The 72,089-nt window shown below is 43.8% G+C and overlaps 1 protein-coding gene across 1 annotated transcript; it reads right to left on the minus strand.

Moving 5' to 3' along the window:
* Positions 1–24,220: 24,220 nt before the first annotated feature.
* On the minus strand, positions 24,221–53,997 carry LOC147085044 (immunoglobulin superfamily member 1-like; the record flags this gene model as incomplete). The annotated part of the gene is made up of 6 exons (XM_085979407.1): positions 24,221–24,518; positions 25,423–25,460; positions 40,122–40,171; positions 40,343–40,370; positions 51,390–51,695; positions 53,700–53,997. Coding segments are annotated over 6 exons (861 nt in total), but the record flags the coding sequence as incomplete, so codon positions are not given.
* Positions 53,998–72,089: the final 18,092 nt, after the last annotated feature.

The following is a 72,089-nucleotide window of genomic DNA, read 5'->3' on the forward strand; positions in this document are numbered from 1 at the left end:
AGTGAAGTAGTTCCTCCTCATCTCAGCTTTGAAAGAACAGCCCCTTATTCTAAGACTATGCCCACTAGTTCTAGTTTCACCCATCATCGGGAACATCCTCCCCGCATCCACCCGATCCAACCCCATCACAATGTTACATGTTTCAATATGATCGCCTCTTATTCTTCTGAACTCCAATGAGTAGAGTCCTAATCTACTCAACCTCTCTTCAGATGTCCATCCCCCCATCCCCGGGATTAACCGAGTGAACCTTCTTTGCACTGATTCGAGAGCAAGTATGTCCTTTTTTAAGTATGGACACCAAAACTGTACGCAGTATTCCAGGTGCGGTCTCACCAATACCTTGTACAACTGAAGCAATACCTCCCTATTTTTATATTCTATCCCCCTAGCAATGAAAGCCAACATTCCATTGGCCTTCTTAATTACTTGCTGCACCAGCATACAAACCTTTTGAGTGTCGTGCACCAGGACCCCCAGATCCCTTTGTACTTCAGTACTTTCAAGTTTCTAGCCATTAAGATAATAACTTGCTCTATGATTTTTCCTGCCAAAGTGCATAACCTCACACTTTCCAGTATTGTATTCCATCTGCCAAATCTCTGCCCACTTACTTAGCCTGCCTATGTCCCCTTGCAGGATTTTTATGTCCTCCTCACTCACTACTTTCCCTCCAATCTTAGTATCATCTGCAAACTTTGATATGTTACACATGTTCCCCTCCTCCAAATCGTTAATATAGATTGTAAAGAGTTGGGGACCCAGCACTGACCCCTGTGGAACACCACTAGTTACTGATTGCCAGTCTGAGAATGAACTATTTATCCCAACTCTCTGCCTTCTGTTAGATAGCGAATCCTCTATCCATGCCAGAATATTACCACCAATCCCGTGATTTTTTATCTTAAGCAATAATCTTTTGTGTGGCACCTTGTCAAATCCTTTTGGAAGTCTAAATACACTACGTCCACTGGTTTCCCTTTATCCACCCTATATGTTACTTCCTCAAAGAACTCCAGCAAATTTGTCAAACAGGACTTCCCCTTCATAAAACCATACTGACTTTGTCCTATTAAATTATGATTATCCATATGTCCTGTTACTGTCTCCTTAATAATGGACTCAAAAATTTTACCTACCACATATGTTAGGCTAACCGGTCTATAGTTTCCAGCCTTCTGTCTACTGCACTTTTTAAATAAGGGTGTTACATTAGCAGTTTTCCAGTCTGCCGGGACAGAAATGAGGAGGAATTTCTTCACCCAGAGAGTGGTGAACCTGTGGAATTCTCTACCACAGAAGGCAGTAGAGGCCAATTCATTAAATAAATTCCAGAAGGAGTTGGATATATTTCTTAAGGTTAAAGGGATCAAGGGGTATGGGGAGAAGGCAGGGACCAGGTATGAATTTGGATGATCAGCCATGATCGCATTGAATGGGGGAGCAGGCTCGAGGGGCCGAATGGCCTACTCCTGCTCCTATCTTCTATGTTTCTATGTTGCTATGCTTATATAAAGCGATATGCACGACCTCAGGAAGTCCAAAGCCGGCCTACTGCCATTTAACTAATTTGTAGTTGTATTCAATGTTGTAATGTAAAGTCGTACGGATGCCAATTTGCACACAGTACGACCCTACAGGAGTAGGCTATTCAGCCCCTTGACCTGCTCCGCCATTCAATGAGATCACGGTTGATCTGCGAACTTACTCCATATACCTGCCTTTGGATCATATCGTCTAATACCTTTGGTTAACGGAAAGCTATCAATCTCAGATTTAAAATTAACAATTGACCGAGCATCGATTGCCATTTGTGGGAGTGAGTTCCAAACTTCTACCACCGTTTCTGTGTAGAAGTGTTTCCTAATTTCAATCCTGAAAGGCCTGGCTCTATTTTTTAGACTATGCCCCCAATCCGAGAATATCCAATCAGTGGAAATAGTTTTTCTGTATCTACCCTATCTGTTCCCCTTGATATCTTGAAAACTTTGCTTGAATCACCTCTTAACCTTCTAAATTCTAGGGAATACAACCCTAATTTGTGTAATCTCTACTCATGACTTAACCCTTGAAGTCTGGGCATCACTCGAGCAAACCTACGCTGCACTCCCTCCAAGGCCAGTATATCCTTCCTAAGGATTGGAGCCCAGAACTGCTCACAGTGCTCCTGGTATGGTTTAACATGGGCTTTGTACAGCTGCGGTACAATTTCTAGCCCCTTGCATTCTAGGACTCTGGATATAAAGGCCAGCATTCCATTAGAATTTTTGTTTGTTTTCTGTACCTGTTCATGACATTTTAATGATCTATGTACCTGGAACCTCAGGTCTCTTTGGACTTCCACTGTTTTTAGCTTTCAACCAATTAGAGAGTACCCTGTTCTATCCTTTTAATGTCCACGGTGGATGAGCTCACATTTGCTACATTGAAATCCATTTAGAAACATAGAAACATAGACGATAGGAGCAGGAGTTGGCCATTCGGCCCTTCTAACCTGCTCCGCCATTCAATGCGATCATGGCTGATCATCCAATTTCAGTACACGGTCCCTGCTTTCTCCCCATACCCCTGGATCCCTTTCGCCTTAAGAAATATATCCAGCTCCTTCTTGAATATATTTAATGAATTTGCCTCTACTGCCCTCTGTGGTAGAGAATTCCACAGGTTCACCACTCTCTGGGTGAAGAAATGCCTCCTCATCTCTGTCCTAAATGATCTACCCCTTATCCTAAGACTGTGACCCCTGGTTCTGGACTCCCCCGCCATTGGGAACATCCTTCCTGCATCTCGTCTGTCCAGTCCTGTCAGAATTGTATAAGTTTCAATGAGATCCCCTCTCATTCTTCTAAATTCCAGCGACTGCAAGCCCAATCGACCCAATCTCTCCTCATACGTCATTCCTGCCATCCCAGGTATCAGTCTGGTGAATCTTCGCTGCACTCCCTCAATGGCAAGAACATCCTTCCTCAGATAAGGCGACAAAAACTGCACACAATACACAAGATGTCGTCTCACAAGGCCCTGTAGAACTGCAGCAAGACATCCTTGTTCCTGTACTCAAACCCTCTCACTATGAAGGCCAATATACCATTTGCCTTCTTAACCGCCTGCTGCACCTGCATGCTTACCTTCAGCGACTGGTGCACAAGGACACCCAGGTCTCGTTGCACTTCCCCTTCTCCCAATCTATGCCATTCAGATACTAAACTGCCTTCCTGTTTTTGACACCAAAGTGGATAACCTTACATTTATCCACGTTATATTGCATCTGCCATGCTTCTGCCCAATCACCCAACCTCTCCAAATCATCCTGGAGTTTCTCGGCATCCTCCTCACAGCACACGCGCCCACCCAGCTTTGTGTCTTCTGCAAACTTGGAGATATTACATCTAGCTCCCTTATCCAGATCATTAATATATATTGGGAATAGCAGGGGTCCAAGGACCGATTCCTGCGGTACCCAACTAGTCACTGCCTGCCACTCAGAAAAAGACCTGTTTATTCCAACTCTTTGCTTTCTTTCTGCCAACCAGTTCTCTATCCAAATCAAAACCTTGCCCCCTACTGCCTGTCTCCTGCTGCTCAGCCAACTTCCTAACCAGGTCAATAGCACATGGAAGCAATTAGGTAATGACCAAATAATCTGTTTTGCTGATGTTTGTTGAGGAATTAATTTTGATCAGGCCTCATGGGAAAGCTCTGCTACTAATTTTGGAATAATTGGATCAGATCTATCACATCCACCTGAGAGAACAGGTGTGGCCTCGGTTTAATATCTCAACTGAAGGAGAGCACCTCTGAAAGTGTAGCCCTCCCTCAGTACTGCACTGGAGTGTCACCCTAAATTATGGGCTTATGTCCTGAATGGGACTTGAAAGCATATCTAGAGTGCTACAATTGAATCAAGTCTGAAATGTTTATAGAACTTTTGGGCTAGAAATTGTGATCGGAGGCATACCTCTGGAGCATGCCTCCGACACACGAACAAATTATAAAATTAACTGCTGCCAGCCAGGCTGCACAGAGTTACAGTCTCATGACTCGAGGCAGAGGGCAGCGTAATGGCTCATGGACACCAGGGCCACAGGCGGTGTGGAAACGTGCCTGGGATCACAAGGGCCTGTTCCTCGGCTGACAAAGGAGAATTCCATTCCAATCGTTTCCGAAGTGAATCCCCTCATAAAATGCACTGGAATCACGAAATGTAAAAAGTATACAATTGACAGAATTGGAATTTTAATCATAATAACCTTCATTTCATCAAACTGAAAAAAAATTGTTCTTAATTTCATACTTCATTAAAACTGTATTCTTGGCCAACATTTTGCATAAACTCATTTAATACAGTGATTCTGCTTAATTTTGGATATGTAGATGTTTAATTTAAGCCTTAGATATCCTCTTGTGCTGAAGCAAACATGCCCTGCGCCTGCTTGCATCAATCATCAGACTTTGGTGGGCAGTTGAGGAACTCTCTGCTAGCGATTGCTTCTCGGAGTCGCCCGCAGATGGCCTGTTCACATGTACCTTGACAGGCCTCAGGTTACGGATTACGTGCAAGTGCATGTGGAAATACAGAACTTGCGGGGTATTTCCAAGCATTACAATGGCGTACGCTGAGACTACAGACACCGCAATTTCAGGGCCAAGATTGTGCTCCTTTAGTTTTCAAATTGCTGCCCTTTTATTGGCTTTTACTTTTCGTTAATCGATTGCTCTTTTTCATCTTATCATAGAGCCTCACTCTGTCATTGGAATTGTCCATTTGTGCCTCAGTGTTGTGGTTCAGATTTTACTGGTTATTTTCATTGCCGAACATTTTTATTCCAATGTAAGCAAAGTTAAAGGTAGGTACTGGTTTTCATCACACTTCTTACATTCATCACTAAAACTTCAGGATATTACTTTGCATTAAAATGTTATAGATCATAGAACTAATAGATGCAACATTTTCTGAAGAAGGAACTGCAAAAGGAAATTTTCAAGTATTCCACCCAATACATGTCCTAAAGAATGGTTTCTGGGATCCATCAGAGTTAACATATAACTGCAGGGATAGAAAGAAAGAACGAGAGAAAGAAAGAAAGAGAGAAAGAGAAAGCAAGAATGAGAGAAAGCGAGAAAGAAGAGAAAGAGAGTATGAAAGAGAGAATGAAAGAGAGAATGAAAGAACGAAAGAAAGAAAGAAAGAAGGAAGGAAAGAAAGAATGAAAGAGAAGCAAAGAAGGAAAGAAAGAATGAAAGAAATAAAGAAATAAAGAAAGAAAGAAATAAAGAAATAAAGAAGGAAAGAAGGAAAGAAAGAATGAAAGAGAGAAAGAAGGAAAGAGAGAAAGAATGAAAGAAAGAATGAAGGAGAAACAATGAAGGAAAGAAAAAGGAAAGAGAGAAAGAAAGAAGGAAAGAAGGGAAGAAAAAAGGAAAGCAGGAGCGAAACAATGTAAGAAAGAAGGAAAGAAAGAAATAATGTTTTTATTCATTCATGCGATGTGGTCATCGCTGGCAGGGCCAGCATTTATTGCCCATCCCTAATTGCCCTTGAGAAGGTGGTGGTGAGCCGCCTTCTTGAACCACTGCAGTCCGTGTGGTGATGGTACTCCCACAGTGCTGTTAGGGAGGGAGTTCCAGGATTTGGACCCAGCGACGATGAAGGAACAGCGATATATTTCCAAGTCAGGATGGCGTGTGACTTGTAGGGGAACGTGGAGTTGATTGTGTTCCCCTTTACCTGCTGCGCTTGTCCTTCTCGGCGGCAGAGGTCGCGGGTTTGGGAAGTGCTGCCGAAGAGGCTTTGGCGAGTTGCTGCAGTGCGTCTTGTGGATGGTACACACTGCAGCCTCGGTACGCCGGTGGTGGAGGGAGGGAGTGTTTAAGGTGGTGGATGGGGTGCCAATCAAGAGGACTGCTTTGTCCTGGATGCTGTCGAGCTTCTTGATTTTTGTTGGAGCTGCACTCATCCAGGCAAGTGGAGAGTAAATCAATATATTAAGTGTGAGGTGGGAATTTCACAAAGACAAGTTCACGGCCAATGTGGATTGGAGGCGGCTAACATTTAGAATAAAGGTAGAAATTGCAGCCACTTTCTGAAATGCAAACAGGATAACAATGTTTTTGTATTCTTCTTCTGATAGGTAACTCAACCAAGCCGATACCATCCAATTCTTTCCATTGTACCATTTGAGCAATGAGTCTCATTTTCAAGTGATGGAATCGCGGTGATGTTCAAATATGTTCTACCTAATTTCTTCCTGGGAAATAAACAGCTATTATTCCTCAAACCTGCCTTTGCTTTGCTAACTAAGGTCAAGGACCAGATGAAATGCACTTTAATGATAGCATGTGCGATTTTTAAAAAAAGGTTTGCGTTTAAATGATGAAATTCATATCGTGTTCATACATTTTTGTTTAATTTACTTGCCAGAATATCTACTCATGATCGCTCAATGTCTTTATTCCTGTATCCTTCTGAAGCAGATGTTTTGTCTTTACTTGGTTGATATGAAGAATCTTGTTTTTGCTCATCTGTGAATGCACTGCTCAGGGTTAGGTCGTGGCTCTGTTTATATTATTAATTTCCACCTCTGTATCATCGCCCGTCTCGGCCCTTGCCTCAGCTCATCCGCTGCTGAAACCTTCATCCATGCCTTTGTTACCTCTGGACTTGACTATTGCAACACACTCCTGGCTGGCCTCCCACATTCCACCTAAAGTTAACCTGAGGTCATCCAAAACTCAGCTGTCCGTTTCCAAACTCGCGCCAAGTCCAGTTCACCCATCTCCCCTCTGCTCGCTGACCTGCATTGGCTCCCAGTTAAGCAACGCCTCGATTTCAAAATTCTCACCCTTATTTTCAAATCCCTCCGTGGACTCGCCCCTCCATATCTCTGTAATCTCCCTCATCCCCACAACCCACCGAGATAGCTACGCTCCTCTAATTCTACCCTCTTGAGCATCCCTGATTATAATCGCCCAAATTTGGTGGCTGAGCCTCTTGTTGACTAGGACTTAAGCTCTGTAATTCCCTCCCTAAATGTCTCCGCTTTGCTGCCTCTCTTTCCTCCTTAAGTTGTTCCTTAAAACCTACCTCATTGCACAAGCTTTTAGTCACCTGCCCTAATTTATCATTAAGCGGCTCAGTGTCAATTTGCTTGTCTTAAAATATGCCTGTGCAGTGCCTTGGGACGTTTTGTTGCGTTAAAGGCGGTATATAAAACAAACTGTTGTTGTTGTAACTGGTAACATTGTTTTTGCTGTTTCATTGCATTTATTAAAGTGCCCGTTCATTTCAAGATAGAGTTTAACGCACACATGTGCATCAAGATCCCCAGTAATGTTCTTGATGTTCATATGTAGCAGTTATATACAAGCGATTGACATTATCCATTGCAGATACACAGGAGAGTTGCACTGATGGCTGCCTTGCACAGTCTTGTTGCGGACTATCGCACTTGTGGGCGAGCAGGTCTTGTGTGAGTTATACAAACACGTTGCTGGGCTCTGAACAATGTTCAAATATGTTATTGCACCTGCCTTAGTATCGTTGCCAAGTCCAGGGGGTGGAATTGATCTTCACTAGGGGGGCTCATAGTGAAGCCAAAATCAGCAGATCCCTCAAACTATGTAAGGGCAACATTTAATGGCAATCCCTAATTTCCCTTGAGAAGGTGGTGGTGAGCCACCTTATTGAATCGCTGCAGTCGTTGTGGTGAATGTACTCCCACAGTGCTGTTAGGGAGGGCGTTCCAGGATTTTGACCCAGCAATGATGACGGGATGGCGACATATTTGCAAGACAGGATGGTGTGGAACTTGGAAGGGTACTTGAATGGGGTGGTGTTCACATGCGCTTGCTGCCCTTGTCATTCTAGGTGGAAGAGGTCGCGGGTTTGGGAGGTGCTGCCAAAGAAGCCTGGGTGAGCTGCTGCAGTGCATCTTGTAGATGGTACACACTGCAACCACAGTGCGCTGATGGTGGAGGGAGTGAATGATTAAGCTGGTGGATGGGGTGCTAATCAAGCGGGCTGCTTTGTCCTGCATGGTTTCGAGTGTCTTGAGTGTTGTTGGAGCTGCACTCATCCAGGCAAGTGGAGAGTATTCCATCACATTCCTTACTTGTGTCTTGCAGATGGTGGAAAGGTTTTGGGGAGTCAGGAGGTGAGACACTCATCACAGAGTACCCTACCTCTGACCTGCTATTGTTGCCACAGTATTTACTTGTCTGATCCAGTTAAATTTATGGAATATTGAGACCCCCAGCATAATGGGGCATTGGGCGATGGTAAAGCCAATGAATATCAAGGGCCGGTGGTTAGACACCCGTTTTTTAAAGTTAGACATTGCCTGGCACTTGTGTGGTGTGTATATTACATGCCACTTATTAGCCCAAGCCTGAATGTCGTCCAGCTCTTGGTGCATGCGGACATGGACTTCTTCATTATCTGAGGAGTTGTGAATGGCACTGAACACTGTGCAGTCCTCAGCGATCATCCCCCGTTGGACCCTCTCGTCATCCCACCCTGTGCCTGTGAATGCCTCATAAATGCTTTCCCTCTCATGATTAGCTGTTTATGGATTGCTTCATGCTGCTCTTTAGACAACCCAGCAAGAATCTTCCCCCGTTAGAGAGAAAAATTGTGCCCATTTTACAAGCCGCCTGATTTTCTTTTTCAATAGATATAAACATCATGTAATGTGTAATGCGTGCTATATCGTCTGCTTTCCTCTAGGGCCACAGTGTCATTTCAACCCCATTCTGCAAGCTTTTCGGGCTGTCTCCCCACTCCAAACCACTGGAGGCGCCACCCAAAACCTTCCCCATGCCTGGCAAAGGATACCTAAATAGTTCTGATGTGAATATTTGTTTGGATGGAATTGTTCTGCTGCAGATACGTTGATTTATTCATCAATAAATATTTAATGGGAAATCTTGTGTTATCATTTATTCCATTTTATAACTTGTTATCTATAGTTTCCATTGTAACTACATTCTTTTGCATTTTTTGCATTGGTGAAAGAAAGAAAGACTTGCATTTATATAGCGCCTTTCACGACCACCGGATGTCTCAAAATGCTTTACAGCCAATGAAGTACTTTTTGAAGTGTAGTTACTGTTGAAATGTGACAACCGCTTTCGACAATTTCCTCTCAGCAAGCTCCCACAAACAGCAATTTGATGACGACCAGATAAACTCTTTTATTGTTATGTTGATTGAGGGATAGATATTGGCCAGGACACCGGGGCTAACTCCTAATCTTCGAAATAGTGGCCATGGGGTCTTTTACCTCCAGCTGAGAGAGAAGACGGGGCCCCGGTTTAACGTCTTGTCCGAAAAATGGCAACTCCGAAAGTGCAGCACTCACTCAGCACTGCACTGGATTGTCAGCTTTGATTTATGGGCTCAAATCCCTGGAGTGGGACTTGAACCCACAACCTTCTGACTCAGAGGCGACAGCTAACACTTTATCAGCTCTCAGCTGGTGTGACGTTTGTAAATAAAAGCCTGAATGCTACTTAACGGAAGCTCAGTGTAGTGGAGAAAATGAGGTAATGGGGAAGTAGGAAGAATGGTATAATGCAAATAGACAAGATCACCTTCAATTTCTCCATCGGGAACCAAGCTATATGTGAGTGCCAGACTCTATCATGTGTCTCAGTCTTGAGAGCCCCAGCAGTAATGGCCCAGAAATTCGGGTCGGGGGCTTCCCGCGGGTGCAAGCCCCCGACCTGCACTTACCTAGCGCGCCAGCCGTTGAGCTGTGGCCCCTCGTGGGATTCCGATCCTGGGCCTCCTCCAACTGCCAGCGCGCAGTGCTTGCGTATCCCAGGGGCGCAGTTAGTTCGAAGCGTCCCCTGAGGTCACGTGGGCCATGGGGAACCAATCGGAGCAGGGAATGCCCATTCATAAGTTTGACAGGAAGAGCTGTCAAAACTTATAAATACTACGGGCCCCAAAACATCACTAAATCTTCAAATATTTTTTTTTTTAAATCACATTTTTTAAATAAACGATAAATTACATGAAATAACTATTTTAAACAATAATATAAATTTATGAAAAAAATAATTTTATTTTCTAAAGGTGCTTAAAATAAACTTAACTTGCTTTAAAGTATTTAAAAATAATAAACCTTTGGAAAAAATGTTTAAATTTTAATTAATTCACCACTTTCCTTGTTAAAAGCAGGCCTTGTGCCTGCTTTTTATGTGTAACTTCTGGAGACTTACCCTCCTGGGAAAACCTGCCAAAAAAACGTAAGTTTGATGCGCACGCATTGCCTCTCCGGCGCACGCATTTGACCTCTGAACCTCTTCATTCAGGGGAATGGATGTGTCGGTTTCCCGCGCATTCGCAGTGCATGCAGGAAACCGGCACTTCCATTGGGCTTACGGGTGAGTACCCTGTGCATACTCAACCGTGGAGACCCGAATTTCTGGGACAATTATATAATGAGATACTTTAACAACAGTTCTATATATGGATATTCCCAATCTTATAATGAAACTATACAATTCTCATGCTGCATTCAGATAATTTCATAGTAACGTAGGAATAGGAGTAGGCCACTGATCCCCACACGACTGTTTTGCCATTTTGTTAGATCATAGCTGATCTGTACCTGGACACCATCTATCCGCCTTGGTTCTGTATCCCATAATATGATTACTTATTAAAAATCAATCAAAGCTAGTTTTCAAATTTCAATACAAAAAGCCTCAGCTATCTCGTGGAGAGAGCTCCTGATTTCCATTTTAGTGTGAAGAAGTGCGTCATGACATCACCCCTAAACGACCTAGCTCTAATTTAAGGATATGGCCCCTTTGTGCTGGACTGCCCCCACCAGAGGAAATAGTTTCACCCTATCTCCCCTATCATCATCTAAAACACCTCAATTAGATCACCCATTAGCCTTGAATATTAAGGGTATACAAGCCTAACAATTGCAACCTGTCCGCATAACTTAAACCTTTCAGTACCGGTGTCGTTCTGGGGAATCTGCACTGCTCGCCCAATATTTAATTCCTGATGAAAGGTCATCGACCTGAAACGTTAACTCTGTTGCTCTCTGCGCAGATGTTGACCTGCTGAGTATCTCCAGCATTTTCTGTCGTTATTTCAGATTTCCAGCATCTGCAGTATTTTCTGTTGGATTTAATTCCTGTTGCCCAGCGCCCAGACACTGATAAAAGTGCGGGGCAGTGTAACCAAAAAGAGTTGGTGGATCATGTTTTCTTCGTGAGTGAAAGAAATGCGCATGTGATGAGAATAGCAGGATGCTAGTAGTGATGGAAGTCAGAATTAGGTGGTTGAATGCTTCTATTTCAGTGGCAGTGAGGCGATGGTACTTGGCAAGTGCCAAGATAATGTTCATAACAGAGAATGGGGAAACACAATTTTCATTGAGCACAGCATTACGTAGAAGTGAGGTCTTCTGGGCGGAGTTAAATTCTACAAAGAGTTTCCTCTTGGGTGCTTCATATCAACTCCCATAGGTTCGGTGCAAGATCGACTTGAACCCTGTTTATGCTGTAATCATTATGCGTAATGCACCAGAATTATAGCTATTGACACGTGTATGCTTATGCAGCGGTAATCCTTAACCTTTGAGACTCCTGAAGATGTCCCATATTGATAAAAAAAATATTTTTAAAAATCAAGGAATATTCTTTAGCTGCATGTTACTTTCTTTGTGCTCATAAATCGACTTGGCGTCACACCACTTAACTATCAAAGCAACGTGAAGTTACTGTATTCCTTGCCTGCAGAGCAGCATCTGAACAGCTTAATAAGCAACACTTTGGACATATGCTCGCGTTCAATTTGCCAAAGTTCTTGGTTGCTTACAAGTTGTAACAACGTGTTCTGGACGATTGACACATGGGTGACACTCCTAATCCAAAAGGGCAGTTTGTGGCGCTGTCAATTTGCAGGTAACAGTTGGATAGTAAAGTACGAAATTGGATCTCAACATATTCAGTAAGCCTACTCATTGTTTTCCAGGCCCTACACCAATCAATTCCTAGGGGACGTTTTCACTGTATCTTATTGGGACATACTCATTAAAATGAGGTAGGAACATGCATTGCATTGCATTCAACGAGTTGGTTCGTGTCAGTAATTTTATTGAGAATGATCGAAGGAAGGAAGGAGGAATGAAGGGAGGGAGACATAATGGAGCAAGTTAGAGAGGGAGGGAGGCAGGCAGAAAGGATCGGAGCAAAGGAGTAAGGAATGTGTGATGTAATTCTGGCATCAAGGTTGAATAATAGAAATTGCATGTTTGGGTTGCCAGCTTGAAAGCATAGGGGGATTAGATTTTGGTTTGTGCCTCTCCGTAGCTCAAAGCCCCTAGCGTTCACGTGCGGTGCTGTTAACGCCTCCCGTGAAATTCAGCGGGAGGGTAATGGCGGCGGCAGCCGGTACCGCACTGCGCCGCTGCACCGCCAGCGATGACGTCAATGCCGCGCGCAGCGCCCCAAATGGGCGCTGCCCAATTTGGTTATAACTTTGAGATTTATGCTGACTGAGGAGTTCCCCTGCTGATACCCAGGTTGACCATTAAAATCAATGGATATAGAAACATAGAAATATAGAAGATATTAGCAGGAGTAGGCCATTCAGCCCTTGTGCCTGTTCCACCATTCAATGAGATCATGGCTGATCATCGAAACTCAGTACCCTGTCCCTGCCTTCTCCCCATATCCCTTGATCCCTTTAGCCTTAAGAAATATATCTAACTCTTTCTTGAATATATTTAATGAACTGGCCTCCACTGCCTTCTGTGGTAGAGAATTCCACAGGTTCACCACTCTCTGGGTGAAGAAATTCGTCCTCATCTCAGTCCTAAATGGCCTACCCCTTATCCTTAGACTGTGACCCCTGGTTCTGGACTCCCCAGCCATTGGGAACATCCTTCCTGCATCTAGTCTGTCTAGTCATGTTTGAATTTTATAAGTTTCAATGAGATCCCCTCTCATTCTTCTAAAGTCCAGCGAGTATAAGCCCAATCGACCCAATCTCTCCTCATACGTCATTCCTGCTATCCCAGGTAACAGTCTGGTGAATCTTCGCTGCACTCCCTCCATGGCAAGAACATCCTTCCTCAGATAAGGCGACCAAAACTGCACACAATGCTCAAGGTGTGGTCTCACCAAGGCCCTGTACAACTGCAGCAATACATCCTTGTTCCTGTACTTGAACCATCTCGCTACGAAGGCCAACATATGCATCAGATGATTAATGCATTCGTCCAAATAGTCTTCTCTTAGATATTTAAGCGGAAACAGATAACCAACTTTAAATGATCGAGATAAGGTCTCCAGTAAAATAACGGAAATTGGGCCTTCAGACCAATGTTATGTGTGAGGTTGAAACTGATTGAAGGATAACTTCAAGGGTCAATGTGGGTTGATGGAGGTTAAATGTAGACTGAGGATAGAGCAGAATAGTTTGAGAGGAGATTGGATAGAGGTGTTCAAAATAATGATGTGGGACTAGACATAGTAGCTAAAGACAAAGAGGTAAAAATTCAGCTGCTTGTGCCTCCCGTTAGCGCCTTAAGAGGGCGCCAATTGGGGCACAAAGCAACTAGTGCCAGGGCGCGGCAATGTTTGTGCCACTCGCAAAATTAACTAGACATTTTGCGGCGGCGCTAAACACTACCGCCACGATCTCCAGCGCTGGCAGATTGTGACGTCAGTCGAGTGTGCAACGCCCGGTTAGCGCCCCAGACTGGATATCGAGTAGCACCCCCTGCCTTACTGCCTGCCGTTAGCAACGACTGGTTGAGGGGAGTGTTTTGCTTCCAGAAAGCAACTAGGGGAGCGCTATTTAAAGGCAGTCGCTTCCTGCTTTTTTTGGTCGGTGACATTTTTGCACCACACATTCTGAGAGAGAGAGAGAGACTTCAGGAGAGATTCAACGCGGTGTGAAGGAGTTTTGAGTATTGAGCAGCACTTTGCAGGTTTATTTTGATCTGCCCTTCCTTGCTTCGCCAGCGCTCTGATTTAGCGCCTCACTCCTCGGCCTTTGCACCTTAAGACAGGTGTGAAGCACCTGATTTAGCGCCCCAATCACCTCCAGGGGCGATAAAAGCCAAGTTTCCTGTCAGAAGCGATAATTATCACCAGGCGCTGAACTTTGCGCATGGCCGACAACGGCACCCCAAATGGGGTGATACCGATTTTTTCCCCCAAACCGTTCCCGTAGGCGGAAGAGTCGAGAACCAGAGGACACAGATTTAATTGATTGGCAGAACAGCCAAAGGCGACATGTTAAGATGTTGAATGCACTGATTGAAAGGGTGGTGGAGGCAAATTGAACCGTGGCTTTCAAAAGGGAATTTGATAATTACCTGAAGGAAAAAAAATAGAAGGCTATGGGGAAAGGGCAGGAGAGTGGGACTAGCAGAAGTGCTCTTGCAGGGAGCCGACACCGGCTCGATGGGCCAAAAGACCTCCTTCTGTGTGGTGACCATTCTATTCTAAATTGCAGCCACCTTTGATGAAGGATAAAGGTTCTGGTGTTTGCTTCTTCTGACAGCTAATTAAAATAAAGCCCATAATATCTGATTTTTCCATTGTTCCAAAAATATGGTCAGTGAGTCTTCATGTCAAATGTTTGAATCTCAGTGATGTTATAATATTGGCCTTGTTCCACATAAAAGAATTGCGGCACTTTGAACGTCCTCCCAAATATTAAACACTAGAATCAGCAACTCGATGGGTTACACTTCCCACAGGGACACGGTTGAATAGTGAATCTTGCAGAGTAATGCAATTTGGTGAGATGAGAGACTGAGGGATCTTCCCTGTGCCTTTAACATCGAAGCAGGCATGGCAAAGATAAATCGGAAAGCACTGATTAATGTTGAACATTCCTTTTTTTGTTCGTTCACGGGTTGTGGGCATCGCAGACAGGGCCAGCATTTACTGGCCATCCCAAACTGAGAAGGTGGTGGCGAGGCGCCTTCTTGAAAAGCTGCAGTCTACGATACTTCTTTGAAGCGGTTTGGTACAAATGAGTGGCTTGCGAGGCCATACTCAGAGAAGCACGTGAGATTCAACCATGATTTTGTTTGTCTGGAGTCACATATTGGCCAGACCAGGAAAGGACGGCAGATTTCCTTTACTAAAGGATTAGTGAAACAGATGCTTTTTTTTACAACAATCCGGTAGTTTCATAGAAACATAGAAGATAGCAGCAGGCATAGGCCATTCGGCCCCTCGAGCCTGCTCCGCCATTCAATGCGAACATGGCTGATCATCCAAATTCAGTACCCTGTCCCTGCCTTCTCCCCATATCCCTTGATCACTATTGCCTTAAGAAACATATCCAACTCCTTCTTGAATATGTTTAATGAATTGGCCTCTACTGCCTTCTGTGGTAGAGAATTCCACAGGTTCACCACTCTGGGTGAAGTAATTCTTTCTCATTTCTGTCCTAAATGGCTTACCCCTTATCCTTAGACTGTGACCCCTGGTTCTGGACTCCCCGACCATCAGGAACATCCTTCCTGCATCTAGTCTGTCCAGCCCTGTTAGAATTTCATAAGTTTCAATGCGATCCCCTCTCATTCTTCTAAACTCCAGCGAGTATAAGCCCAATCGACCCAATCTCTCCTCATACGTCATTCCTGCCATCCCAGGTATCAGCCTGGTGAATCTTCGCTGCACTCCTTCCATGGCAAGAACATCCTTCCTCAGATAAGGCGACCAAAACTGCGCACAATACTCAAGATGTCGTCTCACCAAGGCCCTGTACAACTGCAGCAAGACATCCTTGTTCCTGTACTCGAACCCTCTCGCTACAAAGGCCAACATACCATTTGTCTTCTTAACCGCCTGCTGAACCTGCATGCTTACCTTCAGCGACTGGTGCACAAGGACACCCAGATCTCTTTGCACTTCCCCTTCTCCCAATCTATTGCCATTCAGATAATAATCTGCCTTTCATGGTCATCATTACTGATGCTAGTTCTTTATTCAGATTTATTGAATTAACATTCCCCAGCTGCCGTGGTGGGATTTGAACTCTCAGTCTACTAGTCCAAGCCCCTGGATAACTAGTCCAGCGACATAACCACTATGCTTCCATACCCTAAATGTGACAGATCAAATCATCAGTGTATTGAATGCTGCAAATTCAAATGTCTGTCTGAGCAATATCCCCCTGTTTCTAGCCTGCCTTTGCTTTTCAAACGAATGTGAGGATCCAGATGAAACCCACTTTAATAACACCATATTATGAGGCGTTTTTTTTAAAAATGGCATGGGTGCAAATGATGAAATTATTATTGTGTTTGCTATGGTTTCCTAATTTACTTGCGAAACTACTTGCTCACGATTATGAAACATCTTTGTTCCTTTATCCTTATGCTGCAGATGTTTACCCTCAGTTGGTTCATATGAAGAACTAACAATGTTTTTCTCATTTGTGATTATGATGGTTAGGGTCATGGAGTTGTTTAGTTTATATTCTTGATTAGTAACACATTTGTTGCTAAGAAACAAACAAAGAAAGATTGCATTGCTATAACGCTTTTCACGAACACCGGACGTCCAAAAGCGCTTCATCACCAATGTAGGAAAAGCGTCAGCCAATGTGCGCACAAGAAGCTCCCACAAACAGAAATGTGACAATGACCTGATAATCTGAATTATTTTTTAGTGATGTTGATTGAGGGATAAATATTGGCCCCAGTACACCGGGGATAAAACCCCTGCTCTTCTTCGAAATAGTGCCTTGGGATCGTTTACATCCACGCGACAGAGCAGATGGGGCATCGGTTTAATGTCTCATCCGAAAGACGGCACCCTCGACAGGGCAGCAGGGGTGTGAGCAGATGAGTTTATGGGCAAAAATAAGCATCGAGTGTCCCCCAGTAATATTTTTGATGTTCACATGAGGTAGTGGGACAGCAGGGATATGAGTTCATCATTGGAGATGGTAAGCGGGAACACATTGATGGCAGCCTTGCGCAATCCTGGCTCTACCACAACAGCTGTGGACGAGCAGGGCTTGGGTGAGTTATGCAGAGAGTACTAAGTTCTAAACAGTGCTCCGAGCCGGTTATTGTTTCTGCTTAATAAGGGTGCAAAGTCTAGGGGGTAGAATTAGTCTTTGCTGGTAAAGTAATTAAACATATCCAGTAAGAGTTTTGGGCATAGAAATTGACTATAGCCCCATTTGGGGTGCCAGCCTTACCAGGGCGCTAAAAGTAATGCCCCGGAAACCGTCGCGGCCGCCCACAGGAAATTCAGTTGGCGGACCCCAGAGGGAAGTGTGACGCTACTGGAGGCACCCCGCATCCCTCTTGGGGCGCTGTAGCTGAATATTGCTGCGGCACGTCACGCTGCAGTACTGCAGGCCTTCCTCCCCTTCTTAAAAGGGAGGGGCTTTGTGCAGCGCGATCTGAGGCCCAGCTGGGCCCCCGAAGATCGCGAGTGCTGGCAAAGAGCCCGGCACCGAGGAGAAGTGCTGGGCTCTTGGAACGCATTCGGCACTCTGCGGGGGCGGGGGGGCTCAGGAGGCCGGGGACGGCAGCACGGAGAGGTGCTGGCAGGCAGCCAGCAACAAAAATGGCCAGCCCGCACCTCTCCTTCAATTAGCGCCTCTACCGCCGCAGGGAGGCCCCCCTGAACCGGTCGCACATAGCGTCCGGCGTTAAAGCAGGTGGCGCATCTAAATATCGCGATCGGGGTTTCAGCTGGGCGCTGCGCACACCGATGACGTCATCGGTAGTGGTGCCACGCTAACGGCTAGTGCCGCCATTAGCGTCCCGCTGAATTTAGCGGGAGGCACGGCCAGTGGCTTATGACCCACATCGCGCCCTCTTAAGGCGCTAACGGGTGGCACAGCCCACGGAATTTCTAGGCCTTGCTATTTTCCGCAGACACGGCAGCAATGCATTTTCAGGGTTTTTTTTTCCGCTCCATCCCTTATATGCTCATTAGGATTTTGACCTACAGCCATGCGTCATAACTTTATTAATTGGAGAGTAAAGAGCAACTTGAGTTCAGAATGATTTAAAATAACCAAAATTATACTAGTTTTGGTCAAATAAAGACGAGCACTTGCATAGCGCCTTTCATGACTTCAGGATGTACTAATGCACTTTACAGCAAATGAAGTACTTTTGCAGTGTAGCCACTGTTATAATGTAGGAAACGCAGCAGCCAATTTGCGCACAGGAAGCTCCCACAAAGAGAATTTTTTTCCACTCATTTATCATTTAAAAACTTTTAAAACAGTTACGTTTCTTTTACAGGCCCATAAAAAACTAATTACTTTTCGCTAAATATTAAATTTTTGTACAAAATATTTAATTTATTGTCATTTCAACTCATTTTAAAAATGTGATTTAAAAAAGAATGTATTGAATGTTTTACTCTGTTTTGGGGGTGATCGCCATTCATTTATTTGACAGATCTATCTGTCAAGTGTATGAAGGGAGAGTCCCTTCTCCTATTGACTCCCCACGGCCCACGTGATCCCAGGGATCCGCATGCGCCTCTGAGCTACATGGACCCTGCACATTTCGAGTTTGGAGAGGCCCAGGAATGGAAGTGTACGCACCTTGGGAGCCCTCAGGTAAGTCTGTAGATTTTTTCCAAATCGGAGGCCTCCGCACGCAGGAAGCCTCCGATCGGAAAATACGGCCCAATTCTCTCTTTGACTGGATGTCCATTTTAAGTTACAAATATCAATCAAACCCACCATATACCTGTGGGCTCTTGCAGTCGGATGCTTTACTTTACATTTTTACTGTTTGCTTCAGTTGAATTTGGTTTTGTTTGCGCATTTTTTGGCCGTTAACATATTTAAGCATTTCAAATGAGATGAGTCTTTGCCATCTCTGCTGAACCAGGCAGACCATCTGAAGTACGGTATTGAGTCCTTGTTTTCATTACAGATGACACAAAGCTGGGTGGGCGTGTGTACTGTGAGGAGGATGCCGAGAAACTACAGGATGTATTGGACATTTTGGATGATTGTGCAGAAGCATGGCAGATGCAATATAACGTGGATAAATGTGAGGTTACCATTTTTGGTGGCAAAAACAGGAAAACAGATTATTATCTGAATGGCAATAGATTGGGAGAAGTGGAAGTGCAACGAGACCTGGGTGTCCTTGTGCACCAGTCGCTGAAGGTAAGCATGCAGGTGCAGCAGGCGGTTAAGAAGTCAAATGGTATGTTGGCCTTCATAGTGAGAGGGTTTGAGTACAGGAACAAAGATGTCTTGCTGCAGTTGTACAGGGCCTTGGTGAGACCACATCTTGAGTATTGTGTGCAGTTTTGGTCGCATTATCTGAGGAAGGATGTTCTTGCCATGGAAGGTGCTCAGCGAAGATTCACCAGGCTGATACCTGGGATGGCAGGAATGACGGAAGAGGAGAGATTGGGTGGATTGGGCTTGTACTCGCTGGAGTTTAGAAGAATGAGAGGGGATCTCATTGAAACTTTTAAAATTCTGACAGGACTGGACAGACTAGATGCAGGAAGGATGTTCCCGATGGTCGTGGAGTCCAGAACCAGGGGTCACAGTCTAAGTATAAGGGGTAGGACATTTAGGACAGAAATGAGGAGGAATTTCTTCACCCAGAGAGTGGTGAACCTGTGGAATTCTGTACCACAAAAGACAGTAGAGGCCAATACATTAAATATATTCAAGAAGGAGTTGGATATATTTCTTAAGGCTAAAGGGTTCAAGGGGTATGGGGAGAAAGCAGGGACCGTGTACTGAATTTGGATGTTCAGCCATGATCGCATTGAATGGCGGAGGAGGCTCGAGGGGCTGAATGGCCTACTCCTGCTCCTATCTTCTATGTTTCTACGTTTCTATTAATACAAGTATTGAGTTATTCATTAGATGTTTTTAATTTGAAGGTGCAAAGGTACAATGGTGGACGTGCACAGCGTGTCCACCTATCGTGGTGCCAGGAAGAGGTGGCATTTCCTTCATCTATCTTTTTAAATTTTAGCCCGACCTTCTGCAACCTTTGAAGATCTGAGTGTAGAAATGCTTTCATTAGTTGTTGCCTATACGCCTACTGATGTATGAATGGTCTTTTAGATGTATTCCCTGAGCTGTATATATTTTAGAGGGCTTCACATGGGAAAAAAACATCTTCACCGCACTTTTGTGTTGCAGTTTCCTTTCCTTCGCGCTTGGTCCTGCAACTACGCCCTTCGTTAAAAACATTCATTTCATCCTCTTTCGTTCTCTCTAATTATCCTTCATCCCTCTGCGCCCCTCCTCTGCCCCTTGTTCTCCCCTTTCTCCAACTCCTTGCTTATTCCTCTCCCCTTGCACTCACCCCCTACCACATCCACGACTCCTGGATTCCCATCTTCACCCTCCCTCTATCCTTATCCTCTCACATTGCTCCCCCCCTTACTTATCTAGCTACCATCCTCCTCTCCCACCAACAATCTGTACTCCGCTTCCACCTTCATTCGCTGTCCCTTTCTCCTCTCCCTTTTCCCTCTTCATTTTGCACCATCCTACGCTCCTCCAGTTAATGCCTCTCCTCTTCACATCTAAGCTATTTGCTTCAACCACCTCCTGTTGTAACGAGACATACATTCTATCCATTTTTGAGTAAAGGAATGTCTCCTTGTTTCGCTATTGGATGTATTACTCCACACTCTTGGCCTGAACACTTCCCTTTGCAACTGGACCCTGGACTTCCTAACTAACAGTCCCCAGTCTGACAAATTAGGTAACAACACCTCCCCCCCCGACCCTGAACACGAGGGCCCACAAGGATGTGTGCTGAGCCCCCTCCTCTACTCTCTCTTCACCCACGACTGTGTGGCTGTTCATGGTTCCAACACCATCATCAAGTTTGCAGATGATACCACGGTGGTAGGCCAGATCACCAACAAGGATGAGTCAGCCTACAGGGAGGAGGTCCAGCATCTCGTGAAGTGGTGCGCCGATAACAACCTGGCCCTTAACATCAAGAAAACCAAGGAAATCATTGTGGACTTCAGGAAGTCTAAAGGCGGAAGTCACACCCCCATCCACATCCATGGGGCTGTGGTGGAAAGGGTGGACAGCTTTAAGTTCCTCTGTGTCGACATCACGGAAGACCTCTCCTGGTCCCTCAGTACCTCCTCTTTGGTAAAGAAGGCCCAGCAGCGCCTATATTTCCTAAGGAGGCTGAAGGGATGTAACCTGCCATAACAGATCCTCTCTAACTTTTACCGCTGCACAATAGAGAGCATCCTGACGAACTGTATCACAGTGTGGTATGGCAGCTGTAGCTCCTATGATCGGAAAGCCCTGCAGCGGGTAGTCAAAACTGCCCAACGCATTACCGGCACCCGGCTGCCGACCAAAGAGAACATCTATCAGAAACGCTGTTTAGGGAGGTCAGTGACCATCATCAAAGACCCTACACACCCCAGCCACATTTTGTTCACCCCGCTGCCATCTGGGAGATGCTACAGGTGCATTCGCACCCGAACGACCAGATTTAGGAACAGCTTCTTTCCCAGGGCTGTCATCCTACTGAACTCTACAAATAAACTCTAAAGCCTGCACATCTGCCAATGCACTTTATTATGTTTATGTTTATGTATTACAAGCCAAATGAATGTCGAATGTTAAATGTCTTAATCTAAATGTACATTCTCGGGAGCCGCAAGACTACATTTCGTTGTACTGCACTTATGCACTAACAATGACAATAAAGTTGATTATTATTATTATTGTTATTATTATAATCTATTTTGTTTTTGATCTCCCGCAAGTGGAAACCTAATTTCACATTTACCCTAGACAAATGATTCATAATTATATTGACCTCGATCAGATCACCTTTAAAACTTCTCTGTTCTAAGGAAAAGAGTCTAAAGCTGTTCAATCTTTCCCAAATGCTGTAATCTCATTTATGTTACCATCTTGTAAATATTTTGTTCATTTTTTCCACTGATTCTGTGGCCTTTTCATAATGTGGAGGTCTGATCTGTGCAGCGTGAACAAGGTCCTATAAAGGTTCAACATAACTTCACTAATTTGGAACACTATTCCCCTGAAATAAATCCAAGTGCTCTGTTAGCAGTTTTAATTTTTTTGCTGATCTTTGATGCTGCATTTAATTATATGTTCACCTTTACCACTAGTTCATTGTACTCTTCGCCACATTCAAGTTCTTATATTACACGGAATAGGTGACATTTCTATCAATGCATCACATCACATTTATTTATTTTAAAGTGAATTTGACACTTATCTTCCAAGTCTACAATTTTTCTATACTGTATTATGTTAATACAATACTGACGTCATCTTATTGTATTTGCATATTTAATTAAATCTGACTTTGCAAAACAAAAAGAAACTTTCAAGACGACAAAAAGTTTACTCGCTACATTATTCATCTTACAGATTTGATAAACTCTTTCCTTCACTTATTGAAAACTATATGCAGCCAGTGAGGTATTTAAGAGGAAGATATTTTGAACACCCGTAGATAGTTAACACACCATTTGACAAATCTCTCATCTCCGAAAATGAGCCACTGCATTATTCCAAAAAAGTGCAGCAAGCAATTCAGTTTATCCGAAGTACATTGTGCCCTTCTCAGAGCAATAATACATTTTGTTAAATCTTTCCCTGTCTGTCTCTCTCTCTCTCTTATCTTAATTAATCCTTGAATGACTACATTGTTGAAAATGTATTATCATTGATATCCAGAATTGATTAACAGCCACGTTCTCTGAGCAACAGACTAATTTTGTTGTCTGTAATTGATTAAAGGGGATATGACTGATTCGATAAGTTAAAACTGTATATAGCTTCTTGTCCCAGGAAATAGCCTTCTGATGGCCGAATCCTTAAAACGTTCTCGGTCCCGAGGACACTTCTACAAATGTATATCCTTCCTACATCTAATAAATAGGCATTTTCAAGCGTAAATATTGTTTATTGTTCCAGCTTCATGCAAATCGAAATAAAAACATTGCTTTCAAGCTTTTTTAATCAACTGCTTCGCATCATAAATGTCACATATGATAAGAGATGCCCACAGCATTAGAACAAAAGGAATAGGAGCAGGAGTAGGACATTTGGCCCTTCGAGCCTGCTCCGCCATTCAATAAAAGCATGGCTGATCTTCTACCTTACCTCCACTCTCCTGCACTATCCCCATATCACTTGATTACCTTAATATTCAAAAATATATCGATCTCTGTCTTGAATATACTCAAAGGCTGAACCTCCACAGCCGTCTGGGTTAGCGAATTCCAAAGATTCACCACTTCCTGAGTGAAGAAATGTCTCCTCATCTCAGTCCTGAATGGCCGACCCCTTATTCTGAGACTGTGACCCCTGGTTGTAGAATCGCCAGCCAGGGGAAACCTCCTCCCTGCATCAATCATGTCAAGTCCTGTAAGAAATGTGTATGCTTCAATGAGATCACCTTTCATTTTTTCTAAACTCTAGATAATATAGGACGAATCTACTCAATCTCTCCTCATAGAGCAATCTCCCCATCCCTGGAAACAGCCTGGTGAAACTCCGTTGCACCCCCTCTAAGGGAAGTATATCCTTCCTCCTGGAAGGAGACCAACACTGTACACAATGCTCCAGGTGTGGTCTCACCGGGGCCCTATATAATTGCAGTAAGACGTCTTTACTCTTATACTCGAATCCTCTTGTAATAAAGGCCCTCATACAATTTGCTTTCCTAATTGCTTGCTGTACCTGCATGTTGACTTGCAGTGATTATTGTACAAGGACACCGACATTTCCCAATCTCCCACCATTTAAAAAATACTCTGCTTTTCTATTTCTCCAACCAAAAGGAATAACTTGACAAATTTCCAAGTTATATTCCATTTGCCATATTCCTGCCCACTCATTCGCCTGTGTAAATCCCCTTGGCGCCTCCGTACATCATCCTCACAACATACATTCCATTTTATGATTGAAGCAATTAGTATACAACATGTTGCTACATGTAACAGCTTGCATGTGAAAAGCATGCAATCTTATATACCTACTAAAAAAAAACATGCTGAGCTAAAAAATAATGAGGCTATATAGTTGTAGATTTCTGTGTTTACCACTAGGGCATTAAGCATCTTCTGGGTGAAGCAGAAAATTGAAAATCCGGCGGGATGAATCGCCTGTAATAGAAACCAACTCATTTTCTATTTTGATATTAATGGAAAGGAACTCTGGCCAGTTCTGTCGGAGTTGTGGATAATATTCTGCCGGAATTTGGAGCCTGCCGTTCGCCCCGGTAATGCTTAATCTCCAAGCGTTAATTACGAAAATCGCGACCCTACTCCCACCATCCGTCCCGAGAAAGCAGTTGTCTCCACGGGTCTTGGTGAGTAACATATATCAAAGCTGCTGAGAACTTTTATTTCTTTTTCAATTCGGCATACACAATGCTGTCCGCAGCAGTGGCCAAGGCAGCTTCTTTCTGATTCAGAGCTTCCATATTCAAAGTAGCATAGGTGAGTTTCTGGTGGTCGCTCTCTGGTACATCAGCAGACGCTCCCTGCGATGAATAACATGAAGAAATGGCAGAAGTAGATAATATACGGATAATGTGTTTCTTTCCTCCTCTCCAACTCTCGTCGCCTCTCTATATCAATCTTTTTCTCTCTGTCTCACTTCCTCTGCCTCGCTCTCTCTCTCTCTCTCTCAGCTATCTTACTCTCCATCTGGCTCTCTGCCTTTCACTGTCTATCATTCTCTGTGTCGCTGTGTCTCACTCCAGCTTTCTCTCTCTCTTTCTCTCACTCTCTGCTTCTGTGTCTGTCTCTCTCGGAATCTGTCTGTCTGTCTCCTTTGTTTCTCACACCTCTGCCTCTCGTACGTTCGTTTGTCTGTTCATTCTGTCTGTCTGTTCTGTCTGCCTGTCTGTTCATTTTGTCTGGTCAGTCTGTCTGTCTGTCTGTTCGTTCTGTCTGTCTGTTTGTCTGTCTGTCTTTTTGTCTGTCTGTCTGTCTGTCGTTCTGTCTGTCTGTCGTTCTGTCTGTCTGTCTTTCTGCCTGTCTGTCGTTCTCTGTCTGTCTGTCGTTCTCTGTCTGTCGTTCTCTGTCGTTCTGTCTGTCTGTCATTCATTCTGCCTGTCGTTCTGCCTGTCGTTCTGACTGTTGTTCTGCCTGTCGTTCTGCCTGTATATATTTCTATCTATCTATCTATCTATCTATCTGTCTGTCTGTCTGTCTATCTATCTATAAATGTATCGATCTCTATCTCTGTGTCCATCTGTTCTTCTCTCTGTTTTGTCTTTCTCTCTCCTTCTCTCTCACTCACTCTCAATCTCGTTCTTTCACTCTCTCACTCTCCCTCGCTCACTATTCTGTAAGTTTCCGACTCTCTCTACAGGAGCCAGCTCATCGGTGTTTGCAAAGCAAGAGGAGTAATGATTGGTATTTGGGAAAAATTGCACTTACGTTTTTGTCAGGATCTAAAGGAAGATTTGTAGTCTCATCTGAAAAGAAGGACTTTTATTTCGTGAAGTCTCTGCCTGTTTTTCCAGCGAGTTTCAATGGGCTAGAATGTCAACTTGCTGCTCGGGCAGAAAACTGCCGTTGCCATGCGTAATAGTAAATGCCTAGTTACTAAATTCCATTAAAATCAGTTGATGGGCAGTTCACGCCCACGCTGAAAATCTTCCCCGATATTAAAAAATATCCTCAGTAATCACTCATTACCACAAATTTAGCGCAAAATTAAAATCATGTTTAGATATTTGTCTTTACCTAATGGGTAATAACAATCACAAGGCCACATTTCAGAAAGCGAAATATCGCAACAAGTATAACATGGCACTTCATTTCAAAGGAAGGGAAATCTGGCGGGTTACGTTACAAGCAGGGATCAGTGTTGCGGCCTCAGCTATTTACAATCTATATTAATGGGCGAGATGAATTGACCGAGAGAAAACAGGGAGGGGGGGAAGTACCTGGACTCTATGTTTCAGGAGGTAGTCACAACTATGAAATTAATTAATTCAGATGTAGTCCGAGGTCAGGGACAGGATGGTGTGACTATGAGTGAGGCAGGTACGGGGATCCAGGAGGCAGTGTTAAAGGAGCCGCAGCCCTTGCTCTTGTCAAACAGGTTCGAGGTACTTACTCCCTGTGAGGGATGGAACGGGGACTGCAGGGAGGATGAGCAACCTGGCCACAGCACCGTGGAACAGGGGGCCATTCAAGTGAGGGGAGTAAAAAGAAATGTTGTAGTGGTAGGGGATAGTATCATTAGGGGGATAGATAGGGTTCTCTGCAGTCGAGGGCGGGAGTCCTGAAGGCTGTGTTGCCTGCCTGGTGCCAGGGTTAAGGACATCTCTTCTGGGCTGGAAAGACACTTGGAGTGGGAGGCGGAGGATCCAGTTGTCGTGGTCCATGTTGGAACAAACGACGTAGATAGGGCAAGGAAGAAGGTTCTGTTAAAGGAGTATGAGCAGCTAGGGGTCAAATTAAAAAACAGAACCTCAATGGTAATAATCTCTGGATTATTAACTGGGCCACGAGCGAATTTGGCTAGGATAAATAAAATTAGAGAGTTAAATGCGTGGCGCAAAGTCTGGTGTGGGAAAAATGGTTTTTGCTTCTTGGGACACTGGCACCAGTACTGGAACAGGAGGGAGCTGTTTCGTTGGGACGGGCTTCAATTGGCCAGTGCTGGGACTAGAATCCTGGCGAATCATATAACTAGGGCTGTAGAGAGGGCTTTAAGCTAATAAGTGGGGGGGAGCTTTCTAGAGAGCAAATAATAAAAATGACAACGGAGAAGGTTATAGACTTAGGTAGCAGTGGGGGAATTAAAAACCAGAGCGTGTCAGGAAGGGACAGAAGATATGGAGTAAAAGGTAATGTAGTAAAAGGGGAAAAAGCAGGAACTAAGTGTCACAAAACGTATTTGTAAGTTCTTTATCTGAATGCACGTTGCATTCGTAACAAAATGGACAAGTTAATGGCACAAATAACTACATATGGGTATGATCTTGTGGTCATTACTGAAACATGGCAGCAGGGTGACCATGACTGGGAATTACACATACCAGGTTATTTAACAATCAGGAAGGACAGGCAAAAAGGAAGAGGAGGTGGGGTGGCTATGTTAATAAAGGAAGGAATCACTGTAATACAGAGAAATGATATTGGGCCAAAGGATCAGGATAGTGAAACAGTTTGGGTGGAGATAAGGAATAATAAGGGGAAAAAAACACTAGTGGGCCTAGTCGATAGGCCTCCAAACAGTTGCAACACTGTTGGACGGAGTATTAATCAGGAAATAGTTGAGGTTTGTAATAAGGGAACAGCTATAATTTTGGGGGATCTTATCTATCATATTAACTGGATAAATCAAATTGGGCAGGGCTGCATTGAGGATGAGTTCATTTGGTGTATTAGGGATGGGTTTCTTGAGCAGTATGTAACTGAACCGACCAGGGGGCAACAACCTTAGATTTGGTCCTGTGTAATGAGACAGGATTAATTAAAAATGTCCTAGAAAAGGATCCTCCATATTCAATTAGAGGGTGAGAAGGTTGGATCTCAAACAAGCGTGCTGAGCTTGAATAAAGGAGACTATGCAGGTATGAGAGCGGAATTGATTAGAGTGGACTGGGAAAATAGATTAAAGGGTAAGACGGTACATGATCAGTGGTGTACATTTAAGGAGATACTTTAAAACTTCCAAAAAAAAAATATTCCACTGAGGAAAAAAGGGTGTAAAAGAAAATATAGCCATCCGTGGCTAAGTAAAGTAATTAAGGATAGTATCCGACGAAAAACAAGGGCATATAAGGTAGCTAAATCTACTGGGTGGATAGAGGATTGGGATGTCTTTAAAAGACAGCAGAAAATAACTAAAAGATTTATTAAGAAAGGGAAGATAGATTATGAAAGTAAATTAGCAAAAAATATAAAAACAGATAGCAAAAGTTTCTACAGTTATATAAAAAGAAAAAGGGTGGCTAAAGTAAATGTTGGTCCCTGAGAGGATGAGACCGGGAAATTAATGGTGGGAAACATGGAGATGGCAAAAACACTGAATGAATATTTTGTATCAGTCTTTACAGTAGAAGACACTAAGAATACCCCAACACTGTACAAACAGGGGGATCTAGCGGGGGAAGAGCGAAATACGATTAAAATCACTAAGGAAGTGGTACTCGGTAAAATAATGGGACTCAAGGCGGATAAATCCCCTGGACCTGATGGCTTACATCATAGGGTCTTGAGGGAAGTGACGGTAGGGATTGTGGATGCATTGGCAATAATTTTCCAAAGCTCTCTGGACTCAGCAAAGGTCCTGGCAGATTGGAAAACTGCTAATGTAACACCCTTATTTAAAAAGGGAAGTAGGCAGAAGGCTGCAAACTATACAATTCACAATTCAAATCGCTTTATTGGCATGATAAGTTACATCTTATGTTGCCAAAGCATCAAAATACATTTATGGTTGAGCACATAAACGCAGTTCTATTCATACAGTGTATAAACAGGTATATCCCTGAGTGTATAAATATACATTCGCATTGTTTATATATATTCTTTTCTTAGTTTACTGGTTGTCCCTCTGTTCATGGCAAGCTGTAACATAGTGTGCCACCAGTGTTACACAGCTTCTCTCCTCTCCCAGCAGGAATGGGAGTTTTTGGTTGTCATTCAGATTTCTGAAATCAGGGCATATTTGTGAGAATTTTTGGTAGAAATTCTCCGTGATGCCCTGATATTTTCCGCAGGCTGTGAGGAAGTGCATCTCTGTCTCCACTACTCCCTGACTGCAGTGAGAGCATATCCTGTCTTCTCTTGGCAGCCTGGTCTGCCTGTGTCTGCCTTTTTCGATCGCTAGGCTATGTTCGCTAAGTCTGTACCTTGTCAAGGTTCTTCTCAGATTGTTATCCTTTACCATGGTCAGGTAATCAGCTATGTTGTATTGTCTGTTTAGGGCCAAGTAGCAATTGAGTTTGCTTTGGGTTTTTGTTGTTTCTTCCCAATATGTCAGATATTTTTCCTTTTGCTTAGCGACGATTGTGTTGGGTCGAATTCTTTGTGTTACCCTGTCACTGTCCTGGGGCTGGTTATTGTTAGTATTGTTAGTAGTTACTTCACTGAGTCCCAGGACTAGTTGACTGAGGGTATTCTTCTTTATGGTCAGCTTTTGGCATTTCAGGGCGTCGTAGTGATAGCATTGGGGATTGCTCATTTGTAGGTGATTCCAAAATTTGGTGGCTCTTTTTTGGATAGTGATTATTAATGGATATTGGCCTAGTTCCGCCCTGCATGCATTGTTACTGTTTTCCTTTGAGTCCGGAGGATACTTTTACAGAATTCTGCATGTAGGATCTCAATTGGGTGTTTGTCCCATTTTGCAAATTCTTGTTGAGTTAGCGGTCCCCACACCTCACTGCCATAGAGTGCAATTGGTTCAATTACTGATTTGAAAATTTTGAGCCAAATGCTAATTGGGATTTCTATTTGGATTGATTTTTTGATGGCATAGAAAGCCCTTCTTGCTTTCTCTTTCAGTTCATTCACAGCCAGTTTGAGGTTTCCCGTAGAACTGATTTTTAAGCCCAAGTATGTGTAGTTAGTGGTTTGTTCAATTTTGGTTGTTCCTACTGTGAAATTTATTTTGGGTCCCTGATGTTTGGAGCTTTGCTGGAACACAAGGAGTTTGGTTTTTTGGGGATTTATTGTCAGGGCCCAAGTCTGGCAGTACGACTCTAGCAGGTCCAGGTTCTGCTGTAGCCCCTCTTTAGTTGGTGACAGCAGAACCAGGTCGTCTGCATAGAGGAGGAATTTAACCTTGGATTAATATAGGGTGAGGCCGGGTGCTGTAGATTGTTCAAGTAGTTTTGCCAATCCATTTATATAAATATTAAAGAGTATCGGTGAGATTGGCGAGCACTGCGTCACCCCCCGCCTCTGTGGGAAGTATTTTGTTTGTTTGTCTCCAATTTAAACTGCACATTTGTTGTTTGTATACATTGATTTAATTACATCATATGTTTTCCCTCCTACCCCGCTTTCGATAAGTTTCAGGAATAAACCGTCATGCCAGATGGAGTCGAAAACCTTCTGGAAATCTACAAAGCATGCGTAGATTTTGCTTTTGTTATGGTGAACGTGTTTGTCAATTAGGGTCTGTAGGGTGAAGATATGATCGGATGTTCTATAGTTTGGCAGGAATCCAATTTGGCATTTACTCAAGACATTGTGCTCCTCAAGGAAGTTTATAAGTCTTTTGTTTATGATGCTACAGAATACCTTCCCCAGGTTACTGTTTACACAGATGCCTCGATAGTTGTTTGGGTCGATTTTGTCCCCACTTTTGTATATGGGCGTTATGAGTCCTTTGTTCCAGATATCAGGGAAATAACCGACACTCAGAGCCAAGTTGAAGAGTTTTAGGATAGCCAGTTTCATTTTGTTGACTGTGTATTTAATCATCTCGTTTAGTATGCCGTCTGTCCCGCAGGCTTTTCCTGGTCGCAGGTCCTTGAGTTTTTCAAGAAGTTATTTTTCTGTTATTATGGCGTCTAGCGGGTTTTGGTTATCTTTTATGGCCATTTCTAGCTTTTCCAGTTTTTTGCATATTTGGTGTTGCTCTGGTCTTAGTGTGTTTTTCTGGTATAATTTTTCAAAGTGGTTTACCCATGTGTCCCCATTTTGAATGGCCAAATCGTCGTGCTGTTTTTTGTGTAGTGTTTTCAAGTTTTCCCAGAAACAATTGGAATCAATGGATTCCTCCATGGAGCTGAGTGTATTCTTAATATATTGCTCTTTTTTGGTTCTGAGTGTGTTTCTGTATTGTGTTAGTGTCTGACAATAAGTAAGGCGTAGTTCCTCGTTTTCTGGATGTCTGTGTTTTTGGTTTGATATTTTTCTAAGTTTTTTCCTCATGTTATGGCAATCTCGGTCAAACCATTTTTCATAGTTTTTTGTTTTGGGTTTGTTCATGCGAGCTTTCAAGTTTGCATTTGTTGCCAAATTATCAAAAATATTGTTTAGTTTACTAACTGCCCAGTTTACGCCTTCTTTATTGTGAGTGTATATGTTATCCAGAAAGGTGTCTAAGAGAGCTTGAGTTGATGCATTGCTAATTGTTTTCTGGTATTTTTCCGTGTCGTTTTTGGCCCATCTGTACGATTTTTTGATGTTGTACAGTTTACTGGGTTGTGTTTCTATGTTGTTTGTTTCTGTCTTTTTGAGGAACATAGTAATTTGACTGTGATCTGACAGTGTTGTTTGTGGTTTGACTGTGAATGCTCTGAAAGAGGATGGGTCTAAGTCTGTAATCATATAGTCTACTGTGCTGCAGCCAAGAGGTGAGCAATAGGTCGATCTTCCTAGGAGGTCTCCTATGAACCTACCATTGACAATGTACAGACCCAGGTTTCGACAGAGCTGTAGTAGCTGTTTTCCGTTGGTATTTGACTGCTTGTCGCAGTTATGCCTGTATGGAAGGGAAGGGATGTCAAAGTGGTTATTCCCGAAAACGTAATTGCTTCCCTGATTATTGGTGAAGTCTGGTTCTTCGCCCGTTCTTGAATTGAGGTCCCCACAGATCAACACGTTCCCCTGGGCCTCGTATTGGATAACTTCCCCCTCCATGTTGGAGACGGTGTCCTCTTTAAAGTACAGGGAATCGATTGGAGGGATATAAAGTGCGCAAATTTAAACATCTTGGGTGTTTGAGATAATCTCCCTCTCAAGTTTGAGCCACATATGGTTTTCGCCCTTTTTTATAAATTTGATGTAATTCTTAAGTTCTGTTTTAAACCAGATCAGTATGCATCCGGAGTCTCTGCCTTGGGTTACACTTGGTAATTTATTGGAGGGGACCACCAGCTCAGTGTACCCTTGGGGACAGCCAGTGTGTCCTTTTCCTTTATACCAAGTTTCCTGTAAAATGATAATATCTAGGTCTTTAGTTTCATCTATGAACTCTGGGGTCCTACTCTTCACTTCTCGCACTGAAGAGCGTAGACCTTGGATATTCCAGGTCGAAATATATAAGGATTTCATGTTAAGTTTGCTCTTTTACTATGATAGGTTAAAGAGTGGTACGTGTTTGTCGTGTCTAAGTGTGGGGAAAAAAAAGATCACTTCAGTTGTCCATAAAAGTTAATACAATTTGGTTACAGTTCTTTCTATTAATTAGTCCTTGATCCATATGGCGGAAGTAGATGCTGCTGCACATCTGCTTATTGTCTCTTAATGGATTGTTTCTGTCTGAGGTATTGCGTACGTCCTGTGCATCTCTCCCTCTGTCTGGCTGGGAGCGGTCCTATTCCCCTGTGGGACAGGAGTGGTGCAGGTCTGATATTATTGTTTTGCATGGGGATCCTCTCTGGTCTCGGTTGGTGTGTTGGTGGTCCTTGTAGTGTTCCTGATATGTACCCCGCTGATCTCTGGTGGTCGGGGGGGGTCCTCTTGGAGTCTGGGTATGGACCCGATTAAAAGCGACGTCCTTCAGGGCTTTAGCAAAGATCGATATTCTTTGCCTTTGGATGTGGACGTGGTCGTAAAGACATTCCTCATCGAGGGTGGGGTGTTGGGCCAGGTGTACGTTGTGGTTTGATTCGCAGTCTCTTGCTATGCTGGTATTTATCTCATGAATTGTGTTGTTGTTGAAGTCTGTTCTCGGCAATATTGTGGCAGTGATTCTAGTGTTTGGAAATGTATTGCTTGCCTTCCTAATCATTGCTCTGAGCGATGTTGCTACTTCTTTCTGTTGGGTCTTTAGGTCATTTGTGCCCGTGTGTATTATTATGTGTTGGGGGGAGCCTCATCTGGCTTTGGTCAGCCATCCCATGGCTCTGTTTGTTGTTGGACACCAGATCTTTTCTACTTTACTTCTAGGGAATAGCTTTTTCTCCCATAGAAATTTCCCATTTGAGTCTATGAGTATTACGACGTCAGCCTTGTTTGTGTTTACTGTCTGGTGGCTTTCGCTTGGACTCATAGTGTGTGTGCTGGGCTGGGGTGTCTGGTGTGTGCGTACCTCTTGTGAGCGGCTCGCTTGTGGTTCCACGGTGGTGGGGGAAGATTGCGAATCAGTATGCTGGTCGGTCTGTGTGGCACCCCTTGTATTGTGTGTCTGTTGCTTTTGTTCCGTGTGGGAGTGCAGCCGTTCCGTCCGGCTCTGTCTTGTCTTATCTCTAGCCTCTGGTTGCTGGTCTAATGGTGTTATCTCTCCTCTATGGCTCTCTTCTTTTTCTTGCAGCTCTTTCACCTGATTCCTAAGTAGATTCACCTGGTTCTCAAGTAGCTTCAGCTCTCTCTTGTGTCTCTCCCTCTCCTGATTTTGATCGTCATTCATTTTGAGGAACTCCTCTCTAAGTTTAACCATCTCTATCTCTAATTGATTAAATTTATCTTTTGGTTGTATCTGGCTGTGTGATCCCGGGGTATGTGTCTGGTCGGCCCTAGAAGGCTCACTCACTTCCTGGCTAGGCTGGTCGGCCCTGGAGGGCTCACTCACTTCCTGGCTATGCTGCTCTTCTCTTGGTGAGCTGGGAATGGTAGGGGGACTATGTGTGGCTTCCTCCCTGGTAGTTATGCTGGGGTTTGTCAGTTGTATCGTGTGGCTGTGGTTCCCCGGGGTTAGTGTCTGGTTTGAACTGTGTGGCTCGTTCACCTCCTGACCAGGCAGATTTTCTCCTGGTAAGTTGTCAATGTTGGGGGGAGTGCGGGCCACTCTGGGGCTGTTCCTTCCCCCCTTAGTTAATCTTTTCAGTGTCCTGAAGGCCGTTGCAAATTTGTCGAGGTTGCCTTGCACTAATATTGTTCCGGTATTGTACGCGTTGACCGTCGTGGTTGAACTGTCTCCTGGTGTGTTAATTTTCATTATGGACCCATTTGCGGTATTTTCTAGCTTAACATTGGTATAGTGTGATTTTATTGCTGTGATCCAAGCCGCTGGCTGATCTGAGTAGAAAATGAGGTTGCTTTTTGTCCCATTGTTGTAACAGTCAGCAAAATGTGTTTCTGGTTTTTCTCTCATCTGCTCATGCTTGATCGCTTTTATAGCTTTTTTTGCGGTGTTGGGGGGAATCTGGAAGCGGGGCTGTTGTGGATCTTCTGATTCGCTCATTTTTGGTAAAGTATTGTTGATCTTAGAATAAGCTTTTCTGTGGCCCCGGGTTTGGTGTTTCCCTCTCCCTGTTCGCGAACTTTCCCGGTCCCCCTCTCCGACCCCGTGGTCCCTGGGCCTCGGCTTCTGGGTTCACCCTTCTCAGGTCTGGGTCTGTGAGCCGCTGTTTCCCGGTGCCTTCGGGCTGTTCCCCTCCCCCTCAGAGGTCTCTGTGCCCCTGTCTCGGCCTGGCTCCTCGGACCTTTCCCTGGCTTCAGTCTCCCTCCCTGGTCCCTGTACTCACAGTCTTGGTTTGCTTCTGGAAGCCTTCTGGTTGCTCCCCTTCTCCTCAGAGGTCTCTGGGCCTGGCTCCTCGGGCCTTTCCCGGGCTTTCTATCCCAGCCGCCGCTCGGGCTGTGCCTCGTTCGCCGTTCGGGTGCTGGAATGCGGCCGTCGCTCAGGTGCTGGACTGCGGCCGTCGCTCGGGTGCTGGATTGCGGTCGTCGCTCGGGCCGTGTCTCGTTTGCCGCTCGGGCTCCCCGAGTCACCTCGTTCCGGCTGCCGCTGCGTCTCCGTGCGGCCTCCCCGGTTCGCCTCGTTTCCCGAAGCGGCCTCCCCGAGTCTCCTCGCTCCGGCTGCCGCTGCGTCTTCGTGCGGCCTTCGCCGAGTCACCGCGCCTCGGTTCCCGATGCGGCCGAGTCACCTCGCTTCTGCTGCTGCTGTGGCCCCGTGCGGCCGCTGTTCTTTGGTTTGTATATTTTTTTTTCCCTTATTTCTTTTTTTTCTTTGGCTTTTTTTTTCTAATTTCCTCTGGGTTTTTTTTTCCTTTAGTGGTCTCTTTGGTGGTCTTTTCCTTCCTTACTTAATCTAGACTAAACTAAACTTAAACTTAACTAAACAAAACTGAACTAACTTAACCAGAACTAAATTTAACTTTAAAACCTTTTTAAACTTGAAATGAACCTTTTTTTCCCCACTTTAAACACTAAAAACACTAAAAATTCAGCAGCCCATCTTCAGCGTGTGTATTCACTCTGTCTGGCTGTACACTTCCCCCCTAACATCTGTGGTTGGTAAAATTTTAGAGTCCATTATTAAGGAGACAGTAATGGGATATTTGGATAAAAATAATTTAATAGGACAAAGTCAGCATGCTTTTATGAAGGGGAAGTCATGTTTGACAAATTTGCTTGAGTTCTTTGGGGAAGTAATATACAGGGTGGATGAAGGGGAACCAGTGGACGTAGTGTTTTTAGACTTCCAAAATGCATTTGACAAGGTGCCACACAAAAGATTATTGCTCAAGATAAAAAATCACGGGATTGGAGGTAATATTCTGGCATGGGTGGAGGATTGGCTATCTAACAGAAAGCAGAGATTTGGGATAAATGGTTCATTCTCATACTGGCAATCAGTAACTTGTGGTGTTCCGCAGGGGTCAGTGCTGGGTCCCCAACTCTTTTCAATCTATATTAACGATTTGGACGAGGGGAACGAGTGTAACATATCAAAGTTTGCAGATGATACAAAGATGGGAGGGAAAGTAGTGAGTGAGGAGGACATAAAAAACGTGCAAAGGGACATAGACAGGCTAAGTAAGTGGGCAGAGATTTGGCAGTTGGAATACAATACTGGAAAGTGTGAGGTTATGCGCTTTGGAAGGTAAAATCATAGAGCAAGTTATTATCTTAATGGCAAGAAACTGGAAAGTACTGTAGTACAAAGGGTTCAGGGGGTTCTGGTGCACGAAACTCAAAAAGTTAGTATGCAGGTGCAGCAAGTGATCAAGAAGGCAAATGGAATGTTGGCTTTTATTGCGAGGGGGATAGAATATAAAAACAGGGAGGAATTGCTGCAGTTTTACAAGGTATTGGTGAGACCGCACCTGGAATACTGCATACAGTTTTGGTGTCCATACTTAAGAAAAGACATACCTGCTCGCGAATCAGTACAAAGAAGGTTCACTCGGTTAATCCCGGTGATGAGGGGGTGGTCATATGAGGAGAGGCTGAGTAGATTGGGACTCTACTCATTGGAGTTCAGAAGAATGAGAGGCGATCTTATTGAAACATATAAGATTGTGAAGGGGCTTGATCGGGTGGATGCAGTGAGGATGTTCCCAATGATGGGTGAAACTAAAACGAGGGGGCATAATCTTAGAATAAGGGGCTGCTCATTCAAATCTGAGATGAGGAGAAACTTCTTCACTCAGAGGGTAGTAGGTCTGTGGAATTTGCTGCCCCAGAAAGCTGTGGAAGCTACATCATTAAATAAATTTAAAACAGAAATAGACAGTTTCCGAGAAGTAAAGGGAATTTGGGGTTACAGGGAGCGGGCAGCAAATTGGACATGAGTCTACGTTCAGAACGGTCATGGCCCTGTGGGTAGCGGAGCGGGCCCAGGGGCCGTGTAGCCTGGTCCTGCTCCTACTTCTTGTGTTCTAATTCTGTGTTGATTTCAGGAGATGGTTCTATTCACAGGGATTAGTGGAGACATCGAACATGCTGCCAGCTCGGTGTCCTTCAAGAGTAAATTGGGCCTGTTCCTGGCTGGGGTGGAGATCACCTTTTACAGAAGGTAAGTACTGTAGGAAATACAGGGATAGAATGATCTCCTGGACGAGTTTCGATCGCCTAGATGGGTCAGAGAGGAATTTCCCAGATTTTCTCCCAAATTGGCCATTGGGTTTTTTAACTGGTTTTTCGCCTCCCCGGGAGATCACATGGGTTTGGGTGGGATGGAGAGTGAAAGTAGATTTGAGGTTAGGATCAGATCAGCCATGACCTTATTGAATGGTGGAGCAGGCTCGAGGGGCCGATTGGCCTACTCCTGCTCCTATTTCTTATGTTCTTATGTTTTTCAATGAATCCAAAATTGATCACGATACAATGCAAAGTGGGACAGTAAGATGTGAGGAGAACTAAAAGAGTATGCAGAGGGATACAGATAGATTAATTCAGTGGGCATTAAGATGGCAGACGAACTATAATGTAGGGAAATGTGAGGTTATTTACTTTGGTAGGAAAAATAGAAAAACAGAATATTTTATAAACGATGAGAAACTTTCAAATTTTGGTGTTCAGAATGATTTGGATGTCCACGTGCAAGGAACACAGAGAACTAGAATAAAGGTACAGCAAGCAATATGTAATGGAAATGGAATATTGGCCTTTATTGCAAGGGGGGTTGGAGTATAAGAGCAAGGAAGTCTTGCTACAGTTGTACAGGGCCTTGGTGAGACCACACCTGGAGTACTGTGCACAGTTTTGGTCTCCTTATCTAAGGAAGGAGATACCTGCCTTAGAGGCGGTGCAGCGAAGGTTCACTAGATTGATTCCTGGGATGAGAGGACTGTCCTATGATGAGAGATTGTGTAGAATGGGCCGATACTCTATGGAGTTTAGAAGAATGAGAGGTGATCTCATTGAAACATACAAGATTCTGTAGGGGATTGACAGGGTAGATGCTGAGAGGTTGTTTCCCCTGGCTGGAGTGTCTAGAACTAACGGGTATAGACTCAGAATAAGGGGTCGGCCATTTAAGGCCGAAATGCGGAGGAATTTCTTCACTCAGAGGGTTTTGAATCTATGAATTCTCTACCCCAGATGGCTGCAGATACTCAGTCATAGAGCATCTTCAAGGCTGAGATAGATAGATGTTTGGAATCTAGGGGAATCAAGGGATATGGAGATCTGGCGGGAAAGTGGAGTTGAGGTCGATGTTCAGCCATGGACTTATTGCATGGGGGGAGCAGGCTCGAGGGGCCGAATGGCCCACTCCTGCTCCTATTTCTTATGCTCTTATGTTCTGATACCTGGGATGGCTGGAATGACGTATGAGGAGAGATTGGGTCGATTGGGCTTATACTCGCTGGAGTTTAGAAGAATGAGAGGGGATCTCATTGAAACTTTAAAAATTCGAACAGGACTAGACAGACTAGATGCAGGAAGGATGTTCCCGATGGCGGGGGAGTCCAGAACCAGGGGTCACAGTCTAAGGATAAGGGTTAAGCCATTTAGGACTGAGATGAGGAGGAATTTCTTCACCAAGCGAATGGTGAACCTGTGGAATTCTCTACCACAGAAGGCAGTTGAGGCCAATTCATTAAATATATTCAAGAAGGAGTTAGATATATTTCTTAAGGCTAAGGGATCAAGGGATATGGGGAGAAAGCAGGGACAGGGTACTGAGTTTGGATGATCAGCCATGATCTCATTGAATGGCGGAGCAGGCTCGAGGGGCCGTATGGCCTACTCCTGCTCTTATTTATTATGTTCTTATGAAAGATTTTTGGACTCTAATGGAAACAAGGGAGATGGAGATAAGGTGGCAAAGTGAAGTTGAGGTCGATGATCAGCCATGATCTCATGGACAGGCGGAGCAGGCTCGGGGGCCGAATGGCCTAATCCTGCTCCTATTTATTATGTTATTGTGTTCTTATGTAGGCATGCATCCCTTCCATGGAGCTATTTCCTTTTCCATCCCGCTCAGAAGATGCCGGGTAGCCAGGCTCCAAAGCACTAAATTTGACTCCATGACATTATTAATTGTTTCACATATTTGGGGGACAAATTTGTACATGGGCGGGACGTAAAAAATGCATTATCGCTCCTGTCATCTGTAATCCGCTCAAGTCGAAATTCAGTTCCATTAACTTGATTAGATTGGAATATCGGACGTGTCGTACAACTGCTGATATTCAACGGCATTACCATCGCTGAATCCCCCACTATCAACATCCTGGGGGTCACCATTAACCAAAAACTTAACTGGACCAGCCACATAAATACTCTGGCAACAAGAGCAGGTCAGAGGCTAGATATTCTGCGGCGTGTGTCTGAACTCCTGACTCCCCAAAGCCTTTCCACCATCGACAAGGCACAACTAAGGATTGTAATGGAATACTCTCCACTTGCCTGGATGAGTGCAGCTCCAACAACACTCAAGAAGCTCGACACCATCCAGGACAAAGCAGCCTTCTTGATTGGCACCCCATCCACCATTTAAACATTCACTCCCTCCATCACTGGCATATCTTGGCTGCAGTGTATACCAACTATAAGATGCACTGCAGCAACTCGCCAAGGCTTCTTTGGCAGCACTTTTCAAACCCGCGTCCTCTTCCACCTAGAAGGACAAGGGCAGCAGGTGCATGGGAACACCACCACCTCCAAGTTCCCCTCCAAGTCACACACCATCCTGACTTAGAAGTATATCACTGATCATTCATCTTCGCTGGGTCAAATTCCTGGAACTCCCTCCCTAACAGCTCTGTGGGAGGACCTTCACCACACGGACTGCAGCGGTTCAAGAAGGTGGCTCAGCATCACCATCTCAAGGGCAACTAAGGATGGGCAATAAATGCTGGCATTGCCAGCGATGCCCTGATCCCATAAACGAATAAAAAAAAAATGCGAATCCGCCTGTTTGTTTCCAGGCCCTTGTCAAATTTCACCCGCATTGTATCTAATTCAATCGTATGCAGGGTATTATTTTGCGTTTTTTATTCCATATTAGTTACACCAGTGCATTAATAACTAAAAGCCAATCCAGGTACGAGTATTACAAATTAAGCTATTAAGATATCTGTCGCTGTTAGCGTCACCTAGAATCATATTGACCTGGATCTTACGGTCGGTGGCGTAACTACTCCGAACACAATGCGCACTTAGCTCAATGTACCAAGCACTTCCTTGGAGCTTTTCTCGGACATTAGAAACATTGCCTGGACAAAATCCGAAAATGCTTCCATTTCCGGCCACATACAGCTTTTAGAAATCTTTGGAATTGTCAGGCGGTATGTGTCAGGCCCTGTGCCCGTTTGCATAAGCTGTTAAAATTGTAATGTTGCTGAGCAATTAGCCCCTACTCTTTGGCCAGTACTTAGAATATCCCCATCGGTGCAAATCATCTGTCAAGTCGGAATGGAACAGATAGCAATTTCGGGATGTTGTGCACGTGCATTCGCATGTGGAAATTCCAAACGTGCTGTACATTTCCATGGCATATTCTGGCCCATTATTTTTAACCTTATTCATTAAAGCAACACTGCACTTACACGTGTTATCAGCGTCGTCGTGACTCGTGACTCCACCTGCAGAGGCCGCCCTTTTGTAACATACACAGAAATGTTATATTATCCTAAACATAGCCCCAAATTAATGTTTATTCTCTGCACCAGTACCTAAGTTGCAATGAACTTGAGTGATTAAAGTATAATGTCATAATTTGCAGAAAACTATGAGTATCAAAATAAAATGTGTCTCATGGTATTCTCACCTCTCAATATTTTGCCTTCTTAATTGTCCTGCAAGGTTAGCAACGGGAACATATAAATCACTATGTTAAATTTCGCAATAAAGTGACCCAAACTATCAAAATTTCCACTGTTGAATATTAATACAAGTGAAGTAGATTCAATTGTTTAATATGCACCCTTCCCAGAAGAAATCAAGGAATGGAGACGTGCATACGCACAAAAGGTGCAAGAAAATATGGAATGAGAAAGAAAAAAACAGTTTCCTCTACTTGGTTACCTCACCAACAACGCGAACTGCTTGCTGTTATAGGTCTAGAAATTCGTCTCTTCCTACCCCAAAATATTGACAACAAAGTCGGAAGCTATTACCACCTTAAATAATATTGGGCCTAAATTTGCGGTCGGATGTGTACCTCCGGAGTACGCCTCCGACCCGAAAAATAAATCCAAAAGTACCTGCTGGCTCTCAGGAAGGATATACTTGCCTTGGAGGTGGTGGATCGAAGGTTCACTAGATTGATTCCTGGGATGAGAGGGCTGCCTATGGTGAGAGATTGTGTAGAATGGGCCGATACTCTCTGGAGTTTAGAAGTATGAGAGGTGATCTCATTGAAACATTCAAGATTCTGTGGGGGATTGACAGGGTAGATTCTGAGAGGTTGTTTCCCCTGGCTGGGGAGTCTAGAGCTAGGGGTCATAGCCTCAGGATAACGGGTTGGCCATTTAAGACTGAGATGAGGAGGAATTTCTTCACTCAGAGGGCGGTGAATCTTTGGAATTCTCTGCCCCAGAGGGCTGTGAATGCTGAGTTGGTAAGTATATTCAAGGCCGAGATCGATAGATATTTGGACTCTAGTGGAATCAAGGGATATGGAGATTGGGCGGGAAAGTATAGTAGAGGTCGATGATCAGCCATGATCTTATTGAATGGCGGAGAAGGCTCTCGGGGCCATATGGCTTACTCCTGCTCTTACTTATTATGTTCTTATGTCACGGGCGTCGGAGTCATTGCGTCCTCAGGCTGCATAAAGGCCCACGGATCCCAGGTAGGCAAGTGGTTAGGAAGCGTCCCTCGATTCCCATGAGTCAGATCAGCACCCAATAATAGGCTGATGAACAAGATCAGAGAATGCGGAGTCAGGGGACAAGTGGCTGAATGGATTGCTGGCTGTCTTCAGGACAGGAAGCAGTGAGTAGGAGTAACGTGTAGCTACTCAGAATGGCAGGTGTGTCTAGAACGAGGGGTCACAGTCTCAGGGTATGTGATAGGACATTTAGGACTGAACTGAGTAGAAATGTCTTCATTCAGAGGGTGGTGAACCTGTGGAATTCTCTACCACAGAAGGCTGTGGAGGACAAGTCACTGAATCTATTTAAGAAGGAGATAGATCGATTTCTAGACACAAAAGGCATCAAGGGGTATGGGGAGAGAATGGGAATATGGTATTGAGATACATGATTAGCTATCATCATATTGAATGGCGGAGCAGGCTCGAAAGTCTGAATGGCCTACTCCATGTTTCTATGTTTCTATAGTGGCTGTGGGATCTTTTCCGTCCACCTGAGAGGGCAGACGGGGCCTCGGCTTAATGTCTCATCTGAAAGACGGCACCTCCGACAGTGCAGCACTCCCTCAGTACTACACTGAGGACTGTCAGCCTAGATTTTTGTGCTCAAGTATCTGGAGTGGGACTTGAACCCACAACCTACGGACTCAGGCGAACTGAACCACAGATGACACTATCAAGGGTAAAGGGTAGCTATTCACAGTGGCAGAAGGTGGGTAGTGGTGTTCCAGAAGGATCAGTGCTGGGACCACTGCTGTTCACAATTTACATTAACGATTTAGACTTTGGAATCAAAAACACTATTTCTAAGTTTGTGGATGACACCAAATTGGGGGGGATAGTCAATACTGAGGAGGACTGCAACAAATTACAGGGGGACGTCAGTAAATTTGGAGAATGGGCATATAATTGGCACATGAAGTTCAACACGGAAAAATATGATGTACTACATTTTGGGAGGGATTGTGGGGAGGTCACTGGTCACTTGGAGGATGCGAGGCTCGGTCGTGTAGAGGATTAAAGGGTCTCGGAGTACAAATTCACAAATCTCTAAAAGTTGCGACACAGGTTAACAAGCGTATAAAAAAGCAAACCAAGCATTGGGTTTATTTCTAGAGGGATAGACTTGAAAAGTAGGGAAGTTATGCTAAACCTGTATCGAACCTTGGTTAGACCACACTTGGAGTACTGCGTACAGTTCTGGTTGCCTTATTATAAAAAGGATATAGAGGCACTGGAGAGGGTGCAGAGAAGATTTACAAGGATGATACCAGAAAGGCGAGGGTTTACATATCAGGAAAGGATGAACAGGCTGGGTCTCGTTTCTCTTGAAAAAAAAGGCTGAGGGGTGACCTAATAGAGGTCTTTAAAATTATGAAACATTTCGAAAGAGTGGTTATAGAGAAAATGAATCCACTTGTGGGGAAGAACATAACTGGAAGCCATCAATATAAGATAGTCACCAAGAAATCAAACAGGGGAGTCAGGAGAAACTTCTTTACCAAAAGAGTGGCGAGAATGACGAACTCGCTACCACAGGGAGTGGTTGAAGCGAATAGTATAGATATATTTCAGGGAGGCTGGACAAGCATATGAGGGAGAAGGGAATAGAGGGTTACGCTGATAGAGTTAGATGAGGAAAGATGGGAGGAGTCTCGAGTGGAGCATAAACACTCGCATGGGCTGCCTGGGCTGAATGGCCTGTTACTTTGCCGTATATCCTTTGTAATCCTACGTAAACACATTAGAAGGGAGAATCCACATAAGCAAATGAAAAATCCCCAAACAAATAATAATTTACAAAATTCTAATAAAAATAAATATTCTCATGTTCAAAATTAATTAAAAGCTCCAAATTAAGCATTTAAAATAAAAATTGAATTGTCTGAAAAATAATTTTAATTCAGGACAAAATTTAGATGAGTTAATTTTAAAGGTTTTTGTATATTTTTATCATTTAGAAAATGTAATTTAACATCTATTTTAACCCTTACGCTGGTAAAAGCAGGGCCAGTGCCTGCTTTTACCAGGCGTCAGTGTTTTCCTGGGCACTCACTGAAGTAGATGAGTCATCTCAGGAGTAGTGACCAACAAATGACACGATTTCAGGTCCAAATAGAAAGAGAAAAGGTCTATGCAAAGATGAGTGAGCGGATTGAGGCAATGTGAAAAGACAGAGCTTGACAGACAGGACTGTAGATCAGCAACGGGATTTTGTTTTAAATTGCAAGGGCATGTAATAAATATCTACCATTTGAAAAAAGAGAGCAATTCTGGACCCCGTATGCGCACAGCTTCTTTTTAATCCCGAGATAGTCAAATCCAAATCTGCTCCAGCAATAGAGTTTTTTTATGGCACATGCGATGATCACCGCGACAGGTCGCCAATTCCGGTTTATCGGGCATGCGCAGCGTTACGCCAAAAACTGGAACTTGCGGGGCCATTCTGAGGGCTTCCAATGGTGTGTACGCTGTGCATACGCCGTCATCGGCCCCGCAATATCCGGGCCAATATATTCTGGAGATCCGACTAGACAGAGAAGCCTTTCCAAAGCAAGCAGACAGAACTCTTCAACATTTGCCTTACCGTCACCTTTCACAATCTTAATGCTGGACTGAGGACTGCAGGCTGTTTGAAAGGCCTGACCAGCTTTTCAACGATCCTAGTTCATGTGAAAATTCGTACTTTTTTCCCCCATGATCACTTACTTCTCTTCGCGATCAAGAACCAGGTCAGCGGCACAACCAGTAAAACGATGAGCCCAGCAGCACATCCCAGGCCAATGTTCAGCAATAAACTGTTATCTGCACCTATACAGTGATAGAAAGATGGAAGATTGCTAAGATTTCATCAGCACACAAGAAATGTCAGCGTTTACGTCCAGCAGAATGTCCAGTGCATAAAAGGGCACTAGATGATATTCTCTGCTTGACTGACTGCTTTGCGTCAGTGACACATTCTACCTCACGCCCGAAATTAAGTTCATTTGATGTGAGTATGATTATATGGGGGTGAAATTGAACATGGGTGGAAAATTCAAAGAAAACATCAGTATGGCACTGTTCGCTTATTTTACGCCCCGTTTGAGATCCAGTTACATTGCGCTCGACATTACACTCGGGCGGTGGCGCAGGATCGGTGATATCAGATCGGCCGTCCATTATATGATGCTCATGATATTCAATTCCATTGCAGACCGATACCGCCCATATGGCGCCCATTCTGCGCCAATGCCCGAGTCAAATTTCTAAGCCCCATATCCTCACATCTCTCTGTATAGAGGGACTTTTCCTGCTGTCTCCCCTCTAATATTGTATTTACTACACTTTCTTATAGACCCCTAACTATTGACACTAGTTTGCTTCTATCATGATTTTAAATTATCATAGAAGCCAACTTCCGTGCTTTCATAATTTAAAAAACATAGGCCCAGAAATTCGGTTCCCCACGGGTGAGTACGCACGGGGTACTCACCCGTAGGCCCAATGGAAGTGCCGATTTCGTTCATGCACTGCGCATGCACGAGAAACCGGAACTTCTGTTCCCTTAAAGGAAGGGGTTCACAGATGGAACGCGTGCGCTGGAGAGGCAGCGCGTGCGCATCGAACTTACATTTTTTTCCCAGGTTTCTCCGGGAAGGTAAGTCTCCAGGAGTTACACTTTTAAAAAGCAGGCAGAAGGCTTGCTTTTAACAAGGTAAGTGGTGAATTAATTAAAATAAAATAAAAATTTTCCACAGGTTTTTTAGTTTTAAATACTTTAAAGAAAGGTAAGTTTATTTTTATCCCCGTTAGAAAATGTAACTAAATTTTCAAAAATTTAAATCATTGTTTAAAATAGTTATTTTATGTAATTCATAGTTATTTTTAAAATTTCATGAAAAACAAAATTATTTGAAATTTTAGTGATATTTTGGGGCTTAAACTATTTATAGGTTTGACAGCTCTTCCTGTTAAACTTATGAATGAAGCATTCCCTGCTAACATTGGATCTCCATGGCCCACATGATCCCAGGGGATGCATTGAACTAACTGCGCCCCTGGGATACGCAAGCACTGTGTGCCGGCAGTTGGAGGAGGCCCAGGATCAGAATCCCACGCGGGCCCACAGCTCAATGGCCGGCGCGCTAGGTAAGTGCAGGTCGGGGGCTTGCACCCGCGGGAAGCCCCCGACCTGAATTTCTGGGCCATTGTAATTGTCATTTTTATAATGGCCCGTATTTTCCAATCGCAGCGTCCCTTGGATCTCGTGGGCCTTGGGGAACCAATCGCAGGAGGGAAGACCTGTCAAATATATGAATGGAGATCAATGAAATAACATAGCAAAACTTTAAATAATATTTTTGATATGCCTATCAATTAGTCCAATAAAAGGCGACGAGTTAAGAACGTAACTGAAGGTTTTTATTGGCTAAATAACAGAGCCCACCCTCGTGGGTGATCCGATCCAACAGGGAGGAATACTAGCCAGTCAGCTACCTTTATACCTGGGCAGGTAATGGGCGGAGTCGGAGGTGGTCAGCCCAGGTATAACAGTGCGACAAGAGGCGACCTCGTGTAGTGATGTGACAGTGAGAACAGTGAGAACAATATACAGTGATAACTATAACAGTGGTTTACCACATTCACCCCTTGTTTAGATTAGAGTCCGGCGGGGTGAAGTGTATTACCAGCTCTGGTATGTCAGTCTGTCCGGAGGCTTCGTTAGCCTCTCCGATCGTCGCAGCGGCGGTGTTACATTATCCGGTGTTAAAGCTGGTGTCTGCGTAGTCGGCAAAGGCTCGTGGGGTTCCGGCATGCCGTCTACCTCGGCTGGACTCGGGGGGTTGGGAGGGGGGGTGAGGGTGCGAGGTCTCGTAAGGAGACAGTGTCCTCCCGTCCGTCTGGGTAAGCCACATAGGCGTACTGGGGGTTGGCGTGCAGGAGGTTCACCTTCTCGACCAGGGGGTCCGTTTTATGGGCCCTCACGTGCTTTCGCAGCAAGACGGGTCCCGGAGAGGTCAGCCAGGTTGGTAGGGTGGTTCCCGTAGTCGACTTCCTGGGGAAGACAAACATTCGGGCATGGGGGGTGGTGTTAATGGCAGTGCAAAGTAGTGACCGGATGGAGTGCAGCGCAATCGGGAGGACCTCTTGCCAGCGGGAGGTTGGGAGGCCCTTAGACTTTAAGGCTAAGAGGGTGGCCTTCCATACCGTCGCGTTCTCTCTTTCCACCTGGCCGTTCCCTCGGGGGTTGTAGCTGGTGGTCCTGCTTGCTGCAATACCCCTCTCCAATAGGAACTGACGGAGTTCCTCGCTCATGAAGGAGGCGCCCCGGTCACTATGTATATAGTTCGGGAACCCGAACAAGGCGAAGAGTTTGTTCAGGCATTTAATGACCGTGTTACTGGTCATGTCTGGGCAGGTGAAGGCAAAGGGGAAACGGGAGTACTCATCAACGATGTTGAGGAAGTACACATTACGGTCGGATGACGGTAGGGGCCCCTTGAAGTCGATGCTCAGACGCTCGAAGGGGCGGGTGGCCTTGATCAGGCTTGCTCTGTCCGGCTTATAGAAGTGCGGTTTGCACTCAGCACAGATCTGGCAGTTCCTGGTCATGGTCCTGACCTCCTCGATGGAGTATGGCAGGTTGCGGGCCTTAATGAAATGGTAGAGTCTGGTGACTCCGGGGTGGCAGAGGTCATTGTGGAGGGTCTGAAGTCTATCACTTTGCGCGCTGGCGCATGTAATGCGTGAAAGAGCATCAGGGGGGTCGTTCAGTTTACCGGGCCGGTACAAGATCTCATAATCATAGGTGGAAAGCTCGATTCTCCACCTCAAGATTTTGTCGTTCTTGATCTTGCCCCTCAGCTTGTTATTCAACATGAAGGCAACCGAGCGTTGGTCGGTGAGGAGGGTAAATCGTTTGCCTGCCAAGTAGTGCCTCCAGTGCCGTACTGCCTCCACAATTGCCTGGGCTTCCTTCTCGACCGACGAGTGTCGGGTCTCGGGGCCCTGTAGGGTCCTTGACAAGAAGGCTACCGGCCTACCCTCCTGGTTAAGGGTAGCGGCTAGGGCGAAGTCGGATGCATCGCTCTCCACTTGGAAGGGGATTGACTCATCCACTGCGTGCATTGTGGCCTTGGCTATGTCTCCCTTAATGAGGGAGAAGGCTGCGCACGCCTCTTCCGTGAGGGGGAAGAATGTGGTTTTCAGGAGGGGTCTGGCTTTGTCCGCATAATTGGGTACCCATTGGGCATAGTAGGCGAAAAGCCCCAGGGTTCTCCTAAGTGCTTTTGGGCAGTGGGGGAGGGGTAGCTCCATGAGGGGGCGCATTCTTTCGGGGTCGGGGCCGATGACTCCGTTCTCTACTACACAGCCAAGGATGGCAAGGCGCGCTGTGTTAAACACGCATTTCTCCTTATTGTAGGTGAGGTTCAGCCGTTGGGCCGTACGGAGGAATTTCTCCAGATTCACGTCATGGTCCTGCCGGTTGCGGCCGCAGATGGTGACGTTATCGAGATAGGGGAAAGTGGCCTGTAGTCCGTTCTGGTCAACCATCCGGTCCATCTCCCGTTGGAAAACCGAGACCCCGTTGGTGACACCAAAGGGGACCCTAAGGAAATGGTAGAGGCGGCCATTCGCCTCGAAAGCGGTGTACTGGCTGTCCTCCGGGCTGATGGGGAGTTGGTGGTAGGCCGACTTGAGGTCGATGGTCGAGAATACGCGGTATTGTGCAATCTCATTGACCATGTCCGATATGCGGGGGAGGGGGTATGCGTCCAGCTGGGTGTATCTGTTTATGGTCTGGCTGTAGTCGATAACCAGGCGATTTTTGTCGCCGGTCTTGACTACCACCACCTGGGCACGCCAGGGGCTGCTGCTCCCCTCAATAATGCCCTCTTTCAGGAGTCGCTGCACCTCAGAGCTAATGAAGGCTCTGTCCCCAGCGCTGTACCGCCTGCTCTTAGTAGCGACAGGTTTGCAGTCGGGGGTGAGGTTAGCGAACAGGGAAGGTGGCGGTACCTTGAGGGTGGATAGGCTGCAGGTGTTACGCGGTGGGCGGTTTAACTTTCGCTGGTTGTCGACTGTGAGTGGGGGGAGGGGTCCACCGTATGCTAGGGTTACACTTTGGAGGTGGGATTGGAAGTCCAGCCCTAGTATGACGGCAGCGCACAGCTGGGGGATTACGAGGAGTTTAAAAATTTTTACTCTGTCCCTTTAACCGACAATGTCACGACACAGTAGCCGCTGATGTCTGTGGCGTGCGACCTCGATGCCATCGAGATGCGGCTGCGCGTTGGCAGGACGGGGAGGGAGTAGTGGCTCACCGTGTCTGGGTAGATGAAGCTCTCCGTGCTTCCGCTGTCGAACAGGCAGGTCGTGGCGTGGCCGTTGACTTTGATGTCCATCATTGAGCTGGCCAGGTGATGCGGGCGGGCTTGATCCAGGGTCACGGAAGCTAGGGTGTAGATGAGCGCGTCGTTGTCATGACAAGATGGCGGCGAAGATGGCGGCCCCCGTAGTTCACATGAGGCTCTGTTTAAATCGTTTGCCCCGCACAAAGATGGCCGCCCCTGCTGTTCCCATGAGGCTCTGCAGGCTTCGGCTGCCCCGCACAAAGATGGCCGCCCCTGGTTTTCCCATGAGGCTCTGCAGGCTTCGGCTGCCCCGCACAAAGATGGCCGCCCCTGGTTTTCCCATGAGGCTCTGCAGGCTTCGGCTGCCCCGCACAAAGATGGCCGCCCCTGGTTTTCCCATGAGGCTCTGCAGGCTTCTGAGGATTTGCTTCTGCAGGCCTTGGAGAAGTGGCCTTTCTTGAGGCAGGTTTTGCAGGTCGAGTTTTTGGCTGGGCAGCGCGACCTCGGATGCTTCTCCTGGCCGCAAAAGAAGCAGCCAGCGGCCCGATCGGGGTTGCCTGATGTCGGGGCCGGTACCGGGGCTAGCGGGCCCGGTCGGATCCGTGATGCAGACGCTGAGGTAGGTCCCGGGGGCAGCGCTGTGAAGGGTGGTGGGGTGGGGGTCGGGCCCGAGTCCCAGGGTCGCGAATAGTACCTGGCAAACGCTTCCTGGTCTTGCTGGGTGGCCTCTAGGGTGAGGGCGAGGGCTTCGACCTTGTCCAGGTCTATGTCCTTAGCTTCAAGCAGTCTTTGCCGTGTGTAGTCGGAACGTAGGCCTCTCACCAAGGCGTCGCGGACATTGTCTTCCATGTTCGCAGTAGCCGTCACCGCTTTAAAGTCACAGTTCCTGCCGAGTTGTCTCAGCGCTCGTGAAAATTCAGCTATCGATTCTCCTGGCTGTTGCTGGCGAGATCTTAAGAGATGCCTAGTGTACATGTAGTTTACCGGGCTCCGGTAGTGCTGTTTCAGTAGGTTGATGGCGTCGTCGTACGTAGTCATGTCCTGGATGAGTGTATATACTCTCGGGCTCGCTTGGGCTTTCAGGACTCTTAGTTTGGATCTCTGAGGGACGACGGCTTCCTCCAGGTACGATTCGAAGCAGTCCAGCCAGTGTTTGAAGTCGTTGGCTGAGTTTGGTGCCTGTGGGTTTAGATCCAGGTATGGTGGTTTCAAGGCTTGCAGCCAAGCCGGCTGGTGTGGCCCGTTGTCTGGAGGCTGCTGTTGCTGTGCTGCTGGGTGAGCTCCTTGCTGTTGCTGTTCATTATCAGACATCTTTAAAATTTAGTCAATAAAATTGATATGCCTATCAATTAGTCCAATAAAAGGCGACGAGTTAAGAACGTAACTGAAGGTTTTTATTGGCTAAATAACAGAGCCCACCCTCGTGGGTGATCCGATCCAACAGGGAGGAATACTAGCCAGTCAGCTACCTTTATACCTGGGCAGGTAATGGGCGGAGTCGGAGGTGGTCAGCCCAGGTATAACAGTGCGACAAGAGGCGACCTCGTGTAGTGATGTGACAGTGAGAACAGTGAGAACAATATACAGTGATAACTATAACAGTGGTTTACCACAATTTCTTTTTAAAAACACATTTTTAAAATGATTTTAAATTAAAATAAATTAAGTATTTTAAACAAAAAAATAATTTTTTGAAAGAACTAATTCAAGTTTTTTACAGGGCTACATATAAACTTACCTTTTTTAAAAAAGTATTTTAAAATGATAAATCAGTGAAATGTTTTTTTCTTTTTTGAACTCTTATCCTGGTAAAAGCAGGTCTTACTCCTGCGGGTACACAGCGCATACCCACCCGTAGGAATCAGAATATCTGGGCCAATAAAACTAGCCTGTAGATTTGAAGGATTTTTTCGTATCTCTATCTCATCATACCAGGCAGCATCACAGTGAATTTGCGTTGCGCCATGTTTAACGTGTAAATATCATTCAAGTTGTGATCTCTTGACTTGGATGGATCACAGATAGTCCGAGTTGGCCTTCCACGCCCATCAGACCATGCAGAAAATGGAGGAGTGCCCAAGTTAAAAATCAGAAGATATCGATGGGCGAGATATTCGACTGCTGATTAAGACGGGTGGCATATCCGATACCGCTGCTTTCGTACCTCTGCCCTGGGAATTTTCTCAGCCGCAGACTGGTTCATGTATTATTAATCTTTTGCACAGTTCTCTTGGTGGAGACAGACACAAGAACTGTGGTGCACCCTATCAGGCAGCACTGAATGTATGCAGAGACCATTCCCTGGTATGTTTGCTGCTGATGCACGGCGCTCAAAGCGAATGGAAATCAAATTCAGGAGCTTTCTGGCGTTTCAACGCTTATGAAGAAACAGCGTTAAATAACGCTTCCAGCTCTTAATTCGTGACCATTATTTCTGGATAACAGGCGGAGGGGTTCAGCCTCTGCAGGCTATGCAGAACTAATGGGAACTTTAAGCCAGCAGATAACAGAACGATCCCCAGTTAACAGCTGCAGCGAAATATGTATGTCTCAGTTCGATTTTAAAGGGAATTGGTCATCTATATTTACAATATATGAGCGAACGAGACAGACATTGAGATACAAGAACACACAACCTCATTTTGAAATGTGTTGGTCCCTACCTGTCTCCATAATCGGGACATCTTTTCTGAATGGCGAATTTATCGAACGTCCTGCAACATCTGTTTGATATCGACAACTGTAATTTCCCACAAAGCCTTTGCTTCGGGTATTTATGTTGAAGGTCACATTCCGCTCATCGCCAGTCACAGTGCGAGCCTGTACATGGTTTATTTTCTGATCTTTGTACAATAGAAATGTACCCCCTCTTGAGCGAATGTCGCCTTTGCAGGAAATGCCAACATTTTCCCCATTTGAAACTGCACCGGAATGTGGGTCCATGTAGAAATTCGGCTCCGGGAGTTCATCTGTATCAAAAATACCGCATGAAATTGTGTGTCAAAAGTCTACTCAATAACATATCAGGACACTTTTGTGAAAATGGAACAAAATCTGTCGCCTTCATTCCAATGCATACTTCGCTTTTTATTATTATTTCAAGGAAAGGACAGATGGGACACAGGGTGAACCAGAATGTGCTGATTTTTTCTATTATGCAAGTTATTTAATTCAGTCTTTATTTTTCTGCTTTCAATAATCACCTTTGGTTAGCCGCTTCCTGAACATCTCCATTCAATCTACAAAACCCGACCTTCTTTTGGCTCAACGCTTTAAATGACCTCCCATTCCCAGGCCGACGTTCCATTTATCTGATTCTGTTGGAAGTCGGATTAATCGGCTTCTGAAAGGTTTTCATGTATAGTTCATTCAGTACACAGCAAATAAATGCTGTTGGCATCATTGGAGAGAGAATGAGAGAGAGAGCGAGAGAGTGATTTCACTTAGCAACAGCCAGTGTTCAAGATTGATGTTTATTGTATTGCCTTAATATAAACATCCCATCAACTAACCTTTTCGGGTCCCCACGGGTAAGTATGCGCTGGATAATCATGCGTAGGCCCAACGGAAGTGCCGGTTTCGTGCATGCACCGGAAACTGGAACTTCCATTCCCTTGAAGGAAGGAGTTCGGAGGTCAAACGCATGCGCCAGAGAGGCAGCGTGTATGCATGGAAATTCTGTTTTTTTCCAGGTTGCTCAGGAGTGTAAGTCTCCAGCAGCTATGCTTATAACAAGCAGACATAAGGCCTGGTTTTAACAAAGAAAGTGGTGAATTATGTAAAATTAAAACATTTTTTCCACAGGTTTATTATTTTTAAATACTTTAAAGAAAGGTAAGTTTAATTTTAGCCCCGTTAAAAATTGTAATTAATTTTTTTTTAATTAAAATTATTGTTTAAAATAGTTAATTTATGTAATTTATAGTTATTTAAAAATGTGATTTTAAAAAATGTATTTGAAGTTTTAGTTAGGTTTTGGGGCTGATCTCTTTTCATAGATTTGACAGGTCTTCCTGTCAAATTGATGAATAGAGATTCCCTGCTACGATTGGCTCTCCATGGCCCACGTGATCCCAGGATACGCTTTGAACTAACTGCACCCCTGGGATATGCAAGGACTGCGCGCCGGCAGCTGGAGGAGGCCCAGGATCGGGATCCCACGCGGGCCCACAGCACAATGGCAGGCATGCTAGGTGAGTGCAGGTCGGGGGCTTGCACCCGCGGGAAGCCTCTGACCCGAATTTCTGGCCCAATTGCAAACTAAGCAATGGGATGTTAATCTACGAGAAGTGTAAACTTGTGTGCATACAAGGCGTCTGAATTACAGTGCAAAGACCAGTAACTACTGAATATTGATGTATGAGAAATGTCAACATGTGTGGGTATGAATCTGCTGATGGAATGTGCATTGACTGGACAATACAGAATGTTGATGTACGAGCAACAAGATCTGAAAAGCACTGCCTGAAAGGGTGGTGGAGGCAGACCCAATCATGGCTTTCAAAATGGAATTGGATAAGTACCTGAAGGGAAAAAAATGGCAGGGCTATGGAGAAATTGCGGGAGGAGCGGGAATAGCTGAAATGCTCTTGCAGAGAGCTGGCATGGGCTCGACAAGCCGAATGACCTCCTTCTGTGCTGTAACCAATCTAAGGTTCTATTGTGAAATAATATAACCTTGTAGAACAGTTATATAAAATTAATGTTAATAGTGTATGTACTAAACCTGTTAATAGAAAAAAAAATCGTGTGTGAATCTTAAGTTGAGTTATTGTCACCGGATAACCCTTTGCTGTGCTGGTAACCATTAAGAAATCCGCTCACACCATGTAAAGAGGTTGGGTTTGAAAACTAACATCCAAGGTCCAATATAACTGCAGCGCAAGTGTCCTTCTGTTCCACTGGATCGTTTGATTGCTGAGTAAGCACAAATTGTTCTAATCCCATTGGGAGAATAGGTTTTGTTAACATACCTCGAATAATTATCTGAATAGTGTTGCTCGGTCTTGAAGATCTCCATTGTTCATTCTCTGAGTGTAGACATACACATGAGTAACGATTTTGATAGCCATGATCTGCGATGAATTCACAAGCGGTATAACATTGTCCTTCAGGAGCTTCCAGTTCCGTGAATAAACCTTGCCTTCGGTAATAACGGTTCATTGTGAGGGGACACTGACAGCGACAAGTCATAGTTACTGTCTCTCCATCTAAAATGACTTCATATGGTGGATTCACAGTGAAGATTGGCTTCGATAAATCATCTGAGGAAAGCACAGTCAAAAGAGTTTAAGCACCGAAAAGCTTCAATCAATTAACATCAATATCACTGCAATAACCTAAGTTCAACCTGCCCTTTACCAATGTATGCCCCCGCACTGAAATGGTAAATGTGTCAGGAGATAGCGAGCTCTCCGCTTTGTAGATCATTGGAATTAATGTGCAATTTTTAAATTGCTGTAACAGTGACATGATGTTTCAAACAACACAACAGGAAAGTGCAACAGCAGTCATATTAGAAACGGGTAAATTAGGTGGATTAGCGCCTCCCGTTAGCGCCCACAGGGGCATACCAGATTGTTTTAACTGCACCCCGCTCCCTGGTGGTCTAGCAGGGCCCCGATATGTGCGGCGCTAGATTCCACCCTATTAATCAGGGGAGGAACCCTGCAATGAGGCAGCGGTATGCTCCAACGCACGTGATGCTGTTGCACATAGCCACCCGATCATCCGTTATGGCAGCCCAAGAAGGAGGTGGGGCTCTTCCAGTCGCTCTCCACATTCTGCTTGGGACACTACTAATTAATTTCCGGCGGAGTGGCGCTAAAATTTACGGGGCGCAAAAATTAGCGCCGGCGACTTTGGCATCCCGAAAGGGTCGCCAACCAATTGATCCACCCAAATACTGAATATCAGGCGCTGTGTATTACGGGCGGCTGATCCGATGCTGCCCGTTTTGCGCCCCGCCCGAGATGAATGTTGAGCCCTATCTAATAATAGTGATGGACAGTGTTAATAAATACAATTTTACAAAACGCGTACAAGCCGTGATCGCCATTCAAATAAGTGCAATTTTTTTTTTTGAATATCAGAATTTAAGAAACAATTGCGGGATGTTGCACAACACTTCCTGCATTAGATCAGTGCGCCCTGGAGTTAAACGAAATTCCAACTATGAAGTATTAATTTCGGCTAACTGATGACTATATTAATGAATTGACTATTCATTTTAATGTCGCATACATACATTTTATTTTCTGTCCAAACAACGCCTGGAAATGAACTGAAAGAAAAAAAATGAATCAATGAAAAGTTTTTGCCTATCAATAACCGGTTGACTTGTCGCATTAACCAACTGCTCCCAGAGCTCGCATGTTATCACTTCCGAAATTGCCATCAGATTTTCTTTCCCAGAATTAGGTGTACCTTTGTAATTCAGTACAGGTATGGCACAAAATTCAAATTGAATCAAAATTATCAGACAACAACAAGCATAATTATACTACTACATAATTAAACAGATCGTATACACCGAGAAAAACATTTTGAAATGCCACTTTGTGTTTCGTAGTTGATATAAATGTTAATACATTTTGTTCTAGACTGTTGCAAAAAGAGATAGTTGCAAAGAAAGAAAGAGAAAGTAAGAAATAGAGAATGAGCACAAGAAAGAAACAAACAAAGGAAGAGAGAAAAATAAATTAAAAAGCAATAAATAACGAAAGAGATAGAAACAAAGAAAGAATGAATGAAAGAATGAAAGAATGAAAGAAAGAATGAAAGTCAGGTAGATAAAGAGATTGATGCATACATCGAGATAGTCATATAGACAGAAAGAAAGAACCAAAGAAAGAAAGAGCAAATAAGAAAGAAAGAAGGAAATAAAGGAGAAAAAAGAAAGAAAAAACGAGATGGTAAGAAGGAAGGAAAGAAAGAAAAAAGAAAAAAGAAAGAAGAAGGAAAGAATGAAAAAAGATAGAAAGAAAAAAGAAAGAAAGAAACAAGGAAAGAGGGAATGATCGACAGAAGAAAAAGAGGGAAAGAAGGAAAGAAAAACTAAGAAGAAGAAAGAAAGAAAGAAAGAAAAACATTGTCAGGTAGATAAAGAGATTGATGGATACATCGAGGTAATCAAGTGAACAGAAAGAAAGAAAGAAAGATAGTCAGGGGGATAAAGAGATTGACGGATACATCGAGATAATCACGTAAACAGAAAGAATGAAATAGAGAATGAGCAAAGGAAAAAGATAGAAAGAAAGAAACAGAGAAAGAGCGAAAGAACAACAGAAAGCAAGACGGAAAGAAGGAAAGAAAGAAAAAGAAAGAATCAGAAGGAAGGAAAGAAGGAGGGAGTTAAAGATCATAAGAAACATAAGAACATAAGTACCAGGAGCAGGAATCGGCCAATCGGCCCTTCGAGCCGGCTCCACCATTCAATAAGATCATGGCTGATCCAATCTTGCCCTCAACTCCACTTTCCCGCTCTCTCCCCATACCCCTTAGCTCCCCTGTAGTTCAAATGTCTGTCAATCTCCGCCTTGAATATATTCAATGACTCCGCCTCCACAGCTCTCTGGGGTAGAGAATTCTAAAGATTCACGACCCTCTGAGAGAAGAAATTCCTCCTCATTTCCGTCTAAAATGGGCGACCCCTTATTCTGAAACTATGCCCCCTAGTTCTAGATACCCCCATTAGGGGAAACATCCTCTCAGCATCCAACATGGCAATTCCACTCAGAATCTTATATGTTTCAATAAGATCACCTCTCATTCTTCTAAACTCCAATGGGTATAGGCCCAACCTCCTCAAACATTTGTCAAGAGAGAATGAAAGAAAGAAAGAAAGAAAGAAAGAGAGAGAGAGAGAGAGAGAGTTAAAGTTTTAGGTGTATAAATGTAATGAGAAGTAGCAGATATTAGAGATGAAGAGCATTTATAATAAATATCCGCCCCCCTTGGGAGTCTAACTACCTTCCGTCTGCCACATTGCCGATCCAGGACAAGCCTCTGCACTTTGAACAGGGCAAGCCTCCGAACCACATGAGTCCCTGGGATACATGGTCCTCCTCGCATTTTGTAGTGGAGAGAACCAGGATCGCAATCCTCGGCACCTACAGAGCCAACAGGTTAATGCGTAGATTTTTCCTGATCGGAGACATCCGCACGCACAAAGCCACCGATCGGAAATACAGGGCCAATGTGTCTTTGACGTATGTCTATAGCAGCCTCACATACCTTCTGCTTTCTTCCTTTAATAAGCTTTTAGATTGTACGATAAGATTGTCCAGATCATGAGAAACATCTGTGCGATTTATATTATAAGCTACTAGAGCACATCATCCAGTTTGTATCCTGTGAATTGCTACTTCATGTATTTAAAATGTCAAAGAAATGTCGAATATGATCAAATATGCACTTTAGAGAAAAAACAGCTGTGTGCTGAACCCTGTGTCGGCAGTTCCTCATTTCAAGCAATAAAGATCTTCGAGTAGTTAATGTTACCAGACAGTACACCCATGGCCACTGATCACAAGAGCAACTGCGAGAGTAAGCATGTTCTAATTAGATTCGTGCACACTGTTCGGATCTTCCAAAATACCGAGATATTGTGTTTTGTTAATTGCCTTTGTTATTGATTTGGAGATAATGGATATGACAGGAACGTTGCTGTAGTAACCGAGATTTCAACACAGACTGAAGTCACTTATTAGGGCACTGGGTTAACATTAGTCAAGTTGTCATAAAAAGGAATGGATAACTTCTCTTATTCTTTATGTTGGATTGTAGTAGGGATTTGGGAGGGTAGACTATCCAAAAGTGGAGAGAGGGAAGGAGGCAGAACAACAGGAGGGCACGGTCATGGAGGGATAGCAAGAAAAGTAAAAGGGGAGAGAAAGTGGAAAAAGAAATGAACGGCTCGGGTCCAGACTGCCAGTCAAATAGCTCACGGGAATAGACACAGGGGAACAACCTGTGGAATAGTGCAAAAGGTGATAGATGCACACATCGATATAGACACAGAGCAATAAATAAACAGAGAGAAAGGGAGAGAGAAAGAGAGAGTGAAAGAGAGAGAGAAAGAGAGAAAGAAAGAGAAAGAAAGATTGAAAGTTTGAAAGAAAGAAAGATTGAAAGAAAGATTGAAAGAAAGATTGAAAGAAAGAAAGAAAGATTGAAGGAAAGATTGAAAGAAAGTTTGAAAGATTGAAAGAAAGATTGAAAGAAAGATTGAAAGAAAGAAAGAAAGATTGAAAGAAAGATTGAAAGAAAGATTGAAAGAAAGATTGAAAGAAAGACAGAAATATTGAAAGAAAGATTGAAAGAAAGAAAGATTGAAAGAAAGAAAGATTGAAAGAAAGATTGAAAAAAAGAAAGATTGAAAGAAAGAAAGATTGAAAGAAAGATTGAAAGAAAGATTGAAAGAAAGATAGATTGAAAGAAAGATTGAAAGAAAGATTGAAAGAAAAATAGATTGAAAGAAAGATTGAAAGAAAGATTGAAAGAAAGAAAGATTGAAAGAAAGATTGAAAGAAAGAAAGATTCAAAGAAAGATTGAAAGAAAGTTTGAAAGAAAGAAAGATTGAAAGAAAGAAAGATTGAAAGAAAGATTGAAAGAAAGATTGAAAGATTGAAAGAAAGAAAGAAAGATTGAAAGAATGAGAAGGAAAGAGTGGTAGAAAGAAATGAAGAAAGAAAAAAGAAAGAGGAGAAAGAACGAAAGTAAGATAGAAAGAAAGTAAGAAAGAATGACAGAAGAGAGAGAAAGAAAAAAGGAATGGTAGAAAGAAAGTAAATAAGAAAGAAAGAGGGAGAAAGAAAGAAAGAGGGAAGTAAAGAAAGAGGCACAGAAGGAAAGAGAGAGTGAAAGAAATAAAGAAAGAAGGAAAGAAAGAAAAAGAGAGTGTAAGAAAGAAAAAACAACGAGATAGTGAGGCAGATAGATAAAACAAAACACTGTGATCCTGGAATCCTGAAATACAAACAGGAAATTCAGGAAACACTCAGCAGGTCAGGCAGTATCTGTGGAGAGTGAAACAGAGTTAACGATTCAGGTCGATAATTGAAATGAGAACTAGAAGATATTAGAGATGAGGTGCTTTTAAAATAAGAGCAGGGACTGGGAACAACTCCCAGAAACCTCTTTCGCACACTTCCACCATCAGCCCTTCCCTCCCAGAAACAATTTCCGACCACCAACCGCACCCGTGGGAGTCTACCTACTATCTTCCGCCTCATTCCCGAACCAGGTTAAGCTTCTCCACCTTGTTAGATTTTCCACGATTCCTTTACCTGTTGCTGTTCTACTGTAACCATTAAAAATCCTTCGCACCCAATATGTGTTTGTAGACTTGCAACATTAGCACTCCCATTTGCCTTACACCATCATCCATTTTGTCACTGAATCACTCATGTCCTCCAATCTATCACAGACTGCCTCCTTTTATTAATTTCCCGTCGACTTTATCCTGGCACTTTATATTCTTAAAAGCTGCTCATCACTAACAACTTCCAGTTCTGATGAAAGTTCTTTGAACTGAAACAATAACTCTACTCTCTCTCCACAGTTGATGCCTGACCTTCTGAGTGTGTCCAGCACTTACTGTTTGAAGTAAGTTAGATAGACAATGTGTCTTTGAATTAGTGATACAGCAGCCACACATACCCTGCCCTTACTTCCTTTAATCCGCTTTTAAAACTGTACGAGAACAGTGTCCAGATCTTGAGAAACGTCTGTGTGATTTATTGTTAAGCTACCAGAGCACATCATCCAGTTTGTAACCTGTGAATTGCTCGCCCACCTTTTAACAATTACAAATACAGGTCGAGTTTGACCGACTATGCTCATTAGAAAAAAAAACAGCAGCGAGCAATGCCCTGTGTAGACTGTTCCTCAATTCAAACAGTTTGCGTAATTCTCTATTTCAACTTTTCATTGAAATAAAAATCTTCGAGGTGTTAAAATTAACAGACACTAGAATCATACTCACCGATCCCAAGAAGAACTGAGAGAGTATACATGTTCTAATTAGATTCGTGCACAATTTTCGGATCCTCCAAAGGACCGAGATAGTTTTCTTTCTTAATATCCTTATTCATTGGTTTGGACATAACGGATATGATGTGGCTGTTGCTGTAGTAACCGAGATTGCAACACAGATATCACGTTAATCAAGTTGGTACTAAAGGAACGAATAATCTTCTTCTTCTTCTTCATAGGCAGTCCCTCGGAACCGAGGATGACTTTCTTCCACAATAAAACTGAGCTCGCAGGTGACTGATGAGTCCAATGCAGGACCTACAGTCTCTGTCACAGGTGGGGCAGACAGTGGTTGAAGGCACGGGTGGGTAGGGTGCTTGGGTGGACGTGCGCTCCTTGATCTTGCTCCCGGCGAAGGGACTCGAGGTGTTCGGTGCCGTCCCGGATGCTTCTCCTCCACTTTGTGCGGTCTTGGGCCAGGGATTCCCAGGTGTCAGTAGGGATGTTGCTCTGTTTCAAGTAGGCTTTGAAGGTGTCCTTGAAGCGTTTCCTCTGCCCACCTGGGGCTCTCTTGCCGTGCCGGAGCTCCGATTAGAGCACTTATTTTGAAAGTCTCGTATCGGGCATGCGGACAATGTGACCCATCCATCGGAGCTGATCCAGCATGGTCAAAGCTTCGATGCTGGGGCTGTTGGCCTGAGCGAGAATACTGACGTTGGTGCACCTATCCTGCCAAAGGATTTGCAGGATCTTGTGGAGGAACAGTTGGTGGTACCTCTCCAGAGTTTTGAGGTGCCTGATGCACATTGTCCATGTCTCTGAGGCGTGCAGCAGGGCGGGTATCAATGCTGCTCTGTAGACCATGAGCTTAGTGTCAGGTTTGAGGTCCTGGTCTTCAAACACTCTCTTCCTGACCTGTCAGCTCATATAATTACTACACACTCATTCTGAACATGAATTTGACATGTTACACCAGTGTGTGTGTGTGTGTTTAATATATTGATTTACCAGGAGAGATTACACAAATTAGGATTGTATGTCCTAAAATTTAGAAGGTGAGGGTGTGATCTGTTCGATGTTTTCAAGATAGCAAGGGGAACAGATAGGATAGATAGAGATAAACGATTTCCGCTGGTTAGGGATTCCTTGACTAGGTGGCATAGTCTTAAAATTAGAGCCAGACCTATCAGGAGTGAAAATATGAAATTCCAAAATTTTACACACAAATGCTGGTCGAAGATTGAAACTATCTCTCGCAAACGGCAATTGTTGCTAGATCAATTGTTAATTTTAAATCGGAGATTGATAGCTTTCCGTTAACCAAAGGAATTAAGGGATATGGGCCAAAGGCGGGTTTGTGGAAATAAATCGCAGATAAACCATGATCTCAATGAATGGCAGAACAGGCTTGAGGGTCTGAATGGCCTCCTTTTCCTATATACCTATATATAAGCCTGTAGCTCATATTAAACAATGTATTGAAACAATCACCTACAATGACAGTGCGTTTTAGGCAATCACATATAACTTACCGGCGCCTCTCTGAAGACCTTTCAATATTAAACATCTTGTTTCAATGATAAAGGACTGAAAACCATAATTTAAAAAATCAGAGACTTTTCTAGGATCGCAGAGAGAAGCTCAGAAGGATTAATTTCTATTCCAGATTATGTTAATTGTATGTTGACGTTATCTTAATATATTTGCATATATATGTACATATTATTACATTTAATTGCTAAACACACAACAATGCTGTTTATTTCTCTGTACAACAATAAGATTACTCACTACATTATTCAAAGTGCAGATTTGTTTAAATATTAGCTTCACCTACTGTAGCCTATCTGCAGCCATTTCAATATTTAGGAGGAAGAAATGTTTAATACACATGGATAGTGAACAAATCACTTTACACATATTTCATCTCTGATAATGATACCCTGTATTATTCCAAAGACATGCAGCAAACAATTTGTTTAATCAAAAGTGTTCTGTGTACTTTTCAGAGACATTTTACAAATGATTGTATATATATAATAAAACAGCACAGAATGTGGACATCGCGCCGGTGCAGTCTCTTTGAAAGAACTATTTATTTGGCCCACTCCCCCGTTGTTTCACCAAAGCCCTGTAAATGTTTCATTTTCAACTATAAAATCACTTACCTTAAATTAACTCTGAAATCTGTTTCTATTTTCCTTTCAAGCCATGAATTCCAGGTAATAATTAATAGGGTACTAAAAAAATATCCGCAACTCCCCTCTTTGTTTGCCAATTACCATACATGTGTATCCTCTGGTCAATGATCTCTAGCCAGTGGGAACCGTTTGTCCTGATTCAACCTATCAAAACCCTTTATAATTATGATCACTTTAGGTTCTTCTCAGATACATGATGCAGATTGTGGTATCTCTCTCTCTCTCTCTCTCTTTCTCTCTCTCTCTCTATCACTCTCTCTCACTATATATATATTGAAGTGGATTTTTAGAAATCACACTTAGCAGAAGCATAGCTTCATGTGTAAGAATAAGTAGTCAATGCATTTCTGCCTGGCAACAACAGCCAGAAATAAAGAGGCTTTGCATATGGCTCAGAAGTGAAGCATTGGCACCCTTCAGGAATTAAGGGGTTAACAATGCAGCTTGCACACGAGACAACAGCGGAGACAGTTCAGACATGTTAACCGCAAGGACTTGATGCTTTTGCAAGATTAGATAAAACAGGTACAGAAGCACCAACCACAAATAATGGAACCTAGAGTTAAGTAAAATCACACGGGGCACAGTGAGATAGAAATGTAGACATGCAACTTTACTAGAGGTCGCAAAGATACAATAATAGGTGAGGTCATAAAGATCATGTGACAATAAATACAGGGGAAAGATTATGTGATGCGAGATAGGGAATCAGCCAATTAGCAAATGTGCACGTGGGCTTTAAGCCAATTAATGGATTATGCACCAGCCTGCCACGGTTATTGTACACTTAAATACCAGAGACCAAAGACAATCGGGGAGTCAGCCAGCAACAATTGGCAGGAACTCTAAGCTGTACTCCCTGATCAGCCCTTAGATACCTGCGCGGACTGTCCATATTGTACTGTTAAATAATTTTGTATTTTAAATAAATTGCTTGGCTATTTTACTATTTACAGACTAGTGTGCGGATTTAATTAATTTTATTTCCTCACTACATATATAGTAGCTGGGGGGGGGCCCGGTGTTGCCAAGGCTTTTTTATAAAATGGCAGTTTACAGGGCCGCGCTGTTTACGGCCGGCCACTGCCACTCCCCCGCTCTGTGTCTCGGGCCGATCGGTTGTGAGGCCCGGCCCGAGTGACCCCAACTCACCTCCTGCTCCGGAGAGAGAGAGAGAGAGAGGCATTTATACAAGCTTACATATATACAGGACAAACATAAAATTAAACCGAAAATGAATACATTGCTGAAAATGTAATGATTGATATCCCGAAAACATATAAACGCACCTTGTCTGAGCCACAGTTTTCCTTCGCTAATTGATTAGAAGGGAGCTGTATTATTAATGTATCGCTTCAGCGGCACTGATCTATCTGCAAAGAAGACAGAAGGAAAATTGAAAAAAAAGAAAGAATTGCATTTATATAGCGCCTTTCACGACCATCGCACATCTCAAAGCGCTTTACAGCCAATGAAGTACATTTGAAGGGAAATCACTGTTGTATTGTGGGAAATGCGGCAACCATTTTGCACACAGCAAGGTCCCACAAGCAGCACTGTGATAATGACCAAATAATCTGTTTTTGTTAGGTTGGTTGAGGGATAAATATTGGCCAGGACACCGCGGATAACTCCCCTGCACTTCTTTGAAATAGTGGCCATGGGATCTTTTTAACATTCACCTGAGAGAGAAGACATGGCCTCGGTTTAATATCTCATCTGAAAGACGGCACCTTCAACAGTGCAGCTCTCCCTCAGCTTTGCTTTGGAGCATTAAGCAAGGCTTTACGTGCTCAAGACCCTAGATTGAGACTCTGAACTCACAACCTTCTGCCTCAGAGGCGAGTGTGCTAGCAACTGAAGCACAGCTGACAGAGATGTGAATACAGAAGTTATACTTCCCTAGATACACTGCTCTGCACAAAGCAGTTGTATTCAAGGCATATTCCTCAACTGATGGTGTTGCTATGAAATTGCAAGCAGCAGCTTTCAGCAGAGGTGTCAGTTTCACAGGAAAAATGTTAAATTGAGCAATGATTGAACGAAACTTGCTCTAACTGCCGGCATCTGGCGTATCAGCCCAGTGAAGTTTTTGACAAATTATTCTGCATCTAATAGTGCATGGGCCAGGAAACCTCAGTTAATTATCTCATTCCATGCTTTAATCTATGGCCCTTACCCAAGATATGCATGTTGATCAGTTATTCTCCATTGTGTTTTATCTCATAATCATTTGTCTTCAAACATTCAATTGCTCATCAACGGATATTTTGACACTTGCTTTTTTTTATATTGCTTCATGCCTGAAGTTCCTCTTCCTTTTCCAAGGCAGGACAATGATTAACGTCGAAATGTTGGAAGGATTCCCAACGTGTGAGACCAGACGGCCAATGTCGGGAAGTTCCTGGGTTGGTTTAGGGCTCACTAGTCACTAGGTAGTCACTAGGACACCAGTGAAACTCTTCTGCTCTTAATTGAATAATGCTGTTCAAGCTGAGAGAACAGATGGTGCTTCGGTTTAACGTCTCATGATAAAGGCGGTAACTCCGACACTGCTGCGCTCCCTCAGGACTGCACTGATGTGTGAGTCTAAATTACGTGATCAAATTTCTCACGTTAGAATTTAACCCATGCGCTTCTGATTAAGATGAAACAGTGTTACCACTTAGACAAGGCTGACACCTGGGATAGGTGGGCGAGCTGGACAAGATATTCCGCTGCCTGCAACTATTACTAGGTTACAATATTACTAAAAGCAAAGGAAAGGTGGCATCCCTGGGCACAACTCTACTAAATGAATTAGGAATATGGGATTATAAAAGAGCCAATATGTCATTAGGCAGGCCGTTAAATGAATCTGAAAGCAGATAGTCAACAACAATGTCACTGTACTGGAAATAAAAAAGTCAACTTGGATGAGATAAAAGGTAACCGCTGGATAAAATTGGGAAGAGAGTTTGGCAGATAAGATGGCGAACAAACACAATGGGAATGTATCAATTGGCAATATTTGGGAGAATCAAGAGATACATTCCAGTATATGAAAAGAACGTGATGCAAACGTTTTTTCCGATTAATAGATTAAATCAATTATGTTAAAACTTTAGAACAAATACAGTGAAGTTATAGTGATGGTAAAAATTATAAACAACGTGTTTGGCCTTAGGTGGAGTATTGTGTGCAACTGTGGCACTACACTTCTGTAAGTGTGTCAAGGCCATGATGAGGTACAAGAAGTTATTTAATAGAATGGAACCTGGGTTGAGGGACTTCAGTTATGTGCAGAGACTGGAGAAGCTGGGGTTCTCCTTAGAACAGAAAAGGTTAAGGGGAGATTGACCAGAATGGTACCAGGGATGAGGGACTTCAGTGATGTGGATAGACTGGAGAAGCTGGGATTGTTCTCCTTAGAGCAGAGAAGGTTAAGGGGAGATTGACCAGAATGGTACCAGAGATGAGGGACTTCAGTGATGTGGAGAGACTGGAGAAGCTGGGGTTGTTCTCCATAGAGCAGAGAAGGTTAAGGGGAGATTTGCTAGAGCTATTGCAAATTATGAGTTGTTTTGATAGAGTAAGCAAGGAGGAAGTGATTTTACTGCTAGGAGGGCGGGTAACCAAAGATCACAGATTGAAGACAACTGGCAGAAAAAAACAGCGAGAGATAAGGAGAATATATTTCAAACATAGGATTTTTGAAGGCCCAAACTATCCCATCAAAACGCTTTGGATCTTGAATCAGATAGAGATGACAAGATTGCTAAATTCAATTTTGTTTCTTAATTGTATTAAACATATGGAGCAAAGGTGGGTAAATGGATTTGAGGTTCAGACCATCCAAGATCTCATTGAATATCAAATCTGTCTCATGGGGCTGAATGGCCTCCTCATGTTCCAAGTGTGCTAATGTTTCAAGATTTCATTTCTATTCTAAGGTTGGAACGGCTACAGACCACAGACATAACCAATGGAATAAATTGGTTAGTTGATAGATAAATGTGATCTTCCCTGGTCCTATATATTCCCTATGTTATTTTAGAAATAGTTATGTTGCAACCAGATATTTTTTTGATTAGTGGCAATTTGTTGTATTAAGGAATTCATATAAATAAATAAATAAATTGAGGTCTTGACAATGTTTTTGCAATATGTATTAAATATACATATGCATATATGTATAGAATTTTAGAACAAACAGTACAGTATGTGATCATTTGACCCATTGCGCCTATGCACTCTCCAAGAAAGACCTATTCAATTTATCCCTTTCCCCAGTTGTTTACCCATAGCTCTGTAAATGTTTTATTTTTAAGCATAGATCCAATTGCCTCAATATAACTATTAAATCTGATTACATTACCCTTTCAGACAATTAATTCCTGATAATAAGAACATAAGAACATAAGAAATAGCAGCAGGAGTAGGTCATATGGCCCCACGAGACTGCTCCCACTTTCAATAAGATCATGGCTGATCATTGACCTCAACTCTACCTTCCTGCCCGATCTCCACATCACTTGATTGCCCTGGAGTTGAAAAATCAATCTATCTCAGCCGTGAATATATTCAAAGAATCATCATTCACAGTCCTCTGGGGCAGTGAAGTTCCAAGATTCGCAACCATCTGAATGAAGAAAGGCCTCCTCATCTCGGTCTTAAATGGCCTACCCCTTATCCTGAGATCATGCCCCCTTGTTGAAGACAATCCAGCCAGGGGAAACAACATCCCAACATCTACCCTAACAATTCTCTTCAAAATCTTGTATGTTTCAATGAGGTCACCTCTCATTCTTCTAAAATCAAGAGAGTATAGGCTCATTCTACACAACCTCTCATCACAGGACAGCCCTCTCATCCCAGGAATCAATCTAGTAAACCTTCTTTGCAACGCCTCCAAGGCATGTATCTCCTTCCTTAGATAAAGAGTACAAAACTGTGCACAGTGCTCCAGGTGTGGTCTCACCAAGGCCCTGTACAATTGTAGCAAGTCTTCCTTACATTTATACTCCAAACCCATTGCAATAAACGCCAACATGCCATTTCCTTCCTAATTGCTTGCCGTACCTGCATGCTAGCTGTCAGTGTGTCTTGCACGACGACGCCCAAATCTGTCTGAACACCAACATTTAAAAGTTTCCCACCATCGAAAAAAGATTATGTTTCTCTATTCTTCCTACCAAAGTGAATAACGTCAGGTTGTGGCAGAGCCACCAAGGGACTCTTATATGGATGTACATAATTGCCTTTAACAGAGTGAATCGGTATCTGTATTCGTTTGCTGCATGTAAGCAGCGCGGTCGCTAAAGGATTAAGACCAAACGAGATGACGTCACCACGTGGGTCACGTGATGTTCCCAACGGCGGGAAACGTGATGACGTCATGACGTCGGACTGAGGAGCCTCCCCTCTCAGTCCTCTTGGAGCCAGCCTTAAGCAAACACCTGTTGATTAGTTCTCCTGCAGTTTTGAATGTTACTTCCTCCAGTTTGCATTAAACATCGTTTGGTTATCTGATTGACTCGCTCTCATTATTTTCGTCAGGAATTTACCAATTCCTACAATGTTACACTTATTTATACTCCAGCTGCCACCGTACTGCCCACTCACTAAGTCGATCTATATCCCTTGGGAGACTCTTTGAGTTCTCCTCACAGCTTAATGTCTCACCTATCTTTGTGTCATCCGGAACTCGGATACATTACACTCGGTCCCTTTATCTAGGTCATTGATACTGATTGTAAAAAGCTCAGGCCCCAACACTGATCCTCCATCCATGCTACAGTATTACCCCCAACCCCATGAGCCCCTATCCGTAAACTCGAGGAACAGCACCTCATCTTTCGATTCGGCACTTTACAGCTTTCCGGACTCAATATCAAGTTCAACAATTTCAGATCATAACCTCGGCCCCTATTACATTTTTTCTTATATTTTTATCCACACCTTTGTTTTTGCCCTTTCCCCCCCACCTTTATTTTCTCTCTCCCACATGGCAGCTGTCTCCCATTCTGCCAGCGCATTTCACACCTAATCTAGAGCCGTCTTTTGTCTCTCCACTAGTCCTATCACGATCTCGTCTTGTTTTGAATACCTCTTAATGTCTCTTCACTACTCTTTTGTTCTCTCCCAGCCTTACCTCTTAATCTATTTCTTTTCCTGTGCCTTTCCAGTCTCGACAAAGGGTTTTCACCCAAAACGTTGACTCTATTATCTCTCCACGGATGTTGCCTGGCCTGCTGAGTTTTTCCAGCATTTCCTGCTGTTATTCCATGAGCCCCTATCGTGTGTAATAACCTTTTACGTGATGCCTTATCGATTGCCTTTTGGAAATCGAAATATACTACATCCACAGATTGCCCTCAAAAGAGTCTAACAAATTTGGCAAATACGATTTCCCTTTCATAAAACAATGTTAACTCTGCGTAAACATGTTAAAATGTTCCAAGTGCCCTCATACAACTTCCGTAACAATGAATTCCAGTATATCCCCGATGACTGATGTCAGGCTAACTGGCCTGTCATTCCCTGTATTCTCTCTTCCTCCTTGCTGGAATAGCCGTGTTACATTTGTGACCTTCCAATTCGCTGGGACCTCTACAGAATCTAGGGAATTTTGGAAGATCAAAACCAATGCATCCACTGTCTCTTCAGCCACCACTTTTAGAATTCTAGCTTGTAGGCCGTCAGGTCCAGGGGATTTGTTGGCTTTTACTCCCATTAGTTTCTCTAGTACTTTTTCTCTACTTATATTAGTAAGTTTAAGTCCTGACCCTAATTGGACTCTTGCTTCCCCAGAAATTTTGGTCTGCTTTTTGCGTCTTTTACAGTGAAGACAGATACAAAATAAGTGGTTATTAAAAAAAATCCTCATCTCCCCTCTGATGCTTTTGCTAATTATCATAATTGTGCATCCCCTGGTCACCGACCTCTAGCCAATGGAAACCTTGTTCCTTATTCACTGTATCCAAACCGTTCATAATTAACAACACTTTATTTTCTTCACAGAGACATGGTGCAGATTGGGGTATCTCTCTCTGTCACTCTCTCTGTCACTCTCACTCTCTCTCTCCCTCTCTGTATCTCTCTCTCACCCTCTCTCTCTATCTGTCTCTCTCTCTACCTCTCTCTCCCTGTACTTCACTTTCTCTTTCTCCATCCGTGTCTCGATCTCTCTGTCTCTCTCTCCCCCTGCCCTTCTCCCTTTATCTCTCTCTCTGTCTCTCTCTCTCTGTCTGTCTCTCTCTGTCTCTCTTTTTATGTCTCTCTCTGTCTGTCTGTCTCTCATTGTCTCTATCTGTCTCTGTCTCTCTCTCTCTGTCTCTAATGTACATTTAGCGAGAGAGACATTTATATAAGCTTACATATATGCAGGACACGGATAAACTTAATAATGAATACATTGGGCCAGTAATTCCGGGCCCAACACGTGAGTACGGACGGTGTACTCACGCGTGGGCCCGTTGCAACTGCTGGATTCCAGCATGCATAGCGCATGCGCGGGAAACCAGCATTTCCTCTCCATCAAACTAAGGGGTTAAGAGGTCCAACGTTTTGACAGGTTTGCGCGTGTGCAAGGGCCTGAACTTTTTGGAAATGAAAAAAGGAGGCATAAGCAGTGGATTCTTGAAGGTAAGTGGTTTAATATTTAAAATTATTTCATTTGTTCCATAGCTTCATTGTTTTTAAGGACTTTACAGTAAGGTAAGTTTATTTTTAGATCCGAACTCGTAAAAAAAAAAATTCAAAAATGTTATTAATTGTTTTAAATAGTTTTTTAAATTTATTTATAGTTTATTTAATTATTGGGATGTTTTTCTAAATTTTAATTAAAGTTAAACAAGTCTTTTGGGCGCCTGTACTTTTCATGAGTTTGACAGTCTTTACTATCAAACTCATGAATGAGCTTCCCCTCCCGATTGGCTGCACAGTGCTCACCTGATCCCAGCCGGCACATCGCACTAACTACGCCACTGGATCAGGTAATCACATCGCACCGACATCTGAACCGGGCCAATGACAGGAAATGCAAGCAGGCTCGGGCTTCAGATGTCGGTGCGCCGGGTGAGTGCACATCGGGGGCATGCACGCGCGGCAAGCCCCCGATCCTAATTTCTGGCCCATTGTTGAAAATGTATTGATTGATATCCAGAATACATTTACAGGCACGTCCTATGAGCTAAGATTTCTGGTGCTTTTGATTAGAGAGGAGCTGTATCACAATTTACAGTATCTGTGACACTGATCACAAAGAGCACAATGTGAAAAATGATGGTTCAATAATCTCAGGTGCTAACTTTTTTGCGATGGGAGTACAGAAATAGACTTTCCCGACTATACTATTCTGCACAGTGAAATTTGGATTATAGGGAACTGATGGTGTTGCTGTGAAAATGCCAGCAGTAGCTTTCAGCAGAGATATCAGTTTTCATAGGAAACACATTAAAATTTGCAATGACTGAATCACGCTTGCTCTAACTGAAGGCAGCTGGTGATTCAGCCCAGGGAAGACTTTGACTAATTATTCTGTTTCTATAACAGCCGGTGCCGGGATTGCACAGTTAATTATCTTATTTCACTTTTTATTCTCAGACCTGTACCCGAGATATACATATTGATAATTTATTCTCCAATGCCTTTCATCTTATAGTCATTTGTCCTCAAATTTGCAACAACTTCCCAAACGGGTGGATTTTCCAAATGCTATTTTGGGTTGGCTGAGTGAGGAATAATGACCAGGACACCAGTGCCACTGCCCTGCTCTTCATTGAATCATGGTGTGGGATAACTTACATCCACCTGAGGGAGGACGAAGGGGCCTCAGTTTAACATCACATACAAAAGAGGGCACCTCAGACAGTGCAGCGCTCCCTCTGGCGATGTTACCATCTGCCCTAAATGTGCACCCTCTTGTTGTTGATCTCTGGACAGTGAAACGGTTTTTCAGATTTGCATTTTCAAAATAATTTCTAATTATGAACTACTCTATTAAAATCCCTTGCCCTTCTCTGCTGCATAGAGAACATCACCCTGCTTCTCTACTATGTCCACATCATCGAAGTTCCTCATCTGGTTCCATTCTGTTAAATTTTCTCTGCATCCTTTCCAAGGCCTTTACATACTTTGTAAAATCTGATGGCCAGAACTGGACACAATGTTCCATCTGAGCCCAAAAAAATGATGTGTAATGATTTAGCATCACCTCATAATTATTTATCACTACTTTATGGGTCTATTTATAAGTCCCATGATACGGTATACTTTTTATCAGCCTTTACAATTGGCCTGCCAACTTCAAAGATGTGTGTACGTGAACCTTCAGGTCTATCTGCTCCTGCACCCACTTTAAAATTACACCAAGCTATTTATATTGCCTCACCTCATTCTTCCTTCCAACAGGCATCACTTCCCTGCATTACATTTCAGCAGCAATGTCTCTGCACATTTGAAATGATGCCCTTTAACCCCAAGTCCAGGTCGTTAATATATAGGAACAAGAGCAGGGGTCTCAATAAGCGACCCATGGGGAACCCCCTACATACTTCTCTCCAGTCTGAAAAACAAGCCTTCAGCACCACTCACTTCTTTCTGACCCTGAGTTGATTTTATATCCACGCTGCCACTGACTCTTAATTAATATAATTGAGAAAACATAAGAACATAAGAACATAAGAAATAGGAGCAGGAGTATGCCAATCGGCCCCTCGAGCCTGCTCCGCCATTCAATAAGATCATGGCTGATCTGATCCGAACCGCCAATCCACTATCACAGAACCATCTCCTGAACCTCACAGAATTAGACACACGAAATAGGAGCACGATCAGGCTACACGGCCCCTGGGCCCGCTCCGCTACCCACAGGGCCATGACCGATCCGAACCTAGACTCATGTCCAAATTCCTGCCCGCTCCCCGTTACCCTTAATTCTCTTTACTTTTAGGAAACTGTCTGTTTGTGTTTTAAATTTATGTAATGATGTAGCTTCTACAGCTTTTTGGGGCAGCATATTCCATGGACCTACCTCCCTCTGAGTGAAGTAGTTCCTCCTCATCCCAGTTTTGAAAGAGCAGCCCCTTATTCCAAGACTATGCCCACTAGTTCTACTTTAACCCATCATCGGGAACATCTTCGCCGCATCCACCCGATCCAATCCCTTCACAATCTTATAAGTTTCAATAAGATCGCCTCTC

The sequence above is a fragment of the Somniosus microcephalus genome, unplaced genomic scaffold (genome assembly GCF_052327205.1).
Source record: "Somniosus microcephalus isolate GS21.2 unplaced genomic scaffold, FLI_Smic_1.0 unresolved_chr9, whole genome shotgun sequence".
In the NCBI taxonomy this organism is placed as follows: domain Eukaryota; kingdom Metazoa; phylum Chordata; class Chondrichthyes; order Squaliformes; family Somniosidae; genus Somniosus; species Somniosus microcephalus.